Genomic DNA, 72089 nt, shown 5'->3' with positions numbered 1-72089 from the left:
ATGTGCTTATGTTTATGTGAGTACCACACTAGTTCAATAACTATAACTTAAATGAGTTCAATAACTATAACTTTCAAATATCACTTGAAGTTTGAAAGTGTGATAACTCAAGATTTGCTCTTGCTTGAAATTCCTTAGCTGCAGTTGAGTTTTACATCGCTCAACATGTAAGGAAACCTAATGTAGTTAGGTGCAAATTAATGAGGTTTCTTTCTATATATTTCAGTGAATTAAACCTCTCAAAATAAGATGCAATGAGTTGATGCTAGTTCTGGTACTTTTTTTTTTGTATTTCTCCATTTACAAATCCATCCAAGAAACTTTGAAAATCAATTTGAATCCAGGAAGCTGTGGACTTAGTCATGCTATAAACAGACCTGACATGGGCAATGATGACATGACAAAGAAGATGAAGCGAATGGAATCACAGACTACACTTTTAATAAGAGAATATGAAATGGAAGAAGAGACTGATGATAAGATGTTTGTGAGATGTATTCAAGAAACAATCTCTTAGACAGAATCTGATCTCAGTAACTTTAACATTAATGTTCTTTATGTATGGATGTGAGAGTTTGACTATAGAGAAAGCTAAGCACTGAAGAACTGATGCTTTTGAACTGTGGTGTTGGAGAATACTCTTGAGAGTCCCTTGGACTTCAAGGAAATTCAACCAATCCATCCTAAAGGAGATCAGTCCTAGGTGTTTATTGGAAGGATTGATGTTGAAGCTGAAATTCCAATATTTTGCCCACTGATGCAAAGAGCTGACTCATTTCAAAAGACCCTGATGCTGGGAAAGATTGAGGGCAGGAAGAGAAAGGGATGACAGAGGGTGAGATGGTTGGATGGCATCACTGACTCAATGGACACGGGTTTGGGTGAACTCTGGAAGTTGATAATGGACAGGGAGGCCTGGCGTGCTGCAGTCCATGGGGTCGCAGAGTCGGACACGACTAAGCAACTGAACTGAACTGAACTGAATGTATAAATATGAATTGTGTAGCAGTGTTCTATATAGAAAACAGCTGTTTCATTAAAAAGCGCAATTAGATCAGTTTTTTTTTTTTTCTATTCCTTTCTTTTCTTCTCAAAAATTTCCTGTTCTTCTTTGAGTTTCTTTCCTCCAGAGTGATACATATAAACAAAGCCACATGAACACACATTCAGTTATGGCAGAGTTTAATCACTGCATAGTTCCAAAACAGGTAGATCAGTGTTTAATGTGTGAAACTGACACATATTCTGCATGATGGACTCATGGATTTCTTGCTTATGGAAATCTGTCAATTACCAACAGCATCCTTTAATCTGAATATTAAAGGTAAGCCTTAATGTGGAAGTGGAATGGGAGTGATTTAGTAAAATTCTGGAGGAAATTGAGAGGGGGTCAGGTCTTGTTAAGATGGTAACTATATTATATAGTTTTTGGAGAGAAATTCCCCGTGGCCCTTGCCTTGCACTTGCTGCTAAAGTGGCACCTGATAGAAGCTGCGATATTCAACTGGGATGTGGTAAAGCTGACTTAATGACCTGTCATAAAGTTGTCATCCAGCTCAAAAATCTAGGTCCCTTTGTGGCAAATATAATTCATATTCATCAGAAGAATATTCATGAACTTAGTAGTTAGCATCTTCTTCCAGTTTATTTCACTCAAAACAGGTGGATTGCAGGTTAAATTTACCCAGAAATGTGGTGAGTTACATACACACACAGTTACACACAGACACACACTCAGACATATGCATACATAGGGGGAGAATTATAATTTTGTAGTGGTTTATGTACCCTTTTGGAATAAGCTAAAATTATAAAAAAAAACAGGCAATTAAATAGCCAATTAAAGTTTTTATCTTTGGAAAACAACTTTAAAGTAACACAGAGATCAATAACTAAGTTATGATGCAAGTCCACATAGAGTGTGATTCCATCTACCTATGTATGATCATATTTTAATTACTTTTGAGAATGGAGTTTCTGTCATTAGAGCATTGACTCACAATTAAAAGCTGTAATCTAGTCACCATGGTTAAACCCTCTTTCAGAAAAAAAAAAAATCCAAGTATGTGTATATATTCAAGAAGTGTCTCAAATTTTTACACAGAAACAATCCATATTGTCTCTGATTTCATTTCATTTCAACATGAAAATTGTCTCTTTATAATTTTTATGCCTCAACTGAGTTATTAGAGAAGATTATGATAAGAAAGAAAATAATAGACCAGATGAACTAGTACTGGGAAAGATATTATTAAGTGTGTGCTGCTGCCCTTATCTTTCACTGCCGAGGACAGGTATGGTGACTGCTACTATAGGGCATTGATTTGATAATGTGTTTTGTAATGAGAACAAATATGTGGTTAACTTTTAAAACATACATAATAATTCTTAAGAGTATAATAGGTATCAAAATATGGGTTATTTGAAACAGGCTGTGTTTGCTGCTTGGAAAACACAAAAGTGATGTTTGGGTAGTGAGTCATAAATATTGGAATCAAAGAATAAAGAGAGCTGTCTTTGTGAGAAAAAAATGCATTTGAGTTAAACAAATACCTCCTCAGAAAATGGGGAAGACTTCAACAAGGATAGCTCTGAAATTTGCATTTTGGATGTGGGCTAGAAGAGAAAGAATAGAACATAAATGTTGCATTAGAAAAAAACTGAAGTGAACTATGTAGACTTAGGCCAAGGATTTTTGGATGCCTCAACCCACATTTCGGAAAAGGCAATGGCAATCCACTCCAGTACTCTTGCCTGGAAAATCCCATGGATGGAGGAGCCTGGTAGGCTGCAGTCCATGGGGTTGTGAAGAGTTGGACATGACTGAGCGACTTCCCTTTCACTTTTCACTTTTATGCATTGGAGAAGGAAATGGCAACCCACTCCAGTGTTCTTGCCTGGAGAATCCCAGGGACAGCGGAGCCTGGTGGGCTGCCGTCTCTGGGGTTGCACAGACTCGTACCCAACTGAAGTGACTTAGCAGCAGCAGCAGCAACCCACATTTAATACAGATAATTGGTTAACAAACTCCAACATTTATTCATTTTTTCACTAGTTTCTACCTTATTTCAGTTGTTCTATTTACTATACTCTATTATCCAAGCCATTTTTTCCCTCATGTGCCACTAACCACATTAACATTCCTATTACTTCATGGAAACATAGAACAGTGAAATGTTTCCATCTAATGGAAGCTGAAGCATTATATATCTGTAATAAATGGCCAGAAAAAAAATTATACTTCACTGACAGAGTTCATCCTGTTGGGATTAGCAGACACACTGGAGCTACAAGTTATCCTCTTCTGCCATTTTTCTATGATTTAAACACTTACAGTTGTGGGGAATGTTGGGATGATCCTCTTAATCAGAGCTGATTCCAGACTTCACACACCCATGTACTTCTTCCTGGCTAACCTGTCCTTTGTGGATGTTTGTTATTCCTCCACCATCACTCCAAAGATGCTGGTTGATTTATTGTCAGAGAAGAAAACCATCTCCTTTGCTGGCTGGTTTCTGCAGATGTACTTCTTTATAGCCTTGGCCACAATTGAATGCATCCTTTTTGGGTTAATGGCCCATGACCACTATGTGGCCATATGTAGCCCTCTCCTTTACTCCTTGATCATGTCCAGGACAGTCTGCCTGAAAATGGCAGCAGGGGTTTTTACAGCAGGACTGTTCAACTCTGTGGTTCACACAGGTTATGTGAACAGCTTGTCATTCTGCAGTTCCAATGTCATCTATCACTTCTTCTGTGACATCCCTCCAATTTTTAAGCTCTTGTGTTCTGACACATACCTGTGTGAAAGCATCTTGTCCACATTTGCTGGTGTGAATATGGTCAGAACTCTGCTGGTGATCCTTACCTCCTACTGTTACATTCTTTTCTCCATCTTCTGTATGCATAAAGAGGAGGGGAGATGCAAAGCCTTCTCCACATGTGCGTGTCACCTGACAGCCATGATCCTGTTCTATTCCACCTCCATCTACACTTATCTGAGACCTACTTCCAGCTACTCCCTGACTCAAGACAAAGTGGCTTCCGTGTTCTACAGAGTGGTGATCCCCATGTTGAATCCTCTGATCTACAGCTTTAGGAATGAGGAAGTAAAGAAGGCTGTATGGAATGTAATTACTAAGAAAATGGTCCCTTTATTTCTAGGATTGTTGCTTAGGTTTTCTTGACTAAACAGAGCATGTTTTAAAGTGTGGATCAAGCTTACTGTTTATCACAAGAATATTTCCTAATTAATCATGTATTATTATTACTCAAGTACTTGTATCCAATTAGATATAAACTAACTGATATAAAATGTGTATCAGACTGTTATAAAATTATATGCTTTTCACCTGATCATTTTATATTTCTATTGTGTCATCAAAATTTGAGCTTATTTTTAAAGTAATCTTGGTTAGGGAAATGAAGTTATTAAGTATTTAAAGACAAAAGTAACAGTATCATATGAAACTAGCCAAGAAAAGAACTTAGAATTTTCAGTTTATTTTTTCCAGTGCATACTTTTTCACCATTTATGTTTTGTAATAGATTGCTATATAGCATATATGCCAAATGTTTTAAGTTTTGAATAGATTCTGATTTTATTTCATGGAATAATTTCCTGGGGATAAGCTTAAATCAAAATTCAGGAATATAATTTTAATAATAGCAGTAAACACATCAACTTTTATTTCTGCTATTCCTACAAACAGATATTCATTTAAAAAAGAAGTTATGAATTTGTATAAAAGAATGCAATTTAGAAAACTGTTCTTTGATTAGAATGCACCACTTACAGTAGTTTTTCTTCTATTGCCTTCTTTCCTTCTCAAAATTTGCTATTCTTCTCTCACTTTCTGTCTTCCAGATGATTTATACACTCAAAGCCACCTCACACACATTCAGCTACTCCAGAGTTTAAGTAGCTCTACCCGTAGATGTTGACATTGAATGGATGTAATACACATATTATGGAAATCTATCATTAACAACAAATAATCAAAATCAATCATAATATTAAAGCTAACCATTAATATGAAGGTGGAATGGGAATTGGCTTAGTAGAATTCTGGAGTAAAGCTAGTGTGGTTCAGGGCTTGCTAAAAAGATCAACTCACATATAATTTTTGAAGAGAAATTCTCCATGGCCCTTCCTTTGCTCTTTCTGCTACAGTTGCACCTGATAGAAGCTGTGATGCTCAAGTCATCTGGGATGTGGCAGAACAGATCATTACCTGTCACAAAAGGTCATTCAGGTCAAGCGTCCATGGCCCTCTGTGGTCTGAAGAGCATTCACGTAGTCATCCGTGCTGTCTGTGTACCCTTGGGCCCTACTTTCAGTCTATATTTTTTCTCTGTTCCTGGAGGCCCTGCAGCAGGCTGATCAGGCTGATCTCAGTGAAGATCCACTCCTTCACTAAGTGACTCACCTGCATTCCGCTGCACCAGCCAGCTGCTGTTTGGTTGGTCTCTTTCTATTTCTCTGTCATAGGTACTTCTGGGATCAAGATAGTTCACTAGCAAACACTAATATTCTACTCCTTCCATTAAATGCTTTATTTCTAGTAAAGCTCAGGAATAGAAACATTGTGTTCAGGATGAAATATAGTTATTCTGAGATTTGGGTGTTTTGACATATTGCATTTAGAACCATGTTCACTGTTCTCTAATTCAGCCTTTAGGAATTCAGCCTTCTACATTTCATTAATCTTGCAAATATTTAAAACTTTGGGAGATTTTTTTAAAATTAATGAATGTGTGCTCCTTATATACATTTAGACTAACTTTTAACTTGCAATTTTTGTAAAAAGGGTTTTTAACATTATTGCATGTTCTTTCTTATTAGGGCAATGGCACCCCACTCCAGTACTCTTGCCTGGAAAATCCCATGGCTGGAGGAGCCTGGTAGGCTGCAGACCATGGGGTCGCAAAGAGTCGAACACGACTGAGCAACTTCACTTTCACTTTTCTCTTTCACGCATTGGAGAAGGAAATGGCAATCCACTCCAGTGCTCTTGCCTGGAGAATCCCAGGGACGGGGGAGCCTGGTGGGCTGCCATCTATGGGGTCGCACAGAGTTGGACACGACTGAAGCGACTTAGCAGCAGCAGCATAGCTCAGTTGGTAAAGAATCTGCCTACAATGCAAGAGACCTGGTTTCAGTCCCTGGGTCTGGCAGATCCCCTGGAGAAGGAATTGGCAACCCACTCCAGTATTCTTGCGTGGAGAACCCCATGGACAGAGGAACCTGGGTGTCTACAGTCCATGGGGTCACAAGAGTCGGACATGACTTAGAGACTAAACTGCCACCACTGCCTTTATGCCTGTTTGTGCCTGTTTGCTATACTCTATACTACTTCCTGCCTGTCTAATTTTCCAAGTCTTTTATCTCATTTGAATGTTTAATGTTACCACCTTTTCCAAATATACAGTTGTCAATCCATGTTTTGCCTTATTCAACTGTTTATGAATAATTTATTCACTGAAAGTAGTGAAGTTTGAAACCTATGCCTTTGGCTTTGTTTTGCTCTATATTAATTAGTGTTTGAAGTGAAGTCGCTCAGTCCTGTCCGACTCTTTGCGACCCCATGGACTTAGCCTACCAGGCTGCTCCCTCCATGGGATTCTCCAGGCAAGAGCAAGAGTACTAGAGTGGGTTTCCATTTCCTTCTCCAGGGCATCTTCCTGACCCAGGGATCGAACCTGGGTCTCCCACATTCCAGGTTTAGGCCAGATAAATCAGGCTTGTAATAGCTGGGAACATCACAGTTTGGAAAAGCTGGAAAAAAGTAAGTAAACAAGTTGGGAGGAATGACATAATACATATTCAATAATCACATGGATCCAAATAAATAACCAAAAAGGGGGATGTTACTAAGAAACAGAGCCCTGAATATAGGCAAGAAATATGCAGAAAGTGTTTTATATTAATATATAATGATGATTTTTTAAAATTTAGTTTGTTAAACAGAAATTTCACAGCAGAATTTTCATGGGTCTACTGAAAACTGAAAATCATACGTTTTGTAAGCAATAATTAGGTAAAGGTTAGTACTGAGATTAAGTGAAGAAATAATCTGATTTCACTTCATACTGCTCAAATTAAATTAAACATAGTATATTAATTCATAATCACATTTCAGTGGACAGACATGGAAACTTATGATGTCCAAAAGGTAAATTGTAAATGGTTAGGTGTACAGAAAATATTCTAATATGAAATAATTGAATTGAGGTGAGACTATTCAATCTGTAGAGATTAATGTACACATAACTTTAATGCAAATATGTAGTTTTATTGCAAAGATATAGCCTTATTGGACATATATGTATATCTTTATAGGAACAATCTTAAGGCAAATAATTTTATTAAAACTATATGGAATACATAACAAATAGAACTGTGGCATCAGAAAACAAAAATGTGGTCATTTTTTGCTAATGTGTGATACAATTTATAGCTTTGGTGGGAAAATGCTCAAATTCTCTTTAAATGTAATATTAGTCCTAAAATAGAAACATTGCATGTACCCACCCACCACCTTTAAGTCTCAAAATAGTCCTTGGGATATTTTAGTTATATAATAAATATTATTCTCCTTAGATTTGTTACTAAAGCAATGTAGTAATTATTGGCCACGGGATTTCAAATTTTGCAAACAAGAGATCAATCTGATGATGAGCATGGCAAAAATTCTGAGCTAATAGATGGGGTTCAAAACAGTCAATCTCCTGAAATTGTCTCATCATTTAAACCTTGCATTGTAAAAAATAAAATTTTAAAATATAATTTATTAACTATAGTTGTGTTGTATGTGTCAATCATTAACTCACTAGTAAAGGAAAACAAGAGAGATTAAAATACATAGATCTGTTACATATATGCATGATTCTGCTTAATGTCCCTAATATCAGAGCTCAAGTTTTGTCCATTCAATATGGAGGGGGAAATAGAATACAATTCCTAAGTGTAAAAAAATTACAACTACAGAGGCAAAGACAGAAAGATTTCCTCTAGGTTCTTATTCAAACAGTTGCAGGAAATGTTCTGGTTGAACTGTTTGGTATAACAGGCTGTGTGGAATCAGTAACGTGTGGCCAGGTGAGTGCAGTCATGTGGTATATAATGACCATGTGAAATGGGAGAGTAAGGGTGAAGAATGTTCTGAGATAATTTATGCAGAGGGAGAGGAGAACAAAAACAATGTCTCTACACTAATTGGTTAAACTATGACAAAGATAGGAAACTCCTACAATTCTAAGACCTGAGGGTTCTAAAGAGGGGTATTCTAAGACAATATCCGGGGTTTGGGGTGAAGCTCACTGTGTTGCTGTTGTTTAGTCTCTTACTCGTGTCCAAATCTTTGTGACCCCATGGCCTGCAGCACACCACGCTTCCCTGTCCTTCACTATCTCCCACAGTTTTCTCAAACTCATGTCTTCTCCAGTGTACAACACCACTGTTAACAATTATTCAGGGTCAGGTGGCTTTGACACTGGTAAATTCCATGGTTTCTGGGATTATTATGAATGTGTTCTTTCCTTTCCTATTTCATTGCCAAGAACTGAGTCATGCAAGTGGGAAGAGAAACTGGAAACACACTTGGGCTACTATCAAAAAGGTAAATGAAGGAGAATTGCATTTATTAGTGGTATTTCAGTCTCTTTCATGGTGCATGATACAATCATGAGAACCAAGAAGAGACAGTGAAGAGAATTAAGGAGAAAAATGGCATGATTTTATCTACCTCACAGAAAAAATACTGTCTTTGAATAAAAAGAGATTGATGAAAGTGAAGAAGTACCAAAAATAAAGTTTTATAAGGCATATTTCAATATAAAAAGTATACAAAGATATAAATTTTAAAAGTTCCCATAAAAATAGAAGGAAATGAGTGAAATTAATATTTAGAAGAAAAAGTAAGCATATAACTGACTAATGTAGATAAAATAGATGAATTATAAACTCATCATATTTTCTCTTGTGGTTGATTTTATGTATGATAAAATTGAGAATGAAAACAGAGGAACATATTTGGAAGGAAACTGTAAGTAAACATTGTGACCATTTCTCACAATATACATACCACATCAACCCTAATTTCCTACATAGATTATTGCAACCACATCTTAAGTGGTCTTTCTGCTTCCATTCTTATGTGAACTAAAGTGTATTGGGTTCTTCTATCATAACATCTCTCAGACATTTTCCTCACTACTAACAATGGAAGAGTACACATTATATGTGATTAGTGACTGGTAAAATTTCAAAGGGCTTCCTTCGTAGCTCAGTCGGTAAAAAATCTGTCTGCAATGCAGGAGACCAGGGTTCCATTCCTGGGTTGGGAAGATCCCCTGGAGGAAGAAATGGCAACCCACTCCAGTATCCTTGACTGGAAAATCCCATGGACAGAGGACCCTGGCAGACTACAGTCCACGGGGTCACAAGAGTCAGACATGATTTAGCAAGTAAACTACCACCACCAAAAGTTCAAACGTGCAGGTATAAATTATTGGGCTCTTAAAAAGACCCAGAGTGTTCCTTGTGTATGTCTCCACACTTAGAGCTGCATGTGCATCAATAGAAAGGACAAAAACCCTAGATTCAAAGAGTTTTTGACAAGAAATTCAAATTATGGGGTAAATGTTAAAATATGATATGGTGAAAATGAAAATGTTAATCACTCAGTCACGTCTGACACTTTTGACCCCATGAACTGTAGCTCACTGGGCTTCTCTGTCCGTGGAATTCTTCAGGGAAGAATAATGGAGTGGGTAGCCATTCCCTTCACCAGGGGATCTTCCTAACACATGGACTGAACCCAGGGCTCCTGCATTGCATGCAGATTCTTATGGCCTCAGGTATCAGGGAAATAATAAAGGTCAAACTAAATAAGTTATATACAAAAACATTACAGTAAAAATGTATAATTTTACATGCAGGAATAATGGGTTCCTTTATTAATACATAGAGTGTGGCATTCCAGCTCCACCAAAGAGATGACTAGGTGATTGTCAGTCAGACACTGTGGTCAATTTATAGGATACAAAATTGCCTGTGCATCCTGAAGACTATACTGCAGCACCTGATATGGTTCAGTTCAGTTCACTTCAGTCGCTCAGTTGTGTCCAACTCTTCGTGACCCCATGGACTGCAGCATGCCAGGCCTCCCTGTCCATCACCAGCTCCCGGAGTTCACTCAAATTCATGTCATTGAGGAGGGGATGCCATCCAACCATCCCATGCTCTGTCACCCCCTTATCCTCCTGCCTTCAATCTTGCCCAGCGTCAGGATCTTTTCAAATGAGTCAGCTCTTTGCATGAGGTGGCAAAAGCATTGGAGCTTCAGCTTCAGCATCAGTCCTTCCAATGAACACCCAGGACTGATCTCCTTTAGGATGGACAGGTTTGATCTCATTGCAGTCCAAGGAACTCTCAAGTCTTCTCCAACACCACAGTTCAAAAGCATAAATTCTTTGGTGCTCAGCTTGGTCCAACTCTCACATCCATAAATGACTACTGGAAAAACCATAGCCTTGACCAGACAGACCTTTGTCAACAAAGTAATGACTTTGCTTTTTAATATGCTGTCCAGGTTGGTCATAACTTTCCTTCCAAAGACTAAGTGTCTTTAGATTTCATGGCTGCGGTGACCATCTGAGGTGATTTTGGAGCCCCCCGAAAATAAAGTCAGCCACTGTTTCCCCATCTATTTGCCATGAAGTGATGGGACCGGATGCCATGATATTTCTGAATGTTGAGCTTTAAGCCAACTTTTCCATTCTCCTCTTTTATTTTCATCAGGAGGCTCATTAGCTCTTCCTCACTTTCTGCCATAAGAGTTGTGTCATCTGCATATCTGACGTTATTGATATTTCTCCTGGAAATCTTGATTCCGGCTTGGGCTTCATGCAGCCCAGGATTTCTCATGATGTAATTTACATATAAGTTAAATAAGCAAGGTGAGAATATACAGTCTTGATGTACTCCTCTTCCTATTTGGAACCAGTCTGTTGTTCCATGTCGAGTTCTAACTGTTGCTTCCTGATGTGCATACAGATTTCTCAAGAAGCAGCTCATGTGGTCTGGTAGTCCCATCTCTTTAAGATTTTTCCACAGTTTATTGCGATCCACAAAGTCAAAGGCTATGACATAGTCAATAAAGCAGAAATAGATGCTTTTCTGGAACTTTCTGGTTTTTTTCAATGATCCAGTGGATGTTAGCAATTTGATCTCTGGTTCCTCTGCACTTTCTAAATCAAGCTTGAACATCTGGAAGTCCACAATTCATGCACCGTTGAAGCCTGGCTTGGAGAATTTTGAGCATTACTATACTAACGTGTGAGATGATTGCAATTGTGTGGTAGTTTGAGCATTCTTTAGCATTGCCTTTCTTTGGGATTGGAATGAAAACTGACCTTTCCCAGTCTTGTGGCCACAGCTAACTTTCCAAATTTAGTGGCATATTGAGTGCAACACTTTCACAGCATCATCTTTTAGGATTTGAAATAGCTCAACTGGAATTCCATCGCCTCCACTAGCTTTGTTCATAGTGATGCTTCCTAAGGACAACTTGACTTCCCATTCCAGGATGTCTGGCTCTAGGTGAGTGTCACACCATCGTGATTATCTGGGTCATGAAGACGTTTTTTGTACAGTTCTTCTGTGTGTTCTTGCCACCTCTTCTTAGTATCCTCTGCTTCTGTTAGGTCCATACCATTTCTATCCTTTATTGAGCCCATCGTTGCGTGAAATGTTCCCTTGGTATCTCCAATTTTCTTGAAGAGATCCCTAAACTTTCCCATTCCATTGTTTTCCTCTATTTCTTTGCATTGACCACTGAGGAAGGTTTTCTTAACTCTCTTTGCTATTCTTTGGAACTATGCATTTTAATGGGTATAATTTTCCTTTGCGGCTTTGCCTTTCACATCTCTTTTCACAGCTATTTGTAAGGCCTCCTCTGACAGCCATTTTGTTTTGTTTTGTTTGCATTTCTTTTTCTTGGGAATGGTCTTGATCCATGTTTCCTGTACAATGTCACAGACCACTGTCCACAGTACATCAGGCACTCTGTCTATCAGATCTAGTTCCTTAAAACTATTTGTCACTTCCACTGTATAATTGTAAGGGATGTGATTTAGGTCATACCTGAGTAGCCTAGTGGTTTTCCCTACTTTCTTCAATTTAAGTCTGAATTTGGCAATAAGGATTTCATGGTCTGAGCCACAGTCAGCTCCTGGTCTTGCTTTTGCTGACTGTATAGAGTTTCTCTATCTTTGACAGCAAAGAATATAATCAATCTGATTTCTGTGTTGACCATCAGGTGATGTCTGTGTGTAGAGGCTTTTCTTGTGTTGTTGATAGAGGGTGTTTGCTATGACCAGTGCGATCTTTTGGCAAAACTCTATTAGCATTTGCCCTGCTGCATTCTGTACGCCAAGGCCAAATTTGCCTGCTCAGTTCAGTTCAGTTGCTCAGTGTGTCTGACTCTTTGTGACCCCATGAATAACAGCATGCCAGGCCTCCCTGTCCATCACCAGCTCCCAGATTTTACTCAAACTCATGTCCATCGAGTTGGTGATGCCATCCAACCATCTCATCCTCTTAGGTCCCCTTCTCCAGAGCCCTCAATCCTGCCCAGCATCAGAGTCTTTTCCAAAGAGTCAACACTTTGTATGAGGTAGCCAAAGTATTGGAGATTCAGCTTTAGCATCATTCCTTCCAATGAACACCCAGGACTGATCTCCTTTAGGATGTACTGGTTGGATCTCCTTGCAGTCCAAGGGACTCTCAAGAGTCTTCTCCATCACCACAGTTCAAAAGCATCAATTCTTCGGCTCTCAGCTTTCTTCACAGTCCAACTCTCACATCCATACATAACCACTGGAAAAACCATAGCCTTGACTAGACGGACCTTTGTTGGCAAAGTAATATCTCTGCTTTTTAATATGCCATCTAGGTTAGTCATAAATTTCCTTCCAAGGAGTAAGCGTCTTTTAATTTCATGGCTGCAAACACTATCGACAGTGATTTTGGAGCCCAGAAAAATAAAGTCTGACACTGTTTCCACTGTTTCCCATCTATTTCCCAGGAAGCGATGGGACCAGACGACATGATCTTAGTTTTCTGAATGTTGAGCTTTAAGCCAACTTTTTCACTCTCCTCTTCTACTTTCGTCAAGAGGCTTTTGAGTTCCTTTTCACTTTCTGCCATAAGGGTGGTGTCATCTGCATATCTGAGGTTATTGATATTTCTCCAGCAATCTTTATTTCAGCCTGTGCTTCTTCGAGCCAGTGTTTCTCATAATGTGCTCTGCATATAAGTTAAATAAGCAGGGTGACATTATACAGCCTTGACGTACTTCTTTCCCTATTTGGAACCAGTCTGTTGTTCCATATCCGGTTCTAACTATTGCTTCCTGACCTGCATACAGATTTCTCAAGAGGCAGGTCAGGTGGTCTGGTATTCCCATCTCTTTCAGAATTTTCCACAGTTTATTGTGATCCACACAGTCAAAGGCTTTGGCATAGTCAATAAGGCAGAAATATATGTTTTTCTGGAACTCTCTTGCCTTTTCAATGACTCAACGGATGTTGGCAACTTGATCTCTGGGTCCTTTGCCTTTTCTAAAACCAGCTTGAACATCTGGAATTTCATGGTTCACATATTGCTGAAGCCTGGCTTGGAGAATTTTGATCATTACTTTACTAGCGTGTGAGATGAGTGCAATTGTGTGGTAGTTTGAGCATTCTTTGGCATTGCCTTTCTTTGGGATTGGAATGAAAACTGACCTTTTCCAGTCCTGTGGCCACTGCTGAGTTTTCCAAATTTGCTGGCATATTGAGTGCAGTACTTTCACAGCATCATTTTTCAGGATTTGAAATAGCTCAACTGGAATTCCATCACCTGCACTAGCTCTGTTTGTAGTGATGCTTCCTAAGGACCCTTGACATCCCATTCCAGGATGTCTGGTTCCAGGTGAGTGATCACATCATCCGGATTATCTGTGTCATGAAGATGTTTTTTTTGTACAGTTCTTCTGTGTATTCTTGCCACCTCTTCTTAATATTCTCCGCTTCTGTTAGTTCCATACCATTTCTGTCCTTTATTGAGTCCATCGTTGCATGAAATGTTCCCTTGGTATCTCCAACTTTCTTGAAGAGGTCCTTAACATTTCCCATTCCATTGTTTTCCTCTATTTCTTTGCATTGACCACTGAGGAAGGCTTTCTTACCTCTCCTTGCTATTCTTTGGAATTCTGCATTCAGAGGGGAATATCTTTCCTTTTCTCCTTTGCTTTTTGCTTCCCTTCTTTTCACAGCTGTTTGTAAGGCCTCCTCAGACAGCCATTTTGCTTTTTGCATTTCTTTTCCATGGGGATGGGCTTGATCCCTGTCTCTTGTACAATGTCACGAACCTCTGTCTATAGTTCATCAGGCATTCTGTCTATCAGATGTAGTCCCTTAAATCTATTTCTCACTTCAACTGTATAATCATAAGGGATTTGATTTAGGTCCTACCTGAATGGTTTAGTGGACTTCCCTACTTTCTTCAATTTAAGTCTGAATTTGGCAATAAGGAGTTCATGATCTGAGCCACAGTCATCTCCTGGTCTTGTTTTTGCTGACTGTATAGAGCTTCTCTATCTTCGGCTGCAAAGAATATAGTCAGTCTCATTTCAGTTTGACCATCTGGTGATGTCCATTTGTAGAGTCTTCTCTTGTGTTGTTGGAAGAGGGTGTTTGCTGTGACCAGTGCATTCTCTTGGCAAAACCTATTACCTTTGCCCTGCTTCATTCCATACTCCAAGGCCAAATTTGTCTGTTATGTCAGGTGTGTCTTGACTTCCTACTTTTGCATTCCAGTTCCCTATAATGAAAAGGACATCTTTTTTCAGTGTTAGTTCTAAAAGGTCTTGTAAGTCTTCACTGAACCGTTCAACTTCAGCTTCTTCAGCATTACTGGTTGAGGCATAGGCATAGATTACCATGATATTGAGTGGTTTGTCTCAGAAATGAGCAGAGATCATTCTGCCATTTTTGAGACTGCATCCAAGTACTGCATTTCGGACTCTTTTGTTGACTATGATGGCTGTTCAATCTTCTAAGGGATTCTTGGCCCTAGTAGTAGACATAATGTTCATCTGAGTTAAATTCACCAATTCAAGTCCATTTTAGTTTGCTGATTCCTAAAATGTTGACAGTCACTTATGTCATCTCCTGTTTGACCACCTCCAATTTGCCTCAGTACATGGACTTAACATTCCAGGTTCCTATGCAATATTGCTTTTTATAGCATTGGCACTTGTTTCCATCACCAGTCACATCCAAAACTGGGTGTTCTTTTTACTTTGGCTCCATCTCTTCATTTCTCCACTGATCTCCAGTAATATATTGAGCACCTTCCATCATGGAGAGTTCATCTTTCAGTGTCCTATCTTTTTGCCATTTCATACTGTTCATGGGGCTCTCTAGGCAAGAATACTGAAGTGGTTTGCCATTCCCTTCGCCAGTGGACCACATTTTGTCATAACTCTCCACTGTGACCCACCCATCTTGGGTGGCCCTAAACATCATGGCTCATAGTTTCACTGAGTTAGACAAGACTGTGGTACATCATTGAGTTACGGTTAATCTAACTGATACAGTTAGGTTTACTGAATAGTTCAATAAGTAAAGGCTGAATGCATGAATTATTTTACATAGTTTAGCAAAGATTCATAGTGTAAAAATTAACACTAAAATCTCTCTTATGTATGTAACTTTCAACTATAGATAAATTCTATATGTGGTGTGAAGTGAGGACCTTAACTCATAAACAAATTAGAAACTCATCTAAATTCCAAATTCTATTCTGTGTGGTTAAGGAATGGTATTTTAATAATAAATAAATTTTGCACTGAATGCATCAATAGATACTGCCCAAATTTAAGACTGTGAATACCTTAAACAGCCTTTCCTAGAAGGACAATTATCCTACTCTCCAAAGATACAGAGTACTTGGAGACATGTAAAGTGGCATTGGCAGGTAGCTAGTGCTCCTCAGACCGTATTTCATAGAGAGAGAAACTTGCGCAGCACTAACTGACTCAGAGGAGGCTGTGATTATTTCTTAAGTTGTCTTAATAAACAGTTTATTGAGTTTAAAAATGCAGTTTGTCATGAAGAGATGTCTCCACAGTAAAAACAGACCATTTTTATTTAAGTGCACAGATTGATTTAAGCAAGGTATGAGCTTCAAGGGAAAATAGTAAGGATTGAATTAGTTGCTTGAATAATTCAAACCAGACATATATGTTACATAGGGCAATATTCATTATAAAAGAGAAAAACATAGTTACTTCTTCACAATAAAAAAAAAGGTAAGCAGCAAGTATTTTAACCAGCTTATTTTATAGTAGTATATTTTTTATAATTAAGAAATGAAAAAAAGAAAAAAAAAGTTCATTTCAGTCAAATTCATTAATGAGATAAATCTCCTGAACTTGAAATATGCAGGCTGTAACCACAAGAAATCAGACTCTCATTTTATGACAATGAGTGAGATACTGCATTTAGCACTTGCTTTCTGATAATTATTCAGACATAGATATTTTAAATAGATATTACATGACATTTACATGTCTATGATACATGCTACATATTCACAATATTTATGTATTTTCATAAGTATACATGCATATTTATAAATATATATCTAGAGGTAGAAAAATATGCAAAAGTTGAGTTTGCATTTGTCTGTTGTCAGGTCTGTGACTGCTATGATCAATTTTTTTACCCATTTTTTCCCTATTTCTTATTCAATTACTGCTAAAGACCTCAAAATTATCTAATTACCTTTCAAGGCCCAACATGTAAAATATAAGCAGAGTTGTTAAGATTGTTGGGGGCCAGCCATAATGAGGTTGAGGACACATTACCTCAAATTCTTACTTACTTTATATTCTAAACTCAAGTGAACATATGACTTGCTATGATGTTTTATTTGTACTATAAACTTCTGTAGTATATCACATGGAATTTGCATGATGATGACAAGAACATATTTCTTATTTTTCTGATGAAAGTTTAAGTCTCTTTCTTACAGAGTGGTCTGGAGAATGGTGGTGGTGGGAGAGGGTGGTGCTGAACTGGGCCTGGCAGTGGAGTCTTAGTGATCACACTGCCCTTTGGTTATCTGAGATGCAGCTCACAAGAGAAACATCAAAGAAAACATGAAAAAAAAAAAAACACATACAAAAATGGAAAATTAGGAAGCTCAAGGCAGAAAAATACAAATAAAAAGATAATAGAAACCAAACTGATCAGAAAAGAGAAGCATTTTCCAGAAGAAAATGCCACCCATTACCTACAGCAATTCTTATCCTGAAAATAGGCTACACAACATATTTTTTGTTTTTGTTGTTGTCTGTTTTACTGTTACTCATAAACCCATAACCTTTAATGTGAGCCAAAAGAAAGAGTTTAAGAGTTGTTTTCTATTTTCACATTGTGGTATTTTAGAATACTGGATTTGATTTATTAATAAAAATACAAACAAAAAATGGGTAGCTATCATGTGAATTGATTTGAAATCATTGATTTATTTTGTCCTGTTTTGCTGCTGGACACAGTGTATCTGAGTGACTCTAAACATTTTATTCATAGACGGGATCCAGAGGGTAAAATCCACCAGAGTTGAACCAGGCTACATTGGTGGATTTCAACTTGCTTGGTTTCTCTGATATTCTTGACCTTCGAGGATTTCTTTTTGGGGTATTTTTGATCATGTATATGATTATTCTGATGGGAAATAGTCTCATTATTATAATAACCAAGATGGATCCTTCCCTCCAGACTCACATTTTTTTTTCCTAGGGAATTTTTCTTCCTTGGAAATATGTATCAGTCACTGTCCCCGGGTTATTAACAGATCTTTGTAGACAATCTAGAAATATATCCTTGCTGGCCTGTGCTGCTCAAATGTATTTCTTTCTGGTGTTTGGAGTCACTGAGTGCCTTCTTCTGATTTCAATGGCTATGACAGGTATGTTGCCATTGGCAACCCACTGCTGTACCCTCTCCTTATGAACTGCAGGCTGTGTGTCTAACTGGCCGCTGGCAGTTGGGTCAGTGGAATTCCTACATACTTAGGATTTACTTACCAGATCTTCTCTCTACCCTTCTGTGGCCCTAACCAGTTGAATCACTTCTTCTGTGATGTACATCCAGTACTAAAGCTTGCCTGTGGGGACACTTTTATGATTGAGATATTTGTTTATGTAGTTGCTATTCTAGTTGTCACTATTATTCCTTTTATGTTAATTCTTGGTTCTTTCACGAGAATAATTGAGACCATCTTAAAGCTGCCTTCAGACACTGGGCGAGCCAAGGCTTTCTCCACCTGCTCTTCTGATCTCATGATTGCGGCTTTATTCTTTGGATCAGGACCCATTACATATTTAAGACCAAGTCCAGTCATTTGATAGGAATGGACAAGTTTCTCTTTTTTATACCATTGCCACACTGATGTTTAACCCTATGGTATATCGTCTGAGAAACAAAGATGTTATGGTGGCACTGAGAAAATTCCTACTAAAATTGATTGTACTGTGATTTAAAAATATTAATTCATAAAATTTGTTTCTTATTCATTACAGTCTCCACTCAATAATTTCTGTTATTTTCCCATTATATATGATTTAATATTTTAGGTAAATGATCTCTTATTTTTATATCACACAAAGTCTGATGTCATATTAAATAGAAAAGTAATACTAAACTCTATTCAGGGTATTGAAATCTCTGATATAACACATAACATTCATTAATGGGTCTTGTGACCGTTGTTGGTTTTTAATTTTCCAGAATATTGCCTACATTTTCTTTTTCCAATGAGATTATTCAGCTTTCTTTCTCTAGTCCCAATGTATAGTCTGGAAACTAATAGATATCAAATCAGCTTTATTAGATTAAAAGACTAACAGCATGGTATAGCAGACCTGGTGTTGATAGTTCCATTAAAAGATGAGTGTTTGAGCAAAAATGATGACATCACATTCGAGACATAAAATGTCAACTCATTGGCAGTTGTACCTCTGCTGACTGCGCAGAACAATGGGAAGAAGCAAAGACCATTTGTTGCCTTTAATTTGACGAAGGTTTTCCAATTTTCCATATATGCTGGTAGGGCATCTTCAGATACTGGTTTCTGAATATAGATTTCATGTCATAACATACTACCTGCATGAGAAGAATGTACTGTTTTCTAGGAAAGCCATTATTCTGATTGATAAAGGGTGGAAAAGAGATTTTCCAGCAATGGCTGACTCATCGACCTCTTGCATACAAGATCACTCCTTTAGAGATTTCCTTCTACATAAGAAGCAAAGAAAGCCTTCCCAAATTTGATTCTCTGGTTTTGACCACTTATTCAGGCTCAAAAATCTTATTTTTAACTGGGTGATTTGCTCTGAATATGCCTTTTAACATTCTGTCTATAATTATTTGCTTTGAGATATCCTTATTTTCCTCACTGCAGATGGTGAACTGAAGCTATGAAATTAAAAGGTGCTTGCTTCTTGGAAAGAAAGCTATGGCAAACCTAGACAAAGTATTCAAAAGCAAAGACATCACTCTGCTGATAAAGGTCCATATAGTCAAAGCTATGGTTTTTCCAGTAGTCATGGATGGATGAGAGAATTGGACCATAAAGAAGGCTAGGTGCTGAAGAATTGATGCCTTTTAATTGTGGTACTCAAGAAGACTCTTGATGGTCCTTTGGCCTGCAAAGAGATCAAACCAGTCAATCCTAAACTAAGTCAATGCTGAATATTTGTTGGAAGAACTGATGATGAAGCTGAAGCTACAATACTTTGGCCAACAGATGGGAAGAGACGACTCATTGGAAAAGACCCTGATGCTGGGAATGATTGAGGTTAGGAGAAGAAGAGGGCATCAGAGATGGTTGGATGGCATCACAGACTCGATGGACTTGAGTTTAAGCAAACTCTGGGAGATGGTAAAGAACAGGGAAGCCTGGCATGCTGCAGTCCATGGGTCGCAGAGTTGGACACAGCTGAGTGACTGAACAGCAACAACATAGGATATTAAATATAGTTCCTTGTGTGTATATACACATGCACGCATGCGTGTGCGTGCACGCACACACATACACATAGTAGGACCTTGCTGGTAATCAGTTTTGTAAATAATAGTTTGTATCTGCTACTCATAAACTCCAAATTTGTCCCCCTACCCTTTTTCCCCTTTGGTAACTATAAATTTGTTTTCTATGCTTGTGAGTCTCTTTGTTCTGTAAATAAGTTCATTTGTATCATTTTTTTAGGTTCCACATATAAATGATATCATGCCATATTTGGATATTTGTCTTTTTCTAACTTGGTTCATTTAATATGAAAATCTCTAGGTCAATCAATGTTGCTGTGAAAGGTATTATTTCATTCTTTTTTATGGCTAATATTCCATTGTGTAATATGTACCATATTTTTATCCATTCATCTGTCAACAGACATTAAGGTTGCCTTCATGCCTTAGCTATTGTAAATAGTAATACTATGACATAAGGGAGCATATGTCTTTTCAAATTATAGTTTTATTCAGATATATACCCAGGATTGTGATTGCTGGATCATATGGCAATTTTATTTTTGATTTTTAAGGAACCTCAACAAGTTTTCCACAGTGGCTGCACTAGTTTGCATTCCCACCAACAATGTATTAGGATTCCCTTTTCTCCATAAGCTCTCTAGCATTTATTATTTGTAGATATTTTTTAAATGATGGCTATTTTGACTGCTGTGAGGTTGTAGTTTTGATTTACCTTTCACTAATAACTATTGCTATTGAGCATTTTTTTTCATGTGCCTGTTGACTATCTGTATGTTTTCTTTGTAGAAATGTCTAATCAGGTCTTCTGTCAAATTTTTCCTGGTTTGCTATTATGTTGTGTTGTTATTGAGTTATATGGGCTGTTTGTGTGTATATATATATATTTGTTTGTTTTGTTTTGTTTTTGTTCTTTTTTTAAAAATTTAAATTTATTTATTTTAATTAGAGGCTAATTACTTTATAATATTGTATTGGTTTTGCCATACATCAACATGAATCCATTAAACCCTTGTCATTTTGCATGGTTTGCAAAAATATTTACCCTGTCCTAGGTTGTCTTTTCATTTTGCTTATGGTTTCCTATGCTGGCAAAAGCTTATATGTTTCATTAGATCCTATTTATTTATTTCAATTTTTATTTCTATTTTCTTGGAGCTTGAACTAAGAATATGTTGCCATGATTTATTTATTTCTGTATGCAAATAAACTCTGTTTTCATATGGACACACAGTGTGATTCATTTCTCTTTGTGATTTGTGTTTTTGGAATGGAATATTTGTAGTTTAAATTCTTTGTAAGTTCAGAATCACAGACAATTTCAACAAACAAGTGTAATTACAAAATCTTAAAAATGTTTTTTTTTTAATATATTGTCTTATTTACTCAGAGTATTTAAAGGCAACCTTAATGTCTGTTGACAGATGAATGGATAAAAATATGGTACATATTACACAATGGAATATTAGCCATAAAAAAGAATGAAATAATACCTTTCACAGCAAAAAAGAGTTGAAGTGAGTGTCATTTTCTTATTTACTTCACTCAACTAGTGAGCTGGAATGAAGGCTAAACACACTGAGACGAGGGGAGGGGTGAACACACACACGAACACACACAAACTCAAACAGAAAAGGAAAAATGATAACTTGGTAGTGGGCTATGCACCCTTTTGGAATATGTGGGCGCTACAAAGAAGCAATTAAACAGACAATTAAAATTAATATCTTATAAACATTGGTGAAACATTAAGGTAACAGAGAGATCCATAATCACATGAGGATGCAGGAGCCACATCCCATTTGACTGCATCTAACTGCATATGATCTTGTTTTAATTTCCTCTGAGATTAGAGTTTATGCCTTTAGAGGACTGATGCCACAACCCAAACCTATAATCCTGTCCTCATGGTTACCCTACCCTGTTCAAGGAAAACCAAATAAAAGGCAGCCATGTGTATACGTTCAGAAAGTGTCTCAGATTTTTATGAAGATGTAATTCAAAATTTCACTGCTTTTCATTTCACTTAGAAAATGAAAATCTTTTCATTTTTGTGCCTCAACTGAGTTATTTGGCATTCTAATAAAAACAACAACAACAATAAACTAGACAAGTTAGTAATGGGAAGGATGCTGTTAAGTATTGGTGCTGCCATTCATTAATGTGGACAGGTACAGTGTGTGCTTATATTAATGTGTATGCTTAGTCACTCAGTCATATCTGACTCTCGGGACCCCATAGACAGTAGGCTCCTCTTTCCATGGGATTCTCCAAGCAAGAATACTGGAGTGGGTTGCCATTTCCTTCTCCAGGGGATCTTCTCCACCCAGGAATTGAACCCGGGTTTCCTGCATTGCAGGCAAACTCTTTACAGACTGAGCTATGAAGGAAGCCCTGTGCTAATACTAATACATGGCATTAATTTTATAGTGTGCTTTGTAATGAAAGAGTTGTTTGGTTTAATTTAAAACACTATAAAATCATGTTTATGAATATGGTAATTGTCAACATGTTGATTATTTGAAATGGACTTTTTTTACTGCATGAGGAACACAAAAGCAACTTTCAAGTATTGATGCATAGATTCTAGAGTTGCAGGATATACAAAGTGGTCCTGAAGAGAAAAAAAAAAAAATGCATTGAGTTAAACTCCCATACCTGTTCAGACAATGGAAGAGACTTCAGGTAGAATAGTTTGGTACTTTGCATTTTGGATGTAGGCTAGAAGAGAAAGAATAGAACATATATATTGGATTTGCAGAAACTGAAGTGAAATATGTGTACTTAGCCCAATAATTTGAGAATCTTTCAAACCAGGTATATTTTAACATGGAGAATTGTTTAATAGATTCCAATGCTCATTCATTTGTCCACTAATTTTCCTCTTGCTTCACTTGCTCTATATAATATGGTGTTATCCTAGATTATTTTCATGTGTGACTAATTTTATTAGACCTACTACTTCTTGTAAACTTTTGAGAGGAAAATATTTACATGAATTCAAATTGAAGCATAAAGTATCTGTAATAAATGGCCAGAAAAAATTATACTTTGCTCACTGAGTTCATCCTGTTGGGATTAGCAGACACACTGGAGCTACAGGTTATCTTCTTTTGCCTTTTTTCTGTGATTTATACACTTACAGTTGTGGGGAATGTTGGGATGATTCTCTTAATCAGAACAAATTCCTGACTTCACACACTTATGTACTTCTTCCTGGCTAACCTGTCCCTTGTGGATGTTTGTTATTCATCCACCATCACTCCAAAGACGCTAGTAGATTTTTTTATCGGAGAAGAAAACCACCTCCTTTGCTGGCTGCTTTCTGTAGATGTACTTCTTTATCATTTTTGCCACAACTGAATGCATCGTTTTCGGGTTAATGGCCTGTGACTGCTCTGTGGCCATATGCAACCCTCTCCCGTTCGCCTTGATCATGTCCAGTACAATCTGCCTGGAAAAGGGGCTTTTACAGCAGGACTGTTGAACTCTGTGGTTCACACAAGTTGTATAAGCAGCTTATCATTCTGCAGTTCCAATGTCACTCATCACTTCTTCTGTGACAGCCCCCAATTTTCGAGCTCTCTTGTTCCGACACATGCCTATATGAAAGTATCTTGTCCACTTTTGCTGGTGTGAATATCATTGGAACTCTGCCGGTGATCCCCACTGCCGGGAGCTGGCGAGAGACATTCCGCTCGTGACAAAGGTCATGAGGAAGGAGGCTCGGCATACGCAAAGGCGGGATCGAGCCTCGGGAGTCTCCCCGGATATTCTCGAGCATCTTCCCCCAAAAAACCAGAGTCTGTCTACTTTATTGCTTTGTGCTCTCACCTGTGACTTTACTGGGGGCTGTCCCACACCACCATCTCGCTCTGTCAAAGAGTTAACTTACAGCTCCAATTAATAAAGTTCCTGGGCAATTAGGAGTGTTTAAATCCAAACCCCTCAGATGGCTCTCTAACTCGCCTGACAACACAGCTATGCATACGATTATTTACAGTCTCCCAGCCTCGAGAGGCACGGGAAGCTTAAGATATTCAAATAGCTTAGAGCCTCTCAGAGAGTTAGAAACTGTCAGAATAAGACTAGTAAGGGATTTCATTGATGAGTCTATGCTTGTTGCCAAGTTTTCACATCCCCTGAATTGTATCCTTGAATGTGTATTAATTAATATAGTTGGTATGTAGAAAAAATAAGTAGTGGCCTTGGTGTTAGTAACTTTAGACCCTTAAGGTGATAAATTCTTTCCTTTGTTGTAAACCCATTACACATCCGTCCTATAGGAATGCAATTTTATCTTTGGAAGATGGCGCCAAACTTTAAAATAATTACTCTTAGAGAAAATAAGTCTTTATTGATAAGTCCTTGTCAAGAGTCATAAAATGTTAGTAGGTCTTCTGGCCAGAAGATGGTGTAAATCACCTAAACCATTTGTATATGATAAATTTGCAGAAAAGAAACCCTGGTGTTTGATAAGAATCAAAGACTGCTGACTTTGCATCCCCTATTATCCTCTATGTGTAACTTAGGGTATATAAGCCCCTGTTGAAAATAAAGCTATGGGCCTTGCTCACCAGCGCTTGGTCTCCCTATGTCATTCTTTTCACATTCTGGCTGAAGTCTCCATCTGGAGCGTGGAACCCACCATGCTTACTAATTATGCCTGGGCTTCTAAGACCCACTCGAGAAGGTGTCTAGGGTGAGGCACCTTCCACTATTTGAGAGGGTGCCTGCGGCCTACGTAAGTGGTGCAAACTTCTTGTCTTGAAGTTTTATTGGTCTCCCACGTAAACCAAGCTACTCAGCCTCTTTTCTCCACTGAATTTTCCTACTAAGCTATCCTCATTCGATTACTCTTTATATCTCTAATTAGCATATAAATAGTCGCCTAGGCCGTCTCTCCTTCGAATATCCTGGATCAGCTGGGGCTGGACCCCGGCACCTCACCTCCTACTCCTACATTCTCTTCTCCATTTTCCATATGCATTCAGGGGAGGGGAGATGCAAAGCATTCTCCACGTGTGCATCTCACCTGACAGCCATCATCCTGTTCTATTCCACCTCCATCTATACTTATCTGAGACCTACTTCCAGCTACTCCTTGACACAGGACAAAGTAGCTTCCATGTTCTACACAGTGGTCATCCCCATGTTGAATCCTCTGATCTACAGTCTCTGGAATACGGAAGTGAAGAAGGCTTTATGGAATGGAATTACTAGGAAAAGGATTCCTTCATTTCTGTCATTGATTAATTTTCTGAACTAAATAAAGTACATAATTTAACTTTCAGAAACTGGATCAAGCTTATTTTCATTACAACTTAATCTGTGTAATTATGTTCTAGTAATATTCATGGACACGAGTCCTGTTAGATATAACTTATCAAACATGTCAGATCATGAAACTTTTTTCTAATCGTTGTATGTTTTCCTATAGGTTTCTAAAATATGATTTATTCATAAAGCTGTCTTGGTTAGGGAAATAAAGGGTTAAGTATATGGAGGAGATAACTTTTGCAATGTCACATGAATCTAGTTGTGTATTATATTTTTAATTGTCAGCTTTTTAAAATGTATTTTTTCAACATCTATGATTTGTAAAGGATTGTATATATCACATGTGTGAAAATATTTTCAATGTAGATTTCCACCTAATTGAATTAGGGCTGTAATGCTTAAATCAAAACTCAGTAATATCATTTAACTGCTACAATAAACATGTGGACTTTCATCTCCTTTATCCCCATAAACACATAGTTATTCATTAAAGAATATGTAGGAATTTGTTTAAATATATTTGTTTAGAAAACTGCTGTTTGATTAGAAGGAATCAATTGCAACAGCTTTTCTTCTCTTCCCATCTTTTCTTCTTAAAAATTTCTCACATTTTCTCTCCCAGACTGATCCACATATTATACATAAAGCCACATGCACACACAGTCAGCTGTAGCAGAGTTTAATCAATGCATAGTTCAAAGTAGGTAGATCTGTATTTGAAGGATAAAACAGACCCGTATCCTTTAAAACAGTCTCATGGATTTCCTGATTATGGAAATATTCTACCAGTCACCAATTAAATCCATTAAAGTGAACCCATATATTATATTAAAGGTAAACAATAATATATATGTGGAATGGAGTGGCATAGTAGAATTCTGGAGGAAATTGAGTGGGATTCAGGGATTGTTAAGATGCTAACCACACTTAGAGCTTTTGGAGGGATATTCCTTGTGGCTCTTCCCTTGTCCTCACTGCTGAAATTGCTCCTGATAGAAGTTGCAATATTCAAGTCATCTGGGATATAACAAAGCTGATCTGTCACACTTATCACACCATCCAGTGCCCTTTGCTGTCCACATAGTCCAGCTGGGTCTGATGATTATTCATGTAGGTATGTAGTAAGAAATTAGTGTCTCCTTCTAATTTATTTCACTTAAAAACAGAGCTTCCATCTTAGCTCAGTTGGTAAAGAATTTTCCTGCAATGCAGGAGATCTGGGTTCAATCTCTGAGTTGGGAAGATTCCTGGAGAAGGAAATGGCAACCCGTTCCAGTATTCTTGCTTGGAGAACTCCTTGGACAAAGGAGTTCAGCAGACTACGGACCAGGGGTCTCAAAGAATCAGACACAACTGAGTGACTAAGACACTCACTTTTAAGAATGGAACTAGATTGAAGGTTAAATTCAGCCAGATGAGTGTAGGGATATGCACACACACACAAAAAGGGAAGAATCATAATTTGGTAGAGGATTATGTAACCATTGTAATAAGCTAAAACTTCAAAGAAAGAGGCAATTAAATAGATCATTTTTAAAAATTTTTCAAATAAATAGCTTTGAAATAACACAGATCAAAAAATTCAATATAGGCTTTAACCGTATCTACTTGCATGTGATCATATTTAAATACTTCTGAGACTGGAGTTTCTGCCTTTTGAGGATTCATGACACAGTTGAAACCTATAATCCAGTCCCCATGGTTACCCAACCCTCTTTCAGATCAGATCAGATCAGTTGCTCAGTCATGTCTGACTCTTTGCGACCCCATGAACCCCAGCACGCCAGGCCTCCCTGTCCATCAACAACTCCCGGAGTTCACTGAGACTCACGTCCATCAAGTCAGTGATGCCATACAGCCATCTCATCCTCTGTCGTCCCTTTCTCCTCCTGCCCCCAATCCCTCCCAGCATCAGAGTCTTTTCCAATGAGTCAACTCTTCGCATGAGGTGGCCAAAGTACTGGAGTTTCAGCTTTAGCATCATTCCTTCCAAAGAAATCCCAGGGCTGATCTCCTTCAGAATGGACTGGTTGGATCTCCTTGCAGTCCAAGGGACTCTCAAGAGTCTTCTCCAACACCACAGTTCAAAAGCATCAATTCTTGGCACACAGCCTTCTTCCAACTCTCACATCCATACATGACCACAGTAAATAAAAGGATAGCAATATGCATATACTCAGAATATGTCTCAAATTTTTACAAAATGGTAACTCAAAATTTCACTGCTTTACATTTCACTTAAAGAATAAAAATTGTCTTCTTTATGTTTTTTTTTTTTGTGCCTCACCTGAGTTATTAGGGATTCTAGTAAAAACAGAAATAATAGACTAGACAAGTTAGTACTGAGAAAAATGCTGATAAGTACTCGGTGCAGTCTCTGCCATTCACCACCATAAACAGGTATAGTGTGTGCTCCCACATGACATTAGTTTGGTAGAGTGCTTTGAAAGGAGAACAGTTATTTGTGTACCTTAATACACTACAATATCATTAAGAATATGATGGATGTCAAAATATCAGTTATCAAACTGTGCTACTATTTGCTGCCTGGAGAATCACACACAAGTGATTTCCAAGTGACCATGCATACATTTTGGAGTTGAAGAATATAGAGACCAGACTTGAGGAGAGAAAAAAAAAAAAAGATTTCAGTTAAATTCAAATACCTGCTCAGAGAATGGAAAAAACTTCAGCAAGAATAGTTCTGTACTTTGCAGTTGGATATGGACAAGAAGGGAAAGAATAGAACATAGACGCTGCATTCGAAAAAGAACCTTAGGTGATGTATGTGTATTTAGATGAGTCATTTGTGGTTCCCTCAGTTCAGAATTAATAAAGCCAATACTTAATAAAATCCAATGCTTATTAATTTGTCTACTAATTCTCCTCTGACTCTGTTTACTGGGCTCTGTTGTCCTAGGTTTCTTTTCCATATATGTTTTACTTTATTAATATTTGTATTTCTGGTAAATTGTGCAAAGGGAAATATGCACACCCAGTTTAAGTGTAAGCATACTATACTATAAACAATGGGCAGAAAAAATTACACTTCACCCACAGAGTTGATCCTGTTGGGATTAGCAGATACATTGGAGGTACAGGTTTTCCCCTTTTGCCTTTTCTTGGTGATTTACAAAGAATGAAGGGATGGAGCCAAAGCAAAAAGGATACCCAGCTGTGGATGTGACTGGTGATAGAAGGAAGGTCTGATGCTGTAAAGAGCAATATTGCATAGGAATCTGGAATGTCAGGTCCATGAATCAAGGCAAATTGGAAGTGGTCAAACAAGAGATGGCAAGAGTGAATGTCGACATTCTAGGAATCAGGGAATTGAAATGGACTGGAATGGGTGAATTTAACTCAGGTGATCATTATATCTACTACTGCGGGCAGGAATCCCTCAGAAGAAATGGAGTGGCCATCATGGTCAACAAAAGAGTCCGAAATACAGTACTTTGATGCAATCTCAAAAACTACAGAATGATCTCTGTTCATTTCCAAGGCAACCCATTCAATATCACAGTAATCCAAGTCTATGCCCCAACCAGTAACACTGAAGAAGCTGAAGTTGAATGGTTCTATGAAGACCTACAAGACCTTTTAGAACTAACACCCAAAAAAGATGTGTTTTTCATTATAGGGGACTGGAATGCAAAAGTAGAAAGTCAAGAAACACCCGGGGTAACAGGCAAATTTGGCCTTGGAATACGGAATGAAGCAGGGCAAAGACTAAAGAGTTTTGCCAAGAAAATGCACTGGTCATAATAAACACCTTCTTTGAACAACACAAGAGAAGACTCTATGCATGGACATCACCAGATGGTCAACACAGAAATCAGATTGATTATATTCTTTGCAGCCAAAGATGGAGAAGCTCTATACAGTCAGCAAAAACAAGACCAGGAGCTGACTATGGCTCAGACCATGAACTCCTTATTGCCAAATTCAGATTTAAATGGAAGAAAGTAGGGAAAACCACTAGACCATTCAGGTATGACCTAAATCAAATCCCTTATGATTATACAGTGGAAGTGAGAAACAGATTTAAGGGCCTAGATATGATAGATAGAGTGCCTGATGAACTATGGACTGAGGTTCGTGACATGGTACAGGAGACAGGGATCAAGACCATCCCCACGGAAAAGAAATGCAAGAAGCAAAATGGCTGTCTGGGGAGGCCTTACAAATAGCTGTGAAAAGAAGACAAGTGAAAAGCAAAGGAGAAAAAGAAAGATATAAACATCTGAATGCAGAGTTCCAAAGAATAGCAAGAAGAGGTTAGAAAGCCTTCTTCAGCAATCAATGCAAAGAAATAGAGGAAAACAACAGAATAGGAAAGACTAGGGATCTCTTCAAGAAAATCAGAGATATCAAGGGAACATTTCATGCAAAGATGGGCTCGATAAAGGACAGAAATGGTATGGACCTAACAAAAGCAGAAGATATTAAGAAGAGATGGCAAGAATACACAGAAGAACTGTACAAAAAAGATCTTCATGACCCAGATAATCACGATGGTGTGATCACTGACCTAGAGCTAGACATCCTGGAATGTGAAGTCAGGTGGGCCTTAGAAAGCATCACTATGAACAAAGCTAGTGGAGGTGATGGAATTCCAGTTGAGCTATTCCAAATCCTGAAAGATGATGCTGTGAAAGTGCTGCACTCAATATGCCAGCAAATTTTGAAAACTCAGCAGTGGCCACAGGACTGGAAAAGACCAGTTTTCATTCCAATCCCAAAGAAAGGCAATGCAAAAGAATGCTCAAACTACTGCACAATTGCACTCATCTCACACGCTAGTAAAGTAATGTTCAAAATTCTCCAAGCCAGGCTTCAGCAATACATGAACCGTGAACTTCCAGATGTTCAAGCTGGTTTTAGAAAAGGCAGAGGAACCAGAGATCAAATTGCCAACATCCGCTGAATCATGGAAAAAGCAAGAGAGTTCCAGAAAAGCATCTATTTCTGCTTTATTGACTATGACAAAGCCTTTCACTGTGTGGATCACAAGAAACTGTGGAAAATTCTGAAAGAGATGTGAATACCAGACCACCTGATCTGCCTCTTGAGAAATTTGTATGCAGGTCAAGAAGCAACAGTTAGAACTGGACATGGAACAACAGACTGGTTCCAAATAGGAAAAGGAGTACGTCAAGGCTGTATATTGTCACCCTGCTTATTTAACTTATATGCAGGGTACATCATAAGAAACGCTGGACTGGAAGAAACACAAGCTGTAATCATGATTGCTGGGAGAAATATCAATAACCTCAGATATGCAGATGACACCACCCTTATGGCAGAAAGTGAAGAGGAACTAAAAAGCCTCTTGATGAAGGTGAAAGTGGAGAGTGAAAAAGTTGGCTTAAAGCTCAACATTCAGAAAACGAAGATCATGGCATCTGGTCCCATCACTTCATGGGAAATAGATAGGAAACAGTGGAAACAATGTCAGACTTTATTTTTCTGGGCTCCAAAATCACTGCAGATGGTGACTTCAGCCATGAAATTGAAAGATGCTTACTCCTTGGAAGGAAAGTTATGACCAACCTAGATAGCATATTCAAAAGCAGAGACATTACTTTGCCAACAAAGGTTCGTCTAATCAAGGCTATGGTTTTTCCTGTGGTCATGTATGGATGTGAGAGTTGGACTGTGAAGAAGGCTGAGTGCTGAAGAATTGATGTTTTTGAACTGTGGTTTTGGAGAAGACTCTTGAGAGTCCCTTGGACTGCAAGGAGATCCAACCAGTCCATTCTGAAGGAGATCAGCCCTGGGATTTCTTTGGAAGGAATGATGCTGAAGCTGAAACTCCAGTACTTTGGCCACCTCATGTGAAGAGTTGACTCATTGGAAAAGACTCTGATTCTGGGAGGGATTGGGGGCAAGAGGAGAAGGGGACGACAAAGGATGAGATGGCTGGATGGCATCACTGACTCGATGGATGTGCGTCTCAGTGAACTCCAGGAGTTGGTGATGGACAGGGAGGCCTGGTGTGCTGAGATTCATTGGGTCATAAAGAGTCGGACACGACTGAGTGACTGATCTGATCCACATGTTTACAGTTATGGGGAATGTTGGGATGATCCTCTTAATCAGGACTGATTCCAAGTTTCACATACTCATGTATTTATTCCTGTCCTTTGCAAATGTTTGTTTGTTATTATCTGGGAAGAAGACAATCTCCTTTGTTCACTACTTTTTGCAGATGTACTTCTTTTTAGCCTTGGCCACAACTGAATGCATCCTTTTTGGGTTAATGGCCCATGACCACTATGTGGCCATATGCAACCCTTTCTTTACGCCTTGATCATGTCCAGGACGGTCTGCCTAGAAATGACAGTAGGGGCTTTTACAGCAGGACTGTTCAACTCCATGGTAAACACCAGTTATGTAAGCACCTTACCATACTGCAGTTCCAATGTCATCCATCACTTCTTCTGTGACAATCCCCCATTTTAAGTTCTCCTGTTCTGACACACTCCTGCATGAAAGCATCTTTTCCACGTTTCCTGGTGTGAATATGGTCGGAACTCTGCTGGTGATCTTCAACTCCTAATCCTACATTCTCTTCTCTGTTTTCCGTATGCATTCAGGGGAAGAGATGCAAAGCCTTTTCCACGTGTGTGTCTTACCTGACAGCCATCATCCTGTTCTATTCCACCTCCATCTATACTTATCCGAGACCTACTTCCAGCTACTCCCTGACTCAGGACAAAGTATCTTCTGTGTTCTGCACAGTGGTAATCCTCATGTTGAATCCTCGATCTACAGTCTCGGGAATACTGAAGTGAAGAAGGCTTTATGGAATGTAGTTACTTGTAAAAAGATTCCTTCATTTCTGTGATTTATTAATTTTCTGAACTAAATAGAATATATAATTTAGTTTTCAGAAACTGGATGAAGCTTATTTTCATTACAGCTTAATCTGTGTATTCATGTTCTGGTAATTCTCATGAACATGTGTCCTATTAGACATAATTTATCAAACTTATGTAAGATCATGCAACTTTCATCTAATCATGTATATTTCTTGTAGGTTGCTAAAATGTGATTTATTTGTAAAGCTGTCTTGGTTAGGGAAATAAAGGGTCAGGTATATGGAGATAAAATTTACAATGTCACATGAAACTAGCTGCTTATTATTTTTGTAATTGTTAGTTTATTTTTGATGTATTTTTCACCATTTATGATTTGTAAAGGGTTGAAATATATGATATTTGTGAAAAAGTTTTCAATGTAAAATAGATTTCCATTTTATTGAATTATTAAGATTTTAATGCTTAAATAAAAAATTAAAAAATAGCATTTAGTTGCTACAGGAAACATGTCAACTTTTATTCCCTTTATCCCCACAAACACATATTTATTCATTAAAGAATATGTAGGAATTTGATTAAATATGTTCTGCTTAGAAAACTGCTGTCTGGTTAGAATGCACTGATTGCATCAGCTTTTTTTCCTCTTCCTGTCTTTTCTTGTCAAAAATTTCCTGTCCTTCTTTCATGTTTTCTTTCCCAGATTGATACACATATTAACACAAAGCCACAAGCACACACATTCAGCTATGGCAGAGTTTAATCAATGCATAGTTCAAAGCAGTTAGACCAATGTTAGAAGTTGAAACAGACCCATATTCTTTACAATAGTCTCATTGATTTCCTGATTATGGAAATGTTCTACCAATTACCAATCCAGTCCATTAAAGTCAATCTGTATATTATATTAAAAGTAAGCAATATTATATAGGTGGAATGGAGTGGCTTAGTAGAATTCTGGAGGAAATTGAGTGCGATTCAGGGATTGCTAAGATGATAACCACACTTACAGTTTTGGGAGGGATATTCCCCATGGCCCTTCCCTTGCTCTTACTGCTAAGTTGCTCCTGATAGAAAATGTGACGTTCAAATCACTGGGGAGGTGGCAACACAGACCTCATGACCTGTCACAGCCACCTGGGGCCCTCTGGGGGCCCCATAGTCCAACTGGATTAGATGAATATTCATGTAGGCATGTAGTTAGTAGTTAGAGTCTCCTTCTAATTTATTTCACTCAAGAACAAAGCCGATTGAAGATTAAACTCAGCCAGACAAGTGGAGGGGCACACACACACACACATACACACACACAAAGGGAAGAATCATAATTTGGTAGAGGGTAATGTGATGGGAAAACAGTGGAAACAGTGTCAGACTTTATTTTTGGGGCTCCAAAATCACTGCAGATGGTGACTGCAGCCATGAAATTAAAAGACGCTTACTCCTTGGAAGAAAAGTTATGACCAACCTAGATAGCATATTGAAAAGCACAAACATTACTTTGCCAACAAAGGTCGATTTAGTCAAGGCTATGGTTTTTCTAGTGGTCATGTATGGATGTGAGAATTGGACTGTGAAGAAAGCTGAGTGCCGAAGAATTGATGCTTTTGAACTGTGGTGTTGAAGAAGATTCTTGAGAGTCCCTTGGACTGCAAGGAGATCCAACCAGTCCATTCTGAAGGAGATCAGCCCTGGGATTTCTTTGGAAGGAATGATGCTGAAGCTGAAACTCCAGTACTTTGGCCACCTCATGGGAAGAGTTGACTCACTGGAAAAGACTCTGATGCTGGGAGGGATTGGGGGCAGGAGGAGAAGGGGATGACAGAGGATGAGATGGCTGGATGGCATCACTGATTCGATGGACATGAGTCTGAGTGAACTCCAGGAGTTGGTGATGGACAGGGAGGCCTGGTGTGCTGTGATTTATGGGGTCGCAAAGAGTCGAACATGACTGAACAACTGAACTGAACTGAATGTACCCATTGGAATAAGCTAAAACTACAAAGAAAGTGACAATTAAATAGACTTTTTTTTTTTAATTTGGCAAAAAACTTTAACACAGTCACCACTAAGTTCCATCTAGAGTTTACTTTCATATACTTACATATTATCATATTTAAATACTTCTGAGACTGGAGTTTCTGCCTTTAGAGGATTCATGACACAATTGAAACCTATAATTCAATCCCCATGGTTACCTAGCTCTCTTCAAGGAGAATAAAATAAAAGGGGAGCAACATACATATACTCAGAATGTGTCTCAGATTTTTATGAAGAGGTAATACAAAATTTCACTGCTTTATATTTCATTTGAAACATGAAAATTGTCTTCTTTATGTTTTTTTGTGCCTCAACTGAGTTATTAGGGATCCTAGTAAAAACAGAAATGATAGACTAGATAAGTTAGTACTGAGAAAAATGCTGTTAAGTACTTGGTGCAGTCTCTGTCATTCACCGCCATAAACAGGTACAGTGTGTGCTACCACACGGCATTAATCTGATAGAGTGTTTTGTATGAAGAACAGTTATTTGTGTACCTTAATACACTACAATATCATCATTAAAAATAAGATAGATTTTAAAATATCAGTTATTGAACTGTGCTATTTTTTGCTGCTTGGAGAACACACAAACGATTACCAACTGGCCATGCATAAATTTTAGAGTTGAAGAATGTAGACAGTAGTCTTGATGAGTGAAAAAAAAAAAAGCATGTGACTTAAATTCAAATACATGCTCAGAGAACGGGAAAAACTTTGGCAAGTATAGTTCTGTACTTTGCATTTTGAATGTGGACTAGATGGGAAAGAATAGAACATAGATGTTGCATTCAGGAAAAAAAAAAAAAAACCTTAGGTGGTATATTAGACCAGTCATTTGTGGATCCCTCAATCCAGATTATTAGAGACAAATATGTAATAAAATCGAATGTCTATTCATTTGCCCACTAATTTCTCTCTGACTCTGTTTACCATGCACTGTTGTCCCAGGCTTCTTTTTCATATATGACTTAACTTATCACTATTTCTATTTCTGGTAAATTGTGCAAAGGGAAATATTTACATCCAATTTAAGTTTAAGCATACTGTATCCGTAATCAATGGGTAAAAAAAATTATACTTCACCCACGCAGTTCATCCTGTTGGGATTAGCAGACACACTGGAGCTACAGGTTATCTTCTTTTGCTTTTTCTTGGTGATTTACATGCTTACAGTTGTGGGGGATGTTGGGATGATCCTCTTAATCAGGACTGATTCCCAACTTCACACACCCGTGTACTTCTTCCTGGCTAACCTGTCCTTTGTTGATGTTTGTTATTCATCCATCATCACTCCAAAGATGCTGGTTGATTTATTGTCAGAGAAGAAAACCATCTCCTTTGCTGGCTGCTTTCTGCAGATGTACTTCTTTATAGCCTTTGCCACAGCTGAATGCGTCCTTTTAGGTTAATGATCTGTGACTGCTATGTGGCCATATGCAGCCCTCTCCTTTATGCCTTGATCATGTCCAGGACAGTCTGCCTGAAAATGGCAGCAGGGGCTTTTACAGCAGGACTGTTCAACTCTGTGGTTCACACAGGGTATGTGAGCATCTTGTCATTCTGTAGTTCCAAGGTCATCCATCACTTCTTCTGTGACAGTCCCCCACTTTTTAAGCTCTCCTGTACTGACACATGCCTGCATGAAAGCATCTTTTCCACGTTTGCTGGTGTGAATATGGTCGGAATTCTGCTGGTGATCTTTGCCTCCTACTCCTATATTCTCTTCTCCATCTTCCGTATGCATTCATGGGAGGAGACGCAAAGCCTTCTCTACACATGTGTGTCACCTGACAGCCATCATCCTGTTCTAGTCCGCCTCCATCTATGCTTATCTGAGACCTACTTCCAGCTATCTTTGAATCAGGACAAAGTGGCTTCTGTGTTCTACACAGAATGATCCCCATATTAAATCTTCTGATCTACAGCCTCAGGAATAAGGAAGTAAAGAAGGCTTTATGGAATGTAATTACTAGGAAAAGAGTCCCTTCACCTCTGGAATTGTTTGGTGAATTTTCTGAATTAAATAGAATACAGTGAAATTTGGAAAGCTAGATTCAAGTTAGTTTTTCATTAGAATATTTTCTAATTAATCAAGTCCATTCATTTTCACATATATGTATCCAATTAGATATAAGTAAAGTTATCAAAGTTATATATAAAACTATGGAAGTGTCATCTAATCATTCTATATTTCTTTTGGGTTCTCAGAAATAAGGATAACTTGTAAAGAAATTTGGGTTATGAAAATAAGCAATTCAGTATTTAGAGTCAAAAGTGACAATATCACATGAAACTAACCATGCAGAGTATTTGCAATTGTCAGTTGTTTTTTTCCTGATGCATGTTTTTTCACAATTTATAGTTTGTGAGAGAGTGTTATATACAACATATATCACATTTTTTAAACTTTAAAATAGACTCCAGTTTTATTTGTGGAATTATTTCCTGCAGAGTTGCTTAAGTCTAAATTCAGGAATATCGTTTTAATTGCAAAAGTAAACATCCCAACTATGATTTCCTTTATCCCTGGAAAAACACACATATCTGTTAAAGAAAAAATATGAATTGGTATAAAACAGTGTTATTTAAAAAAATGTTGTCTGATTTGAATGCAAAAATTTATGATAATTTTTATTCTATTCTTTGTTTTCTTCTCAAACGTTTCCTATCCTTCTCTCACTTACCCTCTTCCAGATATTAGTACATTAACACAAAGACACATGCACACATACTCAGATAATCATGTTTCAAAGGACAATAAACAGTTTAACATCAAAAAGGTAAAATGCAAATGGCTAAGTATAGAAGAATAAAAATTCTGTTATAAAGTAGCTGAATTTATGTGAAAATATGTAAGCTGTATAGATTAATGTGCACATAACTTCAATGCAAATAAGTAGTAGTAGTGGCAGTGTTAGTTGCTTAGTTGTGTCCAATTCTTTGCCACCCCACACACTGTAGCCCTCCAGGCTCCTCTATCCAAGGGATTCTTCAGGCAAGAATACTGGAGTAGGTTGCAAATATATGACTTATTGCAACTAGATAGCCTTATTGCCAACCTATAAGGCTACAGCCTTATAGAAATAATTTTAAAACAAATTGCTTTATTGAAACTATATGGGATGTATGTCAAATAGAAAGTGTGGCACCAGAAAACAGAAATGTGGTCATTTTTTGCTAAACTGAGATATAATTTACTGCCTTGGATAGGAAATTGATGCGTACATATATTAGCGTTCTCTTTAAACTTTGCGATACTAGCCTGTCTGTGGACACATTGCTATGTCAAAAACTGAATTTGTGAATTGGGTTCAAAGTGTTAAATCTCCTGAAATTGTATTATCATGTTTGATTTGACTTTGTTATGAAACAAATAAGATGTAAAAATATAATATATTAGTCATGGTTGCATTGTGTGTGTCAGTCATTAACTCATGGGTAAAGGAAAACAGAAAAATGAAAAATGCGTACATACTTTTTGATAAATCTGTTTGACTATCCTCTATCTACCTGACGTCTGACTTTAGATTTTCTCCAGTCAATACTGAGGAAGATATGGAAAACAATTCCCAGTCTAAAAAAAAAAATACACTACAGACAAAGAGGGATAAACACTTTTTTTTGGTTCTTATTTAAACAGCTGCAGTAAATAGTTTGGTTGAACCATCTTTGTATAACAGGCACTGTGGACTCAATCACCTGTGGCCAGGTAAGTGCATTCACATGTTAGTGCAATGGCTATGTGGCATGTGGGAGATGAGTGTGAAGAATGTTCTTAGACAATTTATGCAGAGGGAGAGCAGAAAAAAAGTAGTGCATCTGTGCTAACTTGGTTAAACTCTGATAAAAATAGGAAACTCCTGCATTTCTAAGATCTAAGTGTTCTAAAGCAGAATATTTGCAAAGAGTTGAATGCTACTGAGTGACAAACACATACGCATCCTAATTTAGGGTGAAGCTTCACCGTAAACAATCATTCAGGGACAGGTGGCTTTGATATTTTACACTGGTGACTTCCATGGTTTTGGGCATCATTTTGTGGTTTTGCAGCCAAAATTCTAGAATTCTAGGAGATGTCCTCTTGTTACCGAGTCCAAGCTCACTCTGCTCTCCACACGACAGGCCAACGAATGAATCTGAGAGACAAAGTGTTGCGGCAAGGAAAATGACTTTATTCAGAAAGCAGCTGACCCTGAATATTCACTGGAAGGACTGATGCTGAAGCTGAAGCTCTAATACTCAGCCTGATGTGAAGAGCCAACTCATTGAAAAAGACCTTGATGCTGGGAAAGATTGAGGGCAGGAAGAGGAGAGGTGACAGAGGATGAGAGGTTGGATGGCATCACCAACTCAATGGACATGAGCTGAGTAGCCTCGGGGAAACAGTGAAGGACAGGAAAGCCTTCTATGCTGCAGTTCATGGAGTTGCAGAGAGTCAGACATGACTGAACAATAATTGTCACATATGGTTGATTGTTTCCCGAGGCTAGTTTTTCCCATGACATTTTCTTCAGCCATTTATTTTGGTTCCCTGGTCCTGGTCAAAATAGTCCTCCTTTCATAATTCTTGCTTTGCTGACCATGGACTTGGGTTTCTGTGGTCAAGTCAAGAAGGAGCAGAAAAGCTGCAGGAAGGGGAACCCCTTCCAGAGCCCAAAAGGGGGCTCTCGTCTAACACTCAGAAATGAATTGTCAGAAGAGACATAGTCACTGACAAAGCAAGAAACTTTATTGGGAATGGACGCCTAGGCAGAGGCCAGGGTGGTTAGGGAGCCCAGGATGACTGCCTTGCCATGCAACTCACAGTCTAGGGTTTATGTTGATGGAATTAGTTTCCAGGTTGTCTTTGGCTGATCATTTGGACTCAGGGTCCTTTCTGGTGGTGCACGCATTACTCAGCCAAGGTGGATGTCAACGAAAAGGCTTCTGGGAGGTGGTAGGACATGTGGAGTCTCCTTTTGACCTTTCTCAGATTCTTCCAGCTGATGGTGTCTTGTTAGTTCCTTACCAGGACTTCCCGTGGTAAAATAATTCATGCAAATATGTACTAAGGTTTCTAGCCAGGGTGGGCAGTTTCAGTCAGTGTGTTTCCCCTAACAGAAACAGTGAGATTGCCACACACATGAATCAGCAACAAAGAATGCACATTAACAAAGAATGCAAATTTTAGTTCTCAGCAATGATAGGAGAACACAGAGGGGAAAAACACAAAACAAAGAACAGAATCACTTGTCAAACAGTTTTAATTTTGAGGGTCCTATTACACAACCACCAAGATAAAAGAAAAATGTTACATATTACTGTACTCAGGAATTAGACTTCAGGGTTAAAAGGTTGTGATACCTTGCAGTGTACATTAAATTTTTATTGTTGCATAACACATTACCAAAATTTTAGTTTAAACACACACACACACACACAGATACATATACACAGAGATACAGTAATTATTCCTGAGTTTTGTAGGCCAGTACTCTTATCACAGAGTTGCATATTCCTCTGTGTAGGGTCTCACAAGATTGCAATTAGGGTATTATCCAGGGTCGTAGACTCAGCTGAGGACTAACTGGAGAAAGACCAAGTTTTGTTGGCATAATTCAATTTCTTGCAGTTGTTAGACTGAAGGCATCACTTCTGGCTAGATACTGGTTAAAGGCTCTCTGTTCCTTGCTGCGTGATCCTCATCATAAGCAACAACTAATATGATAGTTTGCTCCTTTAAAAGCCTCCTACTGAGATGGAAACAGGCTTCTGTAATGGATTCTTATTTACATAATCATAGGCATCCTATATTACTTCCCTGCCTGGACTAGTAGCAGCAGACATGACCAACTACACTCAGTTGGAAGGTATTGACCAAAAGTATGGTTATCAGGAGGTAGGGACCACAGAATCCACCTTAAGGGTCTGTCCATCATGGAAGAAAATCCACAATGTTAATCTCATGACCATGCTGGTTTTACACCTGGAGACAATTTCCTGATCAAAGTATGGATAAATAGAACTGAAAGAATAGCACAGATGCATCACTGAGCTGAGGGGGCAGAAATTGGAACTCAACAAAAGATCCTAAGATCTGTCCCAAGGCACAAAACATAAGGGAGGTGTGTTGGTGGCTGGGGCTGGGAATAGGCCTGTATTAATTTTCCTGAGAGTCTCAGGGAGAACAATGGGATATTCATATCCCAGAGAAGGTTACAGGGGGCTTCTAAGAAAATGACTGCCATGTGGTTGCAGAAAGAATGGAGATACTAGAGATAAAGCATAGCTCAGAGTTATAGGAGGTGCCTCTCAACCAGAACAGTAAACATCTGGGTATATTTGTGAGGTGGGTGACAGTGGGCCTCTGGGCCGGACACCTGGTGTTGTCAAGTGGAATAGAATTGAGCCTTTGTTCTCACCCCACTACTCCAAGGACAAAGCCACTGATAAAAGCTGAGCACTGTTAAAGCAAAGAGACAGGTAGATGCCGACTCCTGAGGTCAAGGAAGACTTCCCTGTCTGCACATGTGCAGGAAGTCTTCTTGGGGGTTGAAAAGGGAGGGTGCCCCACCCTGTAATAAGTGTGAACATGTACCCATAGGCCTCTGTGGTGGGATCCATCTTAGAAAAAAATTGTGCACTCCTCTTGAGGAGGATCCATGGACCAGTCAGGTTGAAGGAAGAAACAAGACAACTGGCCAAACGTAAACAAAGCCCCGGAAGGATGGTCCTATATGTGTGATTTACACACCTCCACAGTGCATTCCTCCTCACTCAGGACACTTCCCCCCGCCCCCCTTCCTCTCAGGGTGTGTATCTGTGCCTAGTTTCTGATGTACTGCACTCCTCCTCATTGGAGACAATGTCCGTACACTTTCTTTCTGGGGGTGTATTTCTGCCCTGCTTCCGAGTTGGATAAACAAACTGTTTTCCTGTGTGATCTCCCATGCATTGAGCTATATCTCTTATAGTAAAATTTGTACCTGTTTTTACAGTTTTTCTCTTCTTAAAACATTCTTACTTTCAGCTAGGGGCAAGAGTTAGAGCCACTTTAATTCTAGCCCCTGGTGGTCTTGTGGCTAGGACTCTTAGTTTTCATCTCATGCATCATAGGCTACTTAAATTATCTAGAATATGAAAAGCTCAGGGAGACTAACCCACTGTCCAGAAAAATAAATAAATAAATAATCAATTGAAAATGACTTCAAGATGTCTCAAGTGATGGATTTAGCAATGCCTCCCATAATCTCTTAATAGGATAGCCAAGGACTTGAAATAAAATATAGCTAAACAAACTTTGAGTTAAATACAGAGTTTCAGGGCTTCCCTGGTGGTTCAGATGGTAAAGAATCATCTTGCAATGAGGGAGACCTGAGTTTGATCCCTGTCTTGGGAAGATCCCCTGGCAAAGGGAATGGCTACCCTCTCCAGTATTCTGGTCTAGAGAATTCCATGGACAGAGGAGCCTGGTCCATGAGGTAACAAAGAGTCAGACATGACTGCGTGACTTTCACTTTCACACACAGAGAGTTTCAACAAATACATAAAACCTGTAAAAAATGCACTGAAATTCTAGAGTGAAAGGTAAAAAGAAAGGGAATGAAATATAAGTGAAAAGAAAGTAAGATGAAAAATTAATGTGATTTGATTTACAGCAATTTGGACATGTGCAAAGAAATGCCAGTGAACTTGAATTTAAATTCTGGAAAAAAATAAAACCCATAAAGAGTATTTAAAAAATGATGTAAAAAAAGTCACAGCCTCAATAACAGGCATTGTCTAAAATTGCCTAAAATATGAATAACTGAAGGCCAAGTGTAAAGAAATAATTATAGTGATAGAATAATTTTCAAATTTGTTGGAAATCATGAATATATGTATTATAGTGAGCCCCTTTAGAATGAATAAGAGTAAAATCTATCACACCATCGTGAGACTGTTACAGAATGCAAGATTGTGTCCCTGATGCACAGTGAAGCCAAACACAGCTGAAACATCCTAGTTTGGAGCAGAGAAAGCTTGACTGCAGGGCCACGCAAGAACAGGTGCTTCATACTCCAAAAACATTTGGTACTCTTGCAAGCATTTAAACAAAGCATTTTTAAAGTCCAGATGAGGGAGAGGGTCGCAGTGTACATGATCAGCTCATGTACAATTATGTATTTGGTTGATTCTGAGGTAGCAGAGCAGCTGATATTATCAATCATTAGGTGCCAGTAGGTCTGGAAATCAAGCAGTTAATTTCTTCCACTTGGTAGTGGTCACTAGCATTTGAGGACTTCCCTGGTAGCTCAGATGGTAAAGGATCTGACTGTAAAGCAGGAGACCTGGGTTTGATCCTTGGGTCAGGAAGATTCCCTGGAAAAGGGAATGGAAACTCACTCCAGTATTCTTGCTTGGAAAATCCCATGGACAGAGGACCCTAGTGGGCTACAGTCCCAAAGAGTAGGACATGACTGAACTACTAACACTTGACTTCTTTAGCATCTGAAAAACCCAGGGAATGTGCATGAAATGGTATTATCTGGGTACTTCACAGAGGAGCTAGACAGAGGATTTCAGGGAGGTGCAACAGTAGTCCTGATCTGTTAGACAAATGACTACTTAAAGCTAAAATATTGACAGGGTAAGTTGGGATTATAATATAGATACAAGTATAATATATGACATCAATAACACCAAGAATGCAATCTGAGGAACTGGCAGTATACTGTTACAAGATTATGACATTTGTGAAACGTCAGGTGTGAAGTGCTTGACGTGAGACATGAAGTGGAATGTGGAAAGTTGTAAACAAAGATCAAAGTGGAACAATTTTAACTGTAGGCAAACATTGATAACTTGCACATTTTAAATTGTAAGCCCTGAAGCAATCACTGAAATGATAATAAAAAGTCAGAGCAAGATATCAAATGTAAAATATAAAACAATTAATTCCAAAATTGGCAGAAGAGCAGCAAAACAAAGGAATAAATGGAAACAAATAGGAATTTATAGAAAAAAGAAAAAAAGTTAAATATGGACTAAGCAGTCCAAATGAAAGGTAAACATTAAAATTTTAAAAAGCTATCTGTTCAATATCAGCCACCTTGAACTGCATTTTGAATAAACAGACTGAAAGTGATTGAAAGCAAAAGAAATGAAAGTGAGATAATTTCCATATAATAAATTGTTAATAAATATTTTTGAATGTGCAAAAATGGAGAGAAGAAAAAAATGAGATAAGGTATAAATAAGAAAGAAAGTGAAGTCATTCAGTCGTGTCCGACTCTTTTGAGATCTCATGGACTGTAGCCCACCAGGCTCCTCAGTCCATGGAATTTTCCAGGAAAGAGTACTGGAGTGGGTTGCCATTTCCTCCTCCAGGGGATCTTCCCAACCCAGGAATCAAACCCGGGTCTCCCACATTGCGGGCAAACGTTTTACCGTCTGAGCCACCAGGGAAGCAAGGTATAAGGAAAATGTATATATATTAGATATTAAAGAGGTCATCGTGCAAGTATGTTCAGCATGGGGTGTATGTGTGCTAAATTGCTTCAGTCATGTCAGATTCTTTGCGACTCTATGGATTATTGCTTTCCAGGTTCCTACGTCCGAGATTTCCCAGGCACGAAAACTGGAGTGGGTTTCCATGCCCTCCTCCAGGGCATCTTCCCAACCCAGGGATTGAACTCTGGGTCTCCTGCACTGGCAGGTGGGGTCTTTAGCACTAGCGCCCCCTAGAGTGTGTTCTGAGTATAAAGCAAATCTGTCAAAATCAGAAGCAAAGACAGCTCTCAAAGAACACTTTTGAAATAGAAAAGCATTTTTAAAGCAGCAGTAAGATGGGGAAAGATGGTGACTACAGCCATGAAATTAAAAGACGCTTACTCCTTGGAAGGAAAGTTATGACCAACCTAGATAGCGTTTTCAAAAGCAGAGACATTATTTTGCCAACAAAGGTTCGTCTAGTCAAGGCTATGGTTTTTCCTGTGGTCATGTATGGATGTGAAAGTTGGACTGTGAAGAAGGCTGAGTGCCGAAGAATTGATGCTTTTGAACTGTGGTGTTGGAGAAGACTCTTGAGAGTCCCTTGGACTGCAAGGAGATCCAACCAGTCCATTCTGAAGGAGATCAGCCCTGGGATTTCTTTGGAAGGAATGATGCTAAAGCTGAAAGTCCAGTACTTTGGCCACCTCATGCGAAGAGTTGACTCATTGGAAAAGACTCTGATGCTGGGAGGGATTGGGGGCAGGAGGAGAAGGGGACAACAGAGCATGAGATGGCTGGATGGCATCACTGACTCGATGGACATGAGTCTGAGTGAACTCCAGGAGTTGGTGATGGACAGGGAGGCCTGGCGTGCTGCGATTCATGGGGTCACCAAGAGTCAGACACGACTGAGTGACTGAACTGAACTGAACTGATGTAAATACAAAAAGTATATATGCAATGCATATGTAATCATATATATATTTATATTCACTGACAGGCTTCCTTGGAAGCTCAGTGGTAAAGAATCCACCTGCCAAGCAGAATATAAGGGTTCAATCCTTGGGTGGGGAAGATCCCCTGGAGAAGGAAATGGCCATCTTGCCTGGGAAATCCCATGGACAGAAGAGCTTGGCAGACTATAGTCCATGAGGTTGCAAAAGAGTCAGACATCACTTAGGGACTAAACAACAACAATGATATTCATTGACAGATTACAAAACGAAAGAAAGCCAGTATCCAAAAATTTTACTGGCAGGAATTAAGCTGATAGAGCTGCTCAGCTGCACATGTATGCTACGTTTCATGAAAAGGGACTTGTAACAAGGAGTTTGACTCCATATTTGATGTTTAACTGTGGACAGTTTTTAAAGCACACAGTTAAAACAGTTGAAATGTCCCAGTGTAAAATAAAAGACTTAAACTCTAAGTCTTAAGCCTTAAACTTAAGACTTAAACTCTAAGTCTTGAGCCTCTAATACTTAAACTCATTATATAAGAACCATTTGAAAGAAAAGGAGAATTTTGTTTGTTTGTTTGTTTTTTAGTAATTAGGGCTAGAAAGCTCCTTCCTCTTCTGTCTTCCCCGTCCTTCTGTAGCCGAACCAGCCTTTTGCAGCCCGAACCTGGGGAGTAGACTTTCTGGGCTGACCCTGGCAGCTTGTGGCTGGTGGGGCTGTGTAAAAAGCTAGGCCTGGCGAGCCTGCGCAGACCTGTCCACCGGCAGGCTCCCTGCACGCCCCCTCCTGGGGGCTGGCCTTGCACAGCCCCAGCTTCAGGCTGGGGATCATCTGGGAGAGAAAGGTCATAAGCTGGACCCTCCTGTAGTCAGAGGTGTTGGGGTTCCCAGCAGCCCTGGCCTCCCCAAGAAGGCAGGAGGACCTTTGCTTTGCCTTTGGTCAGGCCGCCTGGGCTCAGAAAGTACAGGCTGGTCCAGAGGCAGCGTGTTCCCAGTCCCAGGGTACAAGCTGCAGGGAACAGGGACGAAGGACTCATCCCCCCCCCCACCCATCCCCCCACCTGTCACCGAGGAGCCGCACAATGCTCTGGGGCCCTTGGTTTGTGTCCTTGCTTTGTCTTCCACCTTCATCCATCCCCTTTCTCCAGATCAAGTTGATTCAGGAAGAGGGGGGATTAGGTCCCAACACCTCCAGGTAAGAACCTACAACCCAGTTTGGCCGGTCCATAAAATGGAAATAATGAATGACACCATATGATCACAACCTTTACACTGTAGCCCCAGCTACGAAGGCTCCATAGGCAATAACAATGAAATTACTGACTTCATTCCATTAACAAGTATCAAGTATTTTGCAGCCATAGATTTAGCTAATATATTCTGTTCAGTGCCTATTTTGACTGCCTCTCAGAGGAAGTTTGCTTTCACCTCTAAAGGGACACAAGACACTTTACTTGACTACTCATAGGGTATCTCAGTAGCTTGGCCATCTCATACAATTTTTTCAAGATATTAACTGGATTCAACTCCTTCTGGAAATATGGATATGACATTGTGTATAAACAGATTCAGGCTTCCCCAGTGGCTCAGCAGTAAAGAGTCTGCCTGCTGAGCTGCAGGAGATGCAGGTTCAGTCCCTGGGTCAGGAAGATCCCTAGGGGAGAGTATGGCAATCCACTCCAGTGTTCTTTCCTAGAGAATCCCATAGACAAAGGAGTCTGGTTAGCTGCAGTTCAGGTCAGAAAGAGTCGGACACGACTGCAGCAACTTAGGACTCATGCACATAAAGGGATTCATTTGACAAATTCATTTAGGACCATGGGAGGAGGTCATCTGGAGAAGATGACATCTGATTGACTGGCACACTGGACCTACATGCTCCTCACCCTCTCCCTTGTCTTTAGAATGTATCTTCTGTCCATCATTCCTTCAGTGAGAGATATTTTCAAAGACCACACACGCAGTCTTGAGAGAGAAACTTGCTGTTGAGACCATCTGGACAGTATACATGCTTGAAGCTGGTTAAGACCTCTATATAAATATTTAAAATTCTGACTGGTGGGTATTGAGATCTACTTGTCTCACAGCCTCCCATGAAAAGCCCTGTATGTGAGACTATAAGCAATGATTTGATGCTTATTCTAGAACATGAGTTCAACTTTAATTCAGTTGTATTTTACTGACCTGCTGTAAAATTAATTCAACTTATTGGGATATCAGGGCTTCCCCAGTAGTTCAGTGATAAAGAATCCACCTACAGTGCAGGAGACCCAGGTTTGATCACTGGGTCAGCAAGATCCCCTGGAGGAGGAAATGGCAACCCACTCTGGTATTCTTGCCTAGAGAATTCCATGAAAAGAGGAGCCTGGTGGGTTACAGTCCATGGGGTTGCAAAGAGTCAGACATGAGTTAGAGATGAAACAAGAACAAGAATATTTGGGTATTGACACCAAAGATGAGAAGAATCAGGACATTTTATTTGATGATGGTTTATTGGAACCCAAGAGTCACAGTTTCCTGCACAGAGAGAAGTATTATCAATTGACCAGGGAATGAGAGAATTTATTAAAAGAAAATTTAAATTTCTGAAAAAAAGCATATATAAACGGTGAGAAACAGTACTAACATAATTGGAAATCTCAATTACACAAAGATCTTTAAGAACATTGAAAGTTTATTTTTCAGGACTGACTCAGAGGCATACTAACTAGATTAGATAGTTGTCTCTGGTGCCATCTATTGTCTGAAAGATGTAAGAATTCTAGGTTCTACAGTATATGGAAAACATTTTTTAAGTTCATTCCTCTAAAGCAGTGCCAATGTGAAAGAGCCTTTGCTAGGAAAGTCTGTTTTCTTAAGGCTGGTTCATGGTGAGCATTTAAGTATTTGAGTGGAAGTAGCATATATTTTCCACTGTTTCCCCATCTATTTCCCATGGAAAATAGTTGGGGAAATAGTGGAAACAGTGTCAGACTTTATTTTTTTGGGCTCCAAAATCATTGCAGATGGTGATTGCACCATGAAATTAAAAGATGCTTACTCCTTGAAAGGAAAGTTATGACCAACCTAGATAGCATATTAAAAAGCAGAGACATTACTTTGCCAACAAAGTTCCATCTAATCAAGGCTATGGTTTTTCCAGTGGTCATGTATGGATGTGAAAGTTGGAATGTGAAGAAAGCTGAGCGCCAAAGAATTGATGCTTTGGAACTGTGGTGGGGGCAGGAGGAGAAGGGGATGACAGAGGATGAAATGGCTGGATGGCACCACTGACTCGATGGACATGAGTTTGGGTGAACTCCGGGAGTTAGTGATGGACAGGGAGGACTGGTGAACTGCATTTCATGGGGTCGCAAAGAGTCGGACATGACTGAGCGACTGAACTGAACTGAACTGAGCATATATTTTCTTGATGACCTCCTTTACCACATTAGTTGCAAGTTCCAAACCAAGATCCTTAACACAAACCCTTTTGACCTTGTCACTTTTCATCCAATTCTTTGCTTTTAAAAATTCAATGTATCAACAAATCCATTCAATAAGTTGCTAACTTAGATGTGTTTTTCAATTCTATTTTATTTTCTAAGGTTTCCAATCATTTGTGGAATGTCTCCCAACTTTTGTCATTTTCAATTTTATTTGACAATTTTCTTTAGGATGTTTTTAGAATTATTTTTAAATTCTTGCTTGCCAACTCTGTTTTGGTTCAATGTGTATTTGCTTTTGGCATTTTCCCTCTTGTATGGGAGTAAAATCTTTCCTGTTACCATGCTTAGTAATTTGTTTATTACATGCCATACAGACTACAAAGATGTTCTACAGGATTTCTCAAATTAATGAAGCTTCAATTATTTTTCTGATGCAATTAATAGTGATAAGCTCCATTCAATAGAAAACTGATTCTTTTGGTTTTGGCAACATGTACTGTATCTCCAGTTCACCCCTCTTACTAGGGCACAGTGATCTGGGACTTTCACATAAGTGCTTGAGCTTTTTTAGTCTCTTTAGCATGAAAGTAATATAGAATTGTCTACTCTTGTATTTCAGAGGTTTTTGACATATCTTTAACCCATTACCCCAAGCAATTTTAAATTTGGAAGATGCTGTGAAGGGAAGACAGCTCTGTATTTGTAACCATGTAAATTTCCAGTTTGGGTGCTCTAAGTTCACTTCAGTTCTGTCACTCAGTCATGTCTGACTCTTTGAGACCCCATGAATCCCAGGACATCAGGCCTCCCTGTCCATCACCAACTCCTGGAGTTGACTCAAACTCATGTCCATCGAGTCAGTGACACCATCCAGCCATCTCACCCTATGTCATCCCCTTCTCCTCCTGCCCCAGTCTCTCCCAGCATCAGGGTCCTTTCCAATGAGTCAACTCTTCACATGAGGTGGCCAAAGTACTGGAGTTCCAGCTTTAGTATCAGGCCTTCCAAGGAATACTCAGGACTGATCTCCTTTAGGATGGAGTGGTCGGACCTCCTTGCAGTCCAAGGGACTCTCAAGAGTCTTCTCCAACACCACAGTTCAAAAGCATCAATTCTTCAGTGCTCAGCTTTCTTCACAGTCCAACTCTCACATCCATACATGACCACTGGAAAAACCATAGCCTTGACTAGATGGACCTTTGTTGGCAAAGTAATGTCTCTGCTTTTGAATATGCTATCTAGGTTGGTCATAACTTTCCTTCCAAGGAGTAAGTGTGTTTTAATTTCATGGCACTGTCACCATGTGCAGTGATTTTGGAGCCCCCAACAATAAAGTCTGACACTGTTTCCCCATCTGTTTCCCATGAAGTGATGGGACCAGATGCCATGATCTTAGTTTTCTGAATGTTGAGCTTTAAGCCAACTTTTTCACTCTCCTCTTCCACTTTCATCAAAAGGCTTTTTAGCTCCTCTTCACTTTCTGCCATAAGGATGGTGTCATCTGCATATCTGAGATTATTGGTATTTCTCCCGGCAATCTTGATTCCAGCTTGTGCTTCTTCCAGCCCAGCGTTTCTCATGATGTACTCTGCATAGAAGTTAAATAAGCAGGGTGACAATATACAGCCTTGACGTACTCCTTTTCCTATTTGGAACCAGTCTGTTGTTCCATGTCCAGTTCTAACTGTTGCTTCCTGACCTGCATACAGATTTCTCAAAAGGCAGGTCAGGTGGTCTGGTATTCCCATCTCTTTCAGAATTTTCCACAGTTTCTTGTGATCCACACAGTGAAAGGCTTTGGCATAGTCAATAAAGCAGAAATAGATGTTTTTTATGGAACTCCCTTGCTTTTGCAGTGATCCAGCAAATGTTGGCAATTTGATCTCTGGTTCCTCTGCCTTTTCTAAAACCAGCTTGAACATCTGGAAGTTCATGGTTCACGTACTGCTGAAGCCTGGCTTGGAGAATTTTGATCATTACTTTACTAGCAAGTGAGATGAGTGCAATTGTGTGGTAGTTTGAGCATTCTTTGGCATTGCCTTTCTTTGGGATTGGAATAAAAACTGATCTTTTCCAGTCCTGTGGCCACTGCTGAGTTTTCCAAATTTGCTGGCATATTGAATGCAGCACTTTCACAGCATCATCTTTCAGGATTTGAAATAGCTCAACTGGAATTCCATCACCTCCACTAGCTTTGTTCGTAGTGATGCTTTCTAAGGCCCACTTGACTTCACATTCCAGGATGTCTGGCTTTAGGTGAGTGATCACACCATCGTGATTATCTGGGTCATGAAGATCTTTGTTGTACCATTCTTCTGTGTATTCTTGCCATCTCTTCTTAATATCTTCTGTTTCTGTTAGGTCCATACCATTTCTGTCCTTTATCGAGTCCATCTTTGCATGGGATGTTCCCTTGGTATCTCTAATTTACTGTGTAATTACCAAAAGTTCTGCAAGTTTTTCTGAAAGCAGCTGAAATATCATTGTTTTAGTGAAACTCTCATACAAAAAGCACATAAGAACAATCAAGTTAGTGATGAAAAACTGTATTTACTAACTGGGATGGTTTTGCCTCCTTTTGATGCTCTTAGGCATAAGACTCTTATTTAAAAGTCCTTCTGGGACTTTCCTGGTGGTACAGTGGTTAAGAGTCCACCTGCCACTACAGAGGACATGGGTTCAATCCCTGGTCCAGGAAGATAACCATAAGCCACATTCCATCTAAGCTGTGCACGCAACTGCTGAACCTGTGATATTAGAGCCCATGGTCTGCAACAGAAAGTAGCCCCACTCTCTGCAACTAGAGAAAGCCCATGCACAGCAAGGAAGATCCTGCACAGCCAAAAGTAAATAGACAGGTAGATAGATAATTTTTAAAAATGAAGTCCTTTCATCTTCTCAGAAAGCACCTACGATAACAGCTTCTATAGCAGCCCCCGCTGTTCTCACCCTTCAGTGCAACAAAAAATATTACATTTTAGTGCTGAGGGTATCAAGTAACAATTTTAGGAACTTGCATGTGGTTTTTGAAAGAATTTAAATGAGAGTTACATTTTAAAATATATGAACTATTTAAAAGAACCTCTACAGTATTAGAGTGTAGGACTCTAGTGGGATTTCAAGTGTCAGAAAAAAACAACCACAATATTACTGAGAGTAAAAATTGCCTCTTCAAACTAACAGAATTGGTATTGTAATTATGAAGTTGTTTCAAAATAATAATTCACAATAACCTACTAATTATTCCCTAAAAATCTCTTAGAAATGAACATGTTTGGAATCTTCAGTTATTATGTTTCTAATGACTTGAGAATGTATATAAAAGTCCTTGGTTCTATTGGTGAAATTATTCATCTAGGTAATGGAAAATGTTTCCTTCTTTGGTGAGTAGCTTCTGTGTTTACCATATTGTCTTTATTGATGCAAAAATAGACTCTTATGGATCTGAGACCATTGACATGTGTCAAAATAGTTACAAAATCATATGTATTAGCATACTGCTGCTGCTAAGTCGCTTCAGTCGTGTCCGACTCTATGCGACCCCATAGATGTAAGCCTGCCAGGCTACCCCGTCCCTGGGATTCTCCAGGCAAGAACACTGGAGTGGGTTGCCATTTCATCTACCTGTGTCATTCTTCTATAGCTTCTACAGGGATCTGAGACACTTACCTTGTTTAAATAATTTTTGTTTGTTAACAGAAATAAACTGAAACATGATTGGCTACCTGATAGTTTCAATTAATTTATTTTCTATTCTAACATTGTTTTGCTATATATTTATGAAAAATTTAGTGAATCACTTCAGTTTGATTGAATCTTTTTGGTCATTCCCATTGAAAGCAAGAATCCAAGATTCACTCTCATCTCTGACTTCTCCCCTCGTGCTTCTCTTCTCACTCACATTTCTCTACATGGATGGTGGTGGTGGTGATGGAGGTGATTTAGTTACTAAGTCGTTTTCGACTCTTTGCAATCCTATGGACTGTGGCCCCGCCCAGCCCCTCTGTCCATTGTATTTCCCAGGTAAGAATACTAGAATGGGTTGCCAATTCTTTCACCAGGGAATCTTCCTGACCAGGGATCAAACCCAGGTCTCCTGAATTGTAGGCATTCTCCTGCATTGTAGGCAGATTCTTTAAGGGTGGAGCCACCAGGGAAACCCTTCTTAGTCTATTGGAAGGGATGCTCGCTGTGAGTCCCCGAGAGTAATGGACTGTGTTTTCAGGAAATAACTGCACTGCCTTCAGCAAGTCTGCACCACAGCATGTCGTTCTGCACTGCCTTCAGCAAGTCTGCACCACAGCATGTCGTTCTGCACTGCCTTCAGCAAGTCTGCACCACAGCATGTCTCATGGAGACCGCACTGTTAATTCTCTAACCACCTTCATGGTTGTCCTCGTGAGCCTTGACTTCACACATATCTGAATTTGAATTGTACCTGTCAACTACTTGCAGACTGACTCGGAACATTAAGCTTCAACGTCCCCATGCAACATATGGAATCAATAATGAGAATCTAGCTTACACAGCCAATCTGTCTTGAAGTTTTGGAGACAGGAGCCTGGGCTCCAATCCTATTTTCATCACGTCTTAGCTCTCCAGCTCTCTGTGCTTTAGCTTCTTCAACTGTAACAGAAAGACGACAGTGACAGCAACTGCTATGATACTTTGTTAGCATACTTTTGTGTGACAAGTAAATAAATTATATGTAAAGTGTTTAGAATATTGCATTTCACATCACAATCATTATATAAATGATAACTATTATTTAAAAAATCTAGTGACATAGTTCTAATTATTAGCTAGGGATAAGCGAGAGCAGTGGGCTTGTTTCTGTTGTTGTTTAGTAGTTAAGCCGTGTCCAACTCTTTGTGACCCCATGGAACTGTAGCCCATCAGGCCTCTCTGTCCATGAGATTCTCCAGGCAAGGATACTGGAGTGGGTTCCCATTTCCTTCTCTAGAAGGTCTTCCCAGATCAGGGATTGAACCCACATCTCCTGCTTTGGCAAGTGGATTCTTTACTGCTGAGCAGAGAGCAGTGGAGTAATTGAAACTAATCTTCACTGTTTACCTATTATTTGCTAGTCTATCTAAAGTGAGACAGCAAAAAAAGTATAGATAGATAGTTTTCCTAATTTAACCTGGCAGAGAAACCATGTGAAATACTGTTGTCATTATTATAGTAAAATTTTAAATATATATATAATGTAATATGTAATAATATACATATAGTGTATGTATTAAGTATAGCAGATTCTCTCTCTCTCTCTCTCTCTCTCTCTCTCTCTCTATATATATATATATATATATATATATATATATATATATACACACATATGTATTATACACACACACACACATAATTGTGCAAGGTCATACAAGTGCAAGTGCAAGTGGCTAATATGAGATTCTAACCAAATGCTTATTAACTTTAAATTTAGGTCTTATCATTTCTGAACACTCTGATTACCTTGAAAACAGGTAAAATAAGAATAAATTACCTACTATCCTAACAAGGTACTGCATCTCATTCACACTCTTTGAGGTAATAACATAAGACAGCATCCTAACCCTTCTAATTCTCTTAGACTTTTCTGTGCCTGTGTTATAGTATACTTTTAGTGATTAGATGATATTACAACAATGAAGTTCTTAGCCCTGTATTGTCTCAATAATTTTATATAAGTGAGAGAATGACCCCAACCATTTGTTCTAGCCGACTGTGGCAGTAGTAACAAAGCTCATTGGAGGTTTCATTTGCTCATTTTATAGATTTCCAAGTCATCATTCAAGGTTACAATAAAAAGTCATATTTCAAAGTCATGTTCAAATTCTCCTTGCTTCCAGAAATTTTCTGAGGTTACAGAAACAGAAATTGACAAAATTCTTAGGCTCAACATCCTGAATTATACTAGGATAAAAATTAAACGCAGCTATTTGTGTTTGCTCACATATATAATTAGTGAGGAGGCTATATAGAGTAATTTTTAAAGATGAGAAGTTAACACTAATTTTTTAACCACTTTACTCAGTCATCTTATATTTATGATGTGCTTACTAGAAGCCAAGAATGATAAAGAATGCCAAAGAGAAAAGCAGTTAATTACTTTAACTTCCTTGACTTAGTGTCTTGAGAGGATTTAAGGACTTGCCTTAAACTCATCACTTTCTAAAACATGCTCTCAGCTGATGTTTACTGACATTTGCTTTAATTTCACTAATATCATTTTTGCTTTTATTATTTTTTGTAATAGCTGAAGAATATTTCATTGCATCACTCTAATCACAGTCAAGAGTACAACACACTGCTATCTATTAAATACTGGACAGAGGAGTACATTGTTCTAGAGTTATCATTGCAAAATGTATTCAAGTTAACATACTTTTAATAACAGATATATTTTTCCTCTTATCATCATTTCATTTATTACTTCATTACTCATTTACTCCTCTGTAGTAGCTATAGGTCTATACTTGAGAATTAAAAAGTAAGAAATATGAGATGTTATCTGCACATGTCTGTCCAGTGGAAGAACTAGCTATTAATCAAACAAAATAAAACTATCAACCATGAGATAAAGCTACCAAATTCTGAAATATGTTCCTCAGAATTTATATTTGGAAGGAGATTTGGTCTGGGACTTTTGACTTGATTGCTTGTTTGTTGAAACAATAAAATAACCTTATAATTATATCTATATTTTTTTCTCTATCAACATAGTATCTCAGGATGTTAGAATTATCATAAGAAGAAAACAGCACAGAATATGGACTTTTTAGATGGAAACTATACCTTGGTGACTGAGTTTATTCTGTTAGGGTTTTCAACTCTCCCTGAACTGCAGATTGTCTTGGGTCTCCTGTTTCTGACTTTGTACTCTATGATTTTAATGGGGAACATTGGATTGATGATGTTAATCAGGGTTGATCTGCACCTTCAAACCCCCATGTATTTTTTCCTTAGTAACCTATCCTTTGTAGACCTTTGTTATTCTTCAGTTATCATTTCCAAAATGCTTGTCAACTTCCTCTCAGAACAAGTCAATTTCCTATCACAGCTGTGCCCTGCAGTTCTATTTCTTCTGTACTTTTGCAGATACCGAATCCTTTATCTTGGCTGCCATGTCTTGGCGACCGCTATGTCGCCATCTGTAACCCTTTACTGTACACGGCTGTGATGTCTCAGGGCATCTGCATGTGGTTGATCATCTTGTCATACTCTGGAGGCAATATGAGTTCCCTGGTGCACACATCCTTTGCGTTTATTCTGAAATACTGTGATAGAAATGTCATTAATCGTTTTTTCTGTGACCTCCCTCTCTTGCCTAAGTTATTGTGCACAGACACGTCACTTAATGAGTGGCTTCTCTCCACATATGGCAGCTCAGTGAAAATTATCTGCTTCATCATCATCATAATCTCCTACTTTTACATTCTCCTCTCAGTCTTAAAGATCCGTTCTTCCAGCGGGAGGAAGAAGACCTTCTCTATGTGTGCTTCTCACCTGACATCCTTGGCCATCTACCAGGGAACTCTGCTCTTCATTTACTCATGACCCAGATACGTGTATTCTCCCAACACTGATAAAATCATCTCAGTGTTCTACACCATCATCATCCCAGTGCTGAATCCCTTGATTTATAGTTTGAGAAACAAAGACATAAAAGACGCTGCTAAAAAAGTCTTAAAATGAAAGATAAATCCCTCCTGAGATATAAGGTTCCAGGATTCAACTAAATCCCTGATTACAAACTCCAGCTGTGTGTATGCCCAGTTGTGTCCAACTCTTTGCGACCCCATGGACTATAACCTGCCAGGCTGTTTTGTCCTTGGAATTATCCAGACAAGAATACTGGAGTGGGTTGCCATTTCCTCCTCCAGGGAATCTTCCTCACTCAGAGATGGAACCTGTATCTCTTGCTTATCCTGCATTGACAGGTGGATTCTTTACCCCTGCAGTGCCTGGGACAAACTGTAGCTAAGAACCAGCAACAACCTTGCCAGCACATACTCAACTTCTCACACAAACATTTTATTAAACACTTGTTTTCACAGAGCCAAACACAGTTCATAGCCCCCAGATAAAGGAAACATTTACAAGTTTCAAAATTGCTGCAAACTAATAGTTGGATAACTTTCCAACTATTCAGTTCAGTTTAGTCATTCAGTCATGTCTGACTCTTTGCAACCCCATGGACTGCAGGATGCCAGGCTTCCCTGCCCATCACCAACTCCTGTAGCTTGTTCAAACTCATGTCCATCAAATTGATGATGCCATCCAACCATCTCATCCTCTGTTGTCTCCTTCTCTTCCTGCCTTCAATCTTTCCCAACTATGGGGTCTTTTCTAATGAGTCAGTTCTTCATATCAGGTGACCAAAGTATTGGAGCTTCAGCTTCAGCATCAGTCCTTCTGATGAATATTCCTTTATTACTGACTGGTTTGATCTTCTTACAGGCCAAGGGATTATCAAGAGTATTCTCCAACATGACAGTTCAAAAGCATCAATTCTTTGGCACTCAGATTTCTTTATGGTCCATCTTTCACATCCATACATGACCACTGGAAAAGCTATAGCTTTGACTCGATGGACCTTTGTTGCTAAAGTAATGTCTCTGCTTTTTAATATGCTGTCTAGGTTTGTCATGATTTTTCTTCCATGGAGCAAGCGTCTTTTAATTTCATGGCTGCAGTCACCATCTGCAGTGATTTTGGAGCCCAAGAAAATAAAGTCTGTCACTTCCAACCATTAGGAGCTGGGAGTTAATTCTAGAACAGATTGTATTAGGTTGTCTTAAAAGATATAGTAAGAACCTCAGAGATTGTGTCTGTGTGTGTTTTCCTGTGCAGAATATCTCATTAACAAGATTGCATTTATGAAATTACCGGATTAGGGAGGAAGCCATCTTGGTTTCTGTGCTATCTCTTGTACCCAACTAGTCAATTGCACTTTGATCAAGTTACTTATTTTTTCTGTCTCAATTGTCTGACCTGTAAAATGAGGAGAGTATAGTACCTACATCAGTCACTGTTGTATGTTTGACTAAATGATGAGAATCAAGCCTGAATCATTTTAAACACTTGATAGATCTTAAATACATATATTTCTTTAATCAATTAAAATACATAAAGTGCAACAAGATGGTGTGAGGCAGGGGTGCTAGCAATACAAAATCAAATAGCTTTTCTTAAGTGCTGTCCTATAACAGCTCAAGAACCTTCTATACCCAATCTAATCCAAATTAATTTGAAAACTTTTTCTAAGTGGCATCTTGTAGTCTAAAGGTTAATTGCAAACAGAGTATTTGTTTTCCTCCCTATCTTTTATTTTTTTGTGTGAAAGCATTACTGAAAGTATGGAACATCCTTCTCTGGTATCTCAGAAACACGATGAGCGACTGAGCATATAACCTGTGTCTTCAATGGCTGGTCAACTGACATGACATTGGGAAGCACCACAGAGAACATTCACTTGAAGCCTGGACATAAAAAGACATGTATAATTGCAAAATATATTTCTATAACTTATGTTTTTGCTGTTTATTATTATTTTCATCAGTATTATCTATTATATCATTATTTAATAGCCATTTATATATCTGTTGGTGAGGTATCTGTTCAAATCATGTCCCTATTTTTAAATGGGTTGTTTTTATTATTATTTATTTATTTTTATTATTTATAAACATTTTTGTATAGTCTAGCTACAAATTCTTTGTTGAAAAAATGTTTTGCAAATATTTTCTTCACTTCATCTATAAATCTAACATCTCTATATTACATAATAATACATGGCATTACATAATAATACAAAACATTAAAAATGATTTCATAAAATTATGTAACAGGAATAATTAATACTCAACAAACCATTTTTTCCCCTCTGCTTATATTCTATGCATACTGCTTCAGTTTTCATTTGCTATATAACCACTATCTCAAAATGGCACAGTTTAAATAACTCTCCAACATTTATTATTTGTAGACTTTTGGATCGCAGCCATTCTGACTGGTGTGAAATGGTACCTCATAGTGGTCTTGATTTGCATTTCTCTGATAATGAGTGATGTTGAGCATCTTTTCATATGGAATTTAGAAAGATGATAACAATAACCCTGTGTACGAGACAGCAAAAGAGACACTGATGAATGGAACAGTCTTATGGACTCTGTGGGAGAGGGAGAAGGTGGGAAGATTTGGGAGAATGGCATTGAAACATGTAAAATATCATGTATGAAACGAGATGCCAGTCCAGGTTCGATGCACGGTACTGGACGCTTGGGCCTAGTGCACTGGGACGACCCAGAGGGATGGTATGGGGAGGGAGGAGTGAGGAGGGTTCAGGATGGGGAACACATGTATACCTGTGGTGGATTCATTTTGATATTTGGCAAAACTAATACAATTATGTAAAGTTTAAAAATTAAATAAAATTAAAAAAAAAGAAAAAAACAAAAACAAAACAGCAGTCACACTGTTAAGGGTTGAAGAAATTAACAACTTGGAGACATTTCTCACTATTTTAGCTTTTCTCATGGGAAAAGATGAAATTATTTTTAACCAGTAACTTCACAGTAGAGGAATGGGGAGGTAAAATATTGTACCCTGGACTCTAGAAAGGCAGGCTTTCTTGTTGATTCTTCCCTTTGTACTATCAATAAATTGTTTAAAAAAAATTCTTATTCATGGCTCTGAGTAGAGTTTGAATGAACCTTCCCAGGGTCACTGATATAAAAATTGAATTTTGGAAAAAATTATCCCACCTCACGTCTACAATCATTTTGTACTCCATCAGTATCTTAGACCACAGAGGCAGATATAATTAAATCAGTCCAGAAGTAATCTGGGGAGACAGGCAACAGAAGGGAGTAGCAAAAGTCCTTTGGACCATGATCTCTGACTATTTATGCAGAAAGGTGGGGGGCAGGTAGTGTTTGCTGAGACAAAAAATCTATGGTTATGGATCACAGACCTTAGATGACCAATCGTATTCTACTGAAGCATGGAATATTAGAAGTACAATGGGATCCCATGCTTATGTCTTGTAGAGTTTTCAATCTGTGTGCTTGCAGGCGCTCAGTATTGTTAGATACCAGGGGTTTTAAGAGGTATCCTATGAAGTAGAAATGGTACTAATTTTGGAATTTATCACTAAGAGAATCTGATGATTGAGTCTTCTTTGTAAAGTATTACTAACCCAAAACAGTAAGTTGATTCTGCTATTATTTCTTTTTCTTTTTTTAAAGATTAGGCAGCTTAAATTCTCCAATATATAATATAAATGGAAGGGAGCATAAAATTATTCCCATGCTACTGCTATGTCAACTGAAACTGACCCAAATTTTCAAGTCTTGACCAAAGTTCTTGATATAACAAAAACCTTGCAAGGAAACATCTGAGAATCAACATTTACTGAAGAACCTCCATGAAGTAAATAAATAATAAGAAAAAATACTCTAGTAGAGTGAGTGCATTTGGAGAGTGTAGGAATGGAGTCAGCAGACAGTATCTCAGAGCATTTCCCAGATCTGAAATTCTTTGCTAGAATTTTTCTTTAATGGAAACTTTTGGCCTACTAGGTAAAAGGACCTACTGGTTTTTGACAGACATAAATAAGAATCAAGGAACTGCAGTCCAAGGGCATGAAAAGGCATGAAAAGTCATGAAAAGGCATGAAAGGTCATGAAAAGACTTTCCCAATTTAAGGATGGAGTTCTCCAAAACTCTTGTATCTAAGTGCATGGATTTCATGCGTGCAATGTAAAAATCACCGCTGAGCAGCTCACAAGAGCTGATTTTAAGAAGAGAGTGCTATGAAGCTTCCTGGTGAGAAGCCATGGACATAGAAGCTCCTCAGTGTGTCCAAACCCTCAACTTCTCTACCCTCCTTCAGCGACCTCCTGGGACAGTTGTCTGTGTGCCCCATGTCTGCACGCATGCGCATGCCCACTGTGGGCAGGCTGACGGCCATTATTCAAGAGCTGCTCCCAGCTTCTTTTAAGGTTGTCTGCTCAGGAAGACAGAAACTCTAGCTGAAATACAGAGGGTGGAGCCCCATCAGCCAACCTGGCTGCGTGAACAGAGGTGCCACTTACTCATGGCAGTCTCTAGAATCAATAACAGGAACTTTGAGGTAAGTGAGACACAGACTTTTCAAACCTCAGGTGTTGCACTCTATGTTGGTGTTTCACCCTGGGATTACTTGTTTCCTTGTCAGTATATGTAGACTTCCCTATAGTGCTCAGTTCCCTTGCAGTGTTTATATCAGGGTTATTGGCACCTCTGGGGAGCAGGTTGCAAGAATGCTTCCCCAACTGCAGGGCCTGCAGTGGAGGGTAAATCATGAGAGCAGTTTACCAGTGGAGGGTCAATCGTGAGATCAGTTAAACAAGTGCCATTCTAGTCCGTGCCTTCTGAGGAGTATAAAAAGCTAATGGGAATTTCTTCCACTTGAAAATGCTCATTGCAAGAAGTAGCGCAGGTCATTGGAAAATCAGTGGAAAGTGAGTGAAGTTCTAACATACATTCTCATAGTTTCACAGTTGTCTTCCTATTTAACGTGAAAATACCAGTCAACACATGTTCAAAGGGCACTCTTGTCCACAATGAAGTAGCAGACACCTATTTGTAGTCTGATGTCAAATCATGATTGATTTGCAAGCATAGATGGGATTTGTACATAATTAATTGGTTAGTGGGAGTCTGATAGGTTGTCCAATGTGCAGGTTGGTTTTGTCTGTAGATATTTGTGATTAAGAGGAGTTCATGCCTCTATTTTTGTGAGAGTGTGTAAGGGTGAGTGTTGTATTTGGAGAGTGTTGAGATTGTAACACAGGCATCAAGTAGATGGTGATTAGGTGTTTGATGTTTGAGGACTATTTTTACATGTGCTTTTTTCACCCATGAATTTGGGGATTTGTATTTGTTTAATGGTAGATTATCATATATGTAAGGGCAATGTTAGGAAAAGTACTGGTGTATATTAGTTTGGATGTACAGTCTATTCTGTATACTTGAGTAATGTCAGATGATAATTTGTGTCCTGAGGATACCATTTGTGTCTAGTGCTTGTTGTACGGTTCTGTGGTTTTTGTGTGTGTGGATTTTCAGGAGCTATCTATGGAGTTATCTATATATATTTTGCTGTGTAGCCACAAATAGTCTGTGGCTATTTTGGGGGGCTGGCAGATGTTGTTTATACTTGTATTTATGTGTTTCTGTATTTTGCAAGATGGAAGAATTAATTCTGTGTGAGAATTTGGGAATGTGGGATAAACATATGCAGGTAGTGTGGTATGTATTTGAAACAGAGTATATGTATATAGTCGTATCTTTGTATATTTGTAGTGTAGTGGGTAATTGTGGTTATATTTGGGGCTTATGGAGAATTGTGTGTATAATGAGCTTGTGTGTATATTCAGGGGCATGGCCATTTGGAGGAATATTTGCTAGTGCCTTGGATTTCTGTTTTTCAGTAGGGGCTTCCTAGGCTTATATATTTTGAGAAGTTAGTATGTGTGTATCTGATGAGAAGGTGAGGTTTCAGATTTATACAGGGGAGTTGGTAAATTTCATTTATATGTACTAGAAATACGTGATGTAGTTGTTTGTTAGTATATGCAGATGTATGAGCTGGCTTCTACTAGCTAGGGATAATTTGGTATATGGAAGTTTTTTCATAAGTGGTTTCTTGGAGATATTTCTATGTGTCTTACTTGTGTATACTGATTTGTATGTGTCCATCATTAGGGGCATGAATTATGAAAGTGTTCATAATGTATGGAGTGTTAGGAGTATTTAAATGTATTTAAATTTAAAGCACGGGCAGCTGCGATGGCACACAGAGCGTGGGCGGCTGCAATGGCGCACAGAGCATGGCTGAGAGGAGCTATCCCACGTCCGAGGTCAGGGGCAGAAGCCGGGAGGACCCCATGCCCGAGGGGCGGCGGCCAAGAGGAATTACCCCACGTCTGAGGTCAGGGGCAGCGGCCGAGAGTGCCAGGCTGTGATAGCGCAGCAATGGCCGAGAGGAGCTACCCCCCAACCCGAGGCCAGGGGTGGCAGCCAGGAGAAGCAACCCCATGTCCAAGGAGCAGTGGCTGCATGGGCACAGGAGGGCCTAGAGGAGCTATTCCATGTTCAAGGTCAGGAGGGGCAGTGGTGAGGAGATACCCCTCATCCAAGGTAAGGAGCAGCGGCTGCGCTTTGTTGGAGCATCCGTGAAGAGATACCCCACGTCCAAGGTAAGAGAAACCCAAGTAAGATGGTAGGTGTTGCAAGAGGGCATCAGAGGGCAGACACACTGAAACCATATTCACAGAAAACTAGTCAATCTAATCACACTAGGGCCACAGCCTTGTCTAACTCAATGAAACTAAGCCATGCCCATGGGGCCACCCAAGACGGGTGGGTCATGGTGAAGTCTGACAGAATGTGGTCCACTGGAGAAGGGAATGGAAAACCACTTCAGTATTCTTGCCTTGAGAACCCCATGAACAGTATGAAAAGGCAAAATGATAGGATACTGAAAGAGGAACTCCCCAGGTCAGTAGGTGCCCAATATGCTACTGGAGATCAGTGGAGAAATAACTCCACAAAGAATGAAGGGATGGAACCAAAGCAAAAACAATACCCAGTTGTGGATGTGACTGGTGATAGAAGCAAAGTCCGGTGCTGTAAAGAGCAATATTGCATAGGAACCTGGAATGTCAGGTCTGTGAATCAAGGCAAATTGGAAGTGGTCAAACAAGAGATGGTCAAAAAAGAGTGAACGTTGACATTCCAGGAATCAACGAACTCAAATGGACTGGAATGGGTGAATTTAACTCAGATAACCATTATATCTACTACTGCGGGCAGGAATCCCTCAGAAGAAATGGAGTAGCCATCATGGTCAATAAGAGTCCGAAATGCAGTACTTGGATGCAATCTCAAAAATGACAGAATGGTCTCTGTTCGTTTCTGAGGCAAACCAGTCAATATCACAGTAATCCAAGTCTATGCCCCAACCAGTAATGCTGAAGAAGCTGAAATTGAATGGTTCTATGAAGACCTACAAGACCTTTTAGAACTAACACCCAAAAAAAGATGTCCTTTTCATTATAGGGGACTGGAATGAAAAAGTAGGAAGTCAAGAAACACCTGGAGTAACAGGCAAATTTGGCCTTGGAATACAGAATAAAGCAGGGCAAAGACTCATAGAGTTTTGCCAAGAAAATGCACTGGTCATTGCAAACACCCTCTTCCAACAACACAAGAGAAGACTCTATACATGGACATCACCAGATGGTCAACACCGAAATCAGATTGATTATACTCTTTGCAGCCAAAGATGGAGAAGCTCTATACAGTCAACAAAAACAAGACCAGGAGCTGACTGTGGCTCAGATCATGAACTCCTTATTGCCAAATTCAGACTGAAATTGAAGAAAGTAGGGAAAACCACTAGACCATTCAGGTATGACCTAAATTAAATCCCTTATGATTATACAGTAGAAGTGAGAAATAGATAAGGGCCTAGATCTGATAGAGAGAGTGCCTGATGAATTATGGACGGAGGTTCGTGACATTGTACAGGAGACAGGGATCAAGACCATACCCATGGAAAAGAAATGCAAAAAAGCAAAATGACTGTCTGAGGAGGCCTTACAAATAGCTGTGAAAAGAAGAGAAGCGAAAAGCAAAGGAAAAAAGGAAAGATATAAACATCTGAATGCAGAGATCCAAAGAACAGCAAGAAGAGACAAGAAAGCCCTCCTCACCAATCAATGCAAAGAAATAGAGGAAAACAACAGAATGGGAAAGACTAGAGATCTCTTCAGGAAAATTAGAGATACCAAAGGAACATTTCATGCAAAGGTGGGCTCGATAAAGGACAGGAATGGTATGAGATGTCGGGAGCCAGCGTGAGGAACTCCGCCCATGGCAAAGGTCATGAGGAAGGAGGCTTGACATACGCAAAGGGGGGATCGAGCCTCAGGAGTCCCCCTGGAAATTCTCGAGCATCTACCCCCCAAACCAGAGTCTGCCTACTTTACTGCTTTGTGCTCTCACCTACACCTCTGACTTTACGGGGGGCTGTCCCCCACCACCGTCTATCTCTCTGAGAAAGAGTTAACTTACAGCTCCAGTTAATAAAGTTCCTGGGCATGACAAGAGTGTTTTAGTTCACAAACCCCTCAGATGGCTCTCTAACTTGCCTGACAGGTTTACCCGGATTCCTACAGCTATGCATACGATTGTTTACAGTCTCCCAACCACGAGAGGCATGGGGAGCTTAAGATATTCAAATAGTATAGAGCCTCTCGGAGAGTTAGAATTTGTCAGAGTAGAACTAGTAGAAGATTTCATTGTTGAGCCAATGCTTGCTGCCAAGTTTCCACATCCCCTGTATTGTATCTTTGGAAGTGTATTAATTAATATAGTTGGTATGTAGAAAAAATAAGTAGTGGCCTTAGTGTTAACAACTTTAGACCCTTGAGGTAATAAATTCTTTCCTTTGTTGTAAACCCACTGCACCTCTGCCCTATAGGAATGCAACTTTATCTAACACCTTCAGAGGATGGCGCCAAACTTTAAAATAATTACTCTTAGAGAAAATAAGTCTTATGGTTGACAAACTTTTGTCAGAGTCATAAAATGTTAACAGGCCTTCTGGCCAGAAGATTATGTAAATCACCTAAACCATTTATATACGATAAGTTTGCAGAAAAGAAACCCTAGTTTCGATAAGGATCAAAGACTGCTGACTTTGCATGATTTCACACCCCCTATTATCCTCTATGTGCAACTTAGGGTATAAAAGCCCCTGTTGAAATAAAGGTACGGGCTGTGCTCACCAAAGCTTGGTCTCCCCATGTTGTTTTTTCTCTCACCTTCTGGCTGAATTCCCATCTGGAGTGTGGAGGCTCGTCAAGCCTACTAATTTTGCCTGGACTTCTAAGATCTGACCGGGGAGGCCTTAGTGTCTCCTCTCCTTTGGGAGAAAGAGAGGACGCCTGTGGCATACGTAGATGGAGCAAATTCCTTGTCTTGGAATTTTATTGGTTTTCCACGTAAACAAAGTTATTTAGCCTCTTTTCTCCACTGAATTTCTTCACTGAGCTATCCCTATTTAACCACTCTTCATATCTCAAATTAATACTTAATTAAGCTATTGCTATTCTAATTGCCAACACCATCCTCCTGAGGGAATCCCTGGATCCAACCAGGGCCGGACCCCGGTAATGGACCTAACAGAAGCAGAAGATATTAAGAAGAGGTGGCAAGAATACACAGAAGAACTGTACAAAAAAGATCTTCCTGACCCAGATAATCACGATAGTGTGATCACTGACCTAGAGCCAGACATCCTGGAATGTGAAGTCAAGTGGGCCTTAGAAAGCATCACTATGAACAAAGCTAGTGGAGGTGATGGAATTCCAGTTGAGCTATTCCAAATCCTGAAAGATGATGCTGTGAAAGTGCTGTACTCAATATGCCAGCAAATTTGGAAAACTCAGCAGTGGCCACAGGACTGGAAAAGATCAGTTTTCATTCCAATCCCAAAGAAAGGCAATGCCAAAGAATGCTCAAACTACTGCACAATTGCACTCATCTCACACGCTAGTAAAGTAATGATCAAAATTCTCCAAGCCAGGCTTCAGCAATACATGACCCGTGAACTTCCAGATGTTCAAGCTGGTTTTAGAAAAGGCAGAGGAACCAGAGATCAAATTGCCAACATCCGCTGGATCATGGAAAAAGCAAGAGAGTTCCAGAAAAGCATCTATTTCTGCTTTATTGACTATGCCAAAGCCTTTCACTGTGTGGATCACAAGAAACTGTGGAAAATTCTGAAAGAGATGGGAATACCAGACCACCTGACCTGCCTCTTGAGAAACCTATATGCAGGTCAGGAAGCAACAGTTAGAACTGGACATGGAACAACAGACTGGTTCCAAATAGGAAAAGGAGTACGTCAAGGCTGTATATTGTCACCCTGCTTATTTAACTTATATGCAGAGTACATCATGAGAAACGCTGGATGGGAAGAAACACAAACTGGAATCAAGATTGCCGGGAGAAATATCAATAACCTCAGATACGCAGATGACACCACCCTTATGGCAGAAAGTGAAGAGGAACTAAAAAGCCTCTTGATGAAAGTGAAAAGTGGAGAGTGAAAAAGTGGGCTTAAAGCTCAACATTCAGAAGACGAAGATTCTGCATCTGGTCCCATCACTTCATGGGAAATAGATAGGGAAACAATGGAAACAGTGTCAGACTTTATTGTTGGGAGCTCCAAAATCACTGCAGATGGTGACTGCAGCCATGAAATTAAAAGACGCTTACTCCTTGGAAGGAAAGTTATGACCAACCTAGATAGCATACTCAAAAGCAGAGACATTACTTTGCCAACAAAGGTCCGTCTATTCAAGGCTATGGTTTTTCCAGTGGTCATGTATGGATGTGAGAGTTGGACTGTGAAGAAAGCTGAGTGCCGAAGAATTGATGCTTTTGAACTGTGGTGTTGGAGAAGACTCTTGAGAGTCCCTTGGACTGCAAGGAGATCCAACCAGTCCATTCTGAAGGAGATCAGCCCTGGGATTTCTTTGGAAGGAATGATGCTAAAGCTGAAGCTCCAGTACTTTGGCCACCTCATGGGAAGAGTTGACTCATTGGAAAAGACTCTGATGCTGGGAGGGATTTGGGGCAGGAGGAGAAGGGAACGACAGAGGATGAGATGTCTGGATGGCATCACTGACTCGACGGATGTGAGTCTGAGTGAACTCCTGGAGTCAGTGATGGACAGGGAGGCCTGGCGTGCTGCAATTCATGGGGTCGCAGAGTCGGAGATGACTGAGCGCCTGAACTGAAGTGAAGTGAAATGTATTTAAAATTCAAATGTAATTAAATGTATTTCTTTGAAGACTGATAGGGTGTTTCTACATGTGTGTTGTAGTAGGTAATATATTTGTATATTCAGGTTAAGGATTGATATACATATATAGTGTCCTTCTTTTTATATGTTGGGAGAGAGGCGAGGAGGTTGTATTCTGGAGAGATAGCATAATGGATCTCCAGTATTCTTGCCTGGAGATTCCCCATGGACAGAGGAGCCCTGCGGGCTATTGTCCACGGGGTCACAAAGAGTCAGACACAACTAAGTGACTAAGCGCAGCATAGCACAGCATTTTATTCCTTATATTCAGAATGGTGTTTTTTTCCTTAATATCCTTTTTGGGATAGTTCATTGCTTTTATATAATGACTTCTATATACTGATTTTATATCCTGAAACTTCACTAAATTCATTTATGAATTCTAATTGTTTCTGTTGCCTTTGTCACTGTTATTGTTTTTGAAACTTTAGGATTTTCTACATATATGATCATGTCATCTGCAAATGGAGGTAATTTGAATCCTTCCTTTCTGATTTTAATGCATTTTATTTCTTCGTCTTGCCTAAGTCCTCTGGCTCGGAATTTCAGTGCTATGTTTGACAGCACTGAAAGTGGGTGTGGGCATTTTTGCCTTCTTTCTGATATTAGAGCCAAAGCTTTCAGTTTTTCACTGTTGAGTAATATGTTTGCTGTGATGTTTTCATATATGCCATTATTGTGTTGAGGTATGATCCTTCTATTTTCAATTTGGTGAGAGTTTTTGTCATGAAAGAATGTTGAATATTGCCAAATCCTTTCCTGCATCTATTGAGATGATCATGAGTTTTCCCCCATTTTGTCAATGTAGTGTATTATGTTGATTGATTTGCGTTATTTGAACCATCCTTGCATTCCATGAATAAATGGCACTTAATCATGGAGTACTACTACTACTACTGCTAAGTCACTTCAGTCGTGTCCAACTCTGTGTGACCCCATGGACTGCAGCCTACCAGGCTTCTCCATCCATGGGATTCTCCAGGAAAGAACACTGGAGTGGGTTGCCATTTCCTTCTCCAATCATGGAGTAGGATCCTTCTAATTAATTCTTGAATTAGCTTTGCTAATATTTTTTGAGGATTTTTGAATCTGTGCTCATTCCAGATATTGACCTATAATCTTCTTGTAATGTCTTTGTCTGACTCTGATATCAAGGTAATGCTGGCCTTGTAAACTTAATTTGAAAGTGTACCCTCCTTTTCAGTTTTTTTTGGAGGAGTTTGAAAAGGATTGGTATTAATTCTTTAAATGTTTGGTAAAATTTACCAGTGGAGCCATATGGTCCTGGATTTTCTTCATTTTTATATTATTGATTCTGTCTCCTTATTTGTTATTGGTCTGTTCAGACTTTCTATTTTGTCTCGATTCAGTGTTAATAGGTTGTATGATTCTAGGAATTTATTTGTTTCTTCTTAAATTTTATCTAATTTGTTGACATAATTATTTATGATAGACTCTAATGATTCTTTTATTACTGAGGCATCATTTGTACCACCTCCCTTTTCATTTCTGATTTCACTGATTTGTCTCTCTTTCTTCTTAATTAATCTAACTAACAGTCTGTCACATTAATGTTTTCAAAAAAACACTACTTAGTTTTGTTTATATTTTCTATTATTATTTTTCTGTTGTCTAATTCCTTCTACTAAATGTGAGATTAGTGTTTTCATTTTCTGTAGTTCCTTGAGGCATAAAATTAAATGCTTTATTTGAAGTTTTTCTTACCTTTTAATATATGTATTTATACATTATCTCCTGTAGTACTGCTTTTGCTTCATCCCATAAGTCTTAGTGTGTTGTGTTTCATTTTAGTTTGTCTCAATATACTTTTTCATTTTTCCTTTGATTTTATCTTTGACCCAAAGTTTTTTTAAAATGTTTTATACAGCATAATAAATATAATTAAAATTGGTGTATTTTATATATGAGGATTAAGGAAGTAAATCCTAAGAGTTCTCATCACAAAAGAAACGTTTTTTCTTTTATTTTTATTTTATATCCATACAAGATGATGTTCACCAACCTTCTTGTGATAATCATTTCATGATGTATGTAAGTCAAATCATTATGCTGTATGTCTTAAAATTATGCAGTGGTCAATGTCAGTTATACCTCAATAAAACTAGCAGTGGGGGGAAAAGAGTGTATTGTTTAGTTTCCACATATTTCTCAATTTTCGTGTTTTCTTGCTCTTAAGGGATTTCTTATTTGATCCTATTGTGGTCAGAAAAGATACCTGAAGTTATTTCAGTCTTTTTAAATTTGTTAAAACTTGATTGTGGCCTATTATGTATCCTGGAGAATGTTGCTTATGTACTTGAATGTATATGTGCTGCTGTTTGGTGGTATGTTTAAATATGTCTGTAAGGACCATATGATCCTTACATGTTTTCAAGGGATGTTTGTTTATTGATTTTCTATCCATTTTTATAAGTGGATTATTGAAGTCCCTTACTGCCATTGTATGAAATCAATTTTTTTTCTTTAATTCCAGTATTTGCTTTATACCTTTATGTGCTCTGATGTTGTATGCATATATAATTTTTATATCTTCCTGTTGAAGTGACTCTTTTATTAAATATAGTGACCTTTTTCTATGGAGACAATTTTGGACTTAACATCTATTTTCTCTTTTATATGAGTAGCCACCCTTGCTTTCTTTTGTTTACTATTTACACACATGGAGTATCTTTTTCCATCCCTTCATTTTGAGCCTATATGTATATTTAAATCTAAAATGAGTCTCTTATAGATAGCTTTGAGTTGGGTCTTTCTTTTTTTTCTTTTTTAAATCATTCAACAACTGTTTAATCCATTTATATTATTTATTGATCAGTAGGGATTACTGTTACTGTTTAGCTAATTGTCTTATTTATATTTTGTAGGTGTTTTGTCCTCTTCCTGTCTAACTTTCTTTCATTGCTGTTTGATGATGTTTTAGTAGTGATTTGCTTTTACCCCTGATTGCATTTTGTTTTCAAGATTTTGTATCACCTTTACTATCAGTATTCTGAATTCTCTTTCTAATAGACTCCCTGTCTGCTCTTCGTTTGTTTGGTCTAGTGAGTTTTTACCATGTTCCTTCACCTCCTGTATATTTCTTATCTTTTCATTTTATTTAGTTTGCTGTGTTTGGTGCCTCCTTGCTTTAGGCTGGAGGGTTGTAGTTCTTCTTAATTGTGGAATCTGCCCCTCATCGTGGGGTTGGACTAGTGTGAAGGTTTCCTGACTGGGGAGACTTTTGCCTATGTTCTGTTGGATGGAGCTGAATCATGTTTCTCTGAAGGGCAGTGCCCTTCCGAACTGCAGGGCAGTTCAGTAGTAAGTTTGGGATGTTTATGGGTTTGGTATGACTTTGGGCAGCCTATATGCTAATGTGGTGGATTGTGTTCCTATTTTGCTGAAGGATTGGCATGGGGCATCCTGCACTGGAGCTTGCTGACTCTTAATAAACAAAATTAATAACAAAAGATTGAAAAGCAAAAGTTAAAAACAGAGAATAAAGATTAGACTCTCAAAAGTACATTATTGAAAACAAAATATCAAACACAAAAATAAAAAAAATATGGAATTTATTTCTAAAATATGGTGTTTTCTTAATTTTATTTTTTTTAAAGGTAAAAGTGGACTACAGAAGGGAGTAATACAGAACCACTTTAGGACAATATGAGAAAAAAAGAGAGTGGAAAGGAAAAAAATAAGAATAAAAAATGGGGAGTATGGAGTATATATAGGGCAGTAGTGAGAGTAATGTCTGTGTGATTCTTACTTGTTCCTGCCCCAGTTGATTTGCCTACTCAGAAGGCCCTCTGATATATGTAGGAAGGTCTCTGGACCTGTTGTGGACAGTGTGGAGTCAGATCAGACTTAGATCTTCTTTCGTCCCAGCTTGTACTTGCTCTCAAAGTCTACAGTATCCCCTAAAGAACATAGTCTTAGGTTAATTGTGGGATTTTAATCTGCTGCACCTGCCCCTTCTCAGGATGTTCCCCCTTCTTTGCTTTGCTCATGCTTCTTTGAACTTTGGCCCACTGCTGCTTTCAAGTTTCTCTCCAGTGTCTGATCTCTGCCCTGATACAAGGCGATGAAAGTGGCATCTTTTTTGGGCTCACTAGCTCAGTTGTGCTGTGGAGAGGGAAGGGTACTGCAAGAGCTGCTAGGGTGTGTGAGGAGTGCTCGGTGTGGTTGGGCCACACAGGGGTGTCACTACAGCCTGAGGTGAATGCTACACTTCCCATGGTTTGTTGGACCCTTGGCAAAGCCAAGCTGATCGGGCTCCCAGCTGGGTCCTGTGGAGGTTGTCACAGCCTTAGGTGAGTTGTGTGTTTCCCCAGGGGAGTTGTTCTTGGGTTATGACCCTGCTGGCTGGCCTATCTGAGCCACTCAGGGTTCTGGGAAGATGTAGGTAGTGATCCGCAGCCACTCACAGCTTGGCTGTAGATGTGATCCATGGGGCCAAGATTGTAGTGGCCCTTTGCCTTTTGCCTCTGGCAGTTGTGTGCCTGCTTTTCTGCCTCTGGGGCTACAAACTGCAGCCTGCTTTCCCCTCCTAGGTATTCTCTAGGGTGCTGTTCTTTGTTCTGTGAGTGCACGCAGAGGTATAATGCTGCCTGAGAGCCTTCCCACAGAAGTGAACTTTCTCTAGTGGTCCCAGAGTTTCCCCTGTCCTGCTGTGCTGTGTCACATTAACCCCCTTGGAGTATATTCACAGCATTCAGCCCCAGTCCTTTCCCTGAGGACCAAGCCCCACAGCCAGAGCCTCCATACCCAGCCCCCACCTGCTGCAGGCAGATGAAAGTGTGTGAGCTGCTTTTTGGCTGTGCAATTTGGCACAACCTCTGTGCAGAATTTTCTCCGTTTTGCATTATTGTGCTTCCATCTGAGGTTCCTAAGCTCCCCTATAACCCCACCTGTGAGAGGGTTTCTTGTTACCTGGAAACTTCTCTTCCTCCAGGAGCCCCTCCTTAGGATGGATTCTCAAAATCCTTTGTCTCCCTTTTTGTCTTTATCTTTTGCCCTACCTCATTTCAGTAGATTGGCTTGCCTTTCTGGACTCCTGGCATCCTCTCCCAGGGT

General features: G+C 39.0%; 5 pseudogenes; all 5 read left to right on the top strand.

Moving 5' to 3' along the window:
• The first annotated feature begins 382 nt into the window (after nt 1-382).
• Nucleotides 383-4187, top strand: LOC133229261 (olfactory receptor 5F1-like; annotated as a pseudogene).
• Nucleotides 4188-23250: 19063 nt separating this feature from the next.
• On the top strand, nt 23251-25375 carry LOC133229260 (olfactory receptor 5F1-like; annotated as a pseudogene).
• Nucleotides 25376-31513: 6138 nt separating this feature from the next.
• Nucleotides 31514-32236, top strand: LOC133229259 (olfactory receptor 5F1-like; annotated as a pseudogene).
• A 3071-nt stretch (nt 32237-35307) lies between these two features.
• On the top strand, nt 35308-36286 carry LOC133229258 (olfactory receptor 5F1-like; annotated as a pseudogene).
• Nucleotides 36287-54822: 18536 nt separating this feature from the next.
• On the top strand, nt 54823-55801 carry LOC133228439 (olfactory receptor 5I1-like; annotated as a pseudogene).
• The last annotated feature ends 16288 nt before the right edge of the window (nt 55802-72089 follow it).

Source organism: Bos javanicus, chromosome 17 (assembly GCF_032452875.1).
Source record: "Bos javanicus breed banteng chromosome 17, ARS-OSU_banteng_1.0, whole genome shotgun sequence".
NCBI lineage: Eukaryota > Metazoa > Chordata > Mammalia > Artiodactyla > Bovidae > Bos > Bos javanicus.
This window is presented reverse-complemented; position numbering and strand designations above follow the sequence as displayed.